Below are 56,606 nucleotides of genomic sequence, written 5' to 3' on the forward strand. Positions count from 1 at the left end.
TGTTGTCACATATTTATGTATATATATATAAACCCATCATACACACAGAGAGAGAGAGATGGGCAGATCTCTAAAACCTTTAACTTTTGATAATAAAACAAAAATAATAAAAAATAATAGGCACACTATTTTTACACCTCCAGAATTGTGTGAAAATGTATAAAATATCAGAAAATAATTGTGAACATTGAAAATTTTGATGCCCTTATAAGTGTAAACAAAAAATTAAAATTTTCGAACTAATTTTTCTAGGTTTATATACATTTCATTAAAAATCATAAAAACGGCAAAAGTATCATTTATTTAATAAACATATAAACTTATTGAACCTATTTTTCTTTTATTGAGCAATTTTTTCTTTTTAATAATTTCATCCATATTTACCCTTTATTTTTCATCAAAAATTATTAGAATCAAAAATGATTTGAAAAATTTTAATATTAAGTTAAATTGTTATAAAATGTATAAAAAGGCTTACTTTAATTATTTTCAGTCAAAAAATATCTTCAATTAATTAAACATAGGGAAAAAACTAAGTTCTGATGTATTAAATTCAATTAATTAATCCTGAGGTTACGGTTTGACAGGGTTACGGTCTGGACAACCTAGGGAATAGATCGAAAACTTTACTGAGATGCAACGCAATGCGATGCATACAACACAGAAAATAAATTAGGCAATGACAAACGTATGATCAAAATTTTGATTGATTTTAACATTTACTTTTTAGATCTGCGTCTGATTACGGTCTTGACATTGTTACTAATACCTCACCGAATGACAATTTGTGATTATAAACCTAGAAAAATTTGTTCAAAAATTTTAAATTTTTGTTTATACTTATAAGGGCATCAAAATTTTCGATGTTCACGATTATTTTCTGATATTTTATACATTTTCATACAATTCTGGAGATGTAAAAATAGTGTGCCTATTTTATTTTTTTTTATTATCTTAAGTTAAAGGTTTTAGAGATCTGCTCATATATATAGTTAGTTTTATATGTCCAGGGGTATAAGGGCAGATTTTGTTGACCACTCTTTCAGGAGCACCATATTATGTGGGCCAACGTTCCTCTCACAATTAGGACAGATAATACAGAGAATGAAAGAAGATCCATACCTTGTCCGGGATTCGATCCCGGACCTTTCTGATGCAAGGTCAGTTTCCTGCCCCCTACACAGTCGGATCGGCAGATTAAAACATAACAATTACGAAAAAATCCGTCATACCTGTTTGCAATATTTCACAATTTGATAATCAAAAATTATAAATACCGATTTATTGCACATCACCTGCGCATTCATACCTTCATATCACTTGTGCATTCATTTTCAAAATAATGATGATTCTAAATGCTTGTTTGGTCATCTAATAAAACCAATTAGACATATGAAGAGCTTAGTGAAATACCAAAATATAAATAAGTGACATTTTTAAAAAAATTTATTTCTCGGAGAAAGTTCTTATTTTAGCTTTATTTAAATATATGCTTGCTTGCTTTAGTATACCTGTTTAGGCAGAGGGATGCGATTGTTCTTGTTTTCCAGTGGCGCCATCTATGGCTAAGAATTCGACTTCTGCCACACCATACGTCAAACCCGTTTATAGGGCGGACCCATTCATACATCCATTCATTCATTCATCCACAGATCGGAATTTTGACCTGAATCAGTGAACGATCGATCTCCAATCCAGTACCCCCAGAGGTACTGATTTGTTATGGGAACATGGAGGACTTTGCGTCTTGACAGATTTAACGTGCATCAGTCACCAATTACTGCACGGGGAGTCCTCGGCCGGCAACACAATATATTGTTTTATTCTTTAAAATATGTGTGTTATCATTCGACAAAAACTTTGGTGTTGAATCCTGGTCTAAAGACATTTTGTAAGGTTAGAATGTGGAATAATCAGAAACTGTCAAAAATTAGAGTTACAGTGTCAAAATTAAAGATTTCCACTTCGAACCCACGAACTCTCTGACATGGGCCCAGCGCCCTACCGACCACGCTATTCCGCCCATTTAAATATATAACATTCATTTATATTGCATTCCGAAGATAGTCAGTGAAAGAACCGGCTGAGAGACATAATTTGAGTATTTAGCTGATGGAAGAACCGGCTAAGTGACTTGGCGACAAATCGTCAACAAACNAAATTATAAATACCGATTTATTGCACATCACCTGCGCATTCATACCTTCATATCACTTGTGCATTCATTTTCAAAATAATGATGATTCTAAACGCTTGTTTGGTCATCTAATAAAACCAATTAGACATATGAAGAGCTTAGTGAAATACCAAAATATAAATAAATGACATTTTTAAAAAAATTGATTTCTCGGAGAAAGTTCTTATTTTAGCTTTATTTAAATATATGCTTGCTTGCTTTCGTATGCCTGTTTAGGCAGAGGGGTGTGATTGTTCTTGCTTGCCAGTGGAGCCATCTACGGCCAAGAATTCGACTTCTGCCACACCCATTTATAGGGCGAACCCATTCATTCATTCATCCACAGATCGTAATTTTGATCTGAATCAGAGAACGATCGATCTCCAATCCAGTACCCCCAGAGGTATTGATCTGTTATGGGAACATAGAGGACTTTGCGACTCGACAGATTTAATGTGTATCAGTCACCAATTACTACACGGGGAGTCCTTGGCCGGCAACACAATATATTGTTTTATTCTTTAAGATATGTGTGTTATCATTCGACAAAAACTTTGGTGTTGAATTCTAGTCTAAAGACATTTTGTTAGGTTAGAATGTGGAATAATCAGAAACTGTCAAAAATTAGAGTTACAGTGTCAAAATTAAAGATTTCCATTTCGAACCCACGAACTCTCTGACATGGGCCCAGCGCCCTACTGACCAGGCTATCCCGGCCCATTTAATTATAGTATAACATTCATTTATATTGCATTCCGAAGATAGTCAGTGAAAGAACTGCCTGAGAGAGATAATTTGAGTATTGAGCTGATGGAAGAACCGGCTAAGTGACTTGGCGACAAATAGTCAATAAACAACACTAGAAAATCTCTTGCTTGGCAGCGAACGCTAAGGCTAAACATTTGTGAAAACGAAAAACTTGAAACAGCAACTTCCATGTATAAAGGAGGCATTTGTACATATATTTTTTGTGAATAAATAATTAAAAAAAGACAAGAAAAAATAATCCTTAAACAGCTTCATCATGCAACTTTTTTTTCTGCTTCGTATTATAATTTGTTTCAGACACACTGCCCAAGTAAAAAATTTAATTTTTTTTTCAAAGCTAAGTCGCGTTGAAAAAAAATATTTTGTGCTTTGGCAGCTTTTTCATTTTATTATTATTGCTAAATCCTTGTTTTCCTTTTTGGAATAAAATTAAATAATCAATTAATCGATAATGATAACATAGCAAAATCATGTGCAAATTTAAAAAGAGATATGCAGACACAATTGTTCGGCATAATTCTATTTATTGCTCGAGACCAACTCCTGATGGTCAAAAATTACCGCAATCAACAATTTTCTCCGGGACTTATCACATTCGGTAGGTTGTAAAAAAATTTATCGTAATACTTATATTAGTGTATATAGTACATATTAAAACAGCACCAATTAACTAATATCAGTAATACCGAATATTATATTAAAATTGTAAAAAAGAAGATATGCAGACACAATTGTTCGGCATAATTCTATCGCTCGAGACTAACTCCTGATGGTCAAAAATTACCCCAATCAACAATTTTCTCCGGTACTTATCACATTCGGTAGGTTGTAAAAAAATTTATCGTAATACTTATATTAGTGTATATAGTACATATTAAAGCAGCACCAATTAACTAATATCAGTAATACCGATTATTATATTTAAATTGTAAAAAGGAAGATGGTCATCAACAATCGTTAAGATGCGTGCGCTCGCTTAAAATATTTAAGCGTTAAATATGAAATGATAAGCGTGCTTATACGTTTGACAAAATTAATAGCAACTTTTTCATGAAAATTAAATCTATATATGAATGTAACACAGTTATAGATAGTCAAACATTATTTTGCTCCCAGTTAACAGAGATTGCCGTGCATATTATACTTTGGTAGAAACATATCAGAGCTCCCTTGGCATCGGGCTGACCAAGAGAGGTTTTCGTAGTTCTTACCTCTCTTTTATGCAAATGCTGATTCATTTCACTTAAAAGAGTTCTTCTTGAAAGGTGAATGCAACTTTGTTCTTTAAACAGGTGTTCTATTGTCTTCTAGATTCAGGTGAAGGGGGGGGGGAAAGGGTGCATATTCATTGAGTTGATCAATGGCGGAAATTCGCGAAATGGTAACCTAAATTATAAAAAATGAGAATCGCGTAACTAATCATGAATGCGTAATTTTCCACGATAGGGAAAAAAAACTGTTTTATAAACAATTTTACAAATTAATATTTGTCATTTTTGAATGAAACTGCATTATTTTTTAATAAAATAAAGAATTATTTGTATTTCAACAACTATACCGATATATTTTTCATATTAAAACTTTAAAAAAAAGTACTAGGTATTTCATTTCAGAAATATCTTTAGATGTAACGAAATGGCATAACATTTCGACCACACAAAAGTTAGAATATTTAAAAGAATACTTTTTTAAAGTCAAGAATTACCGAATCCTCGCCAATTAAAGGGATACAATCTGGTGAAACATTTACTCCGCAAAAATTGAGCTCACGTTGCCTCTGAATCATTTTTGATCGCTTTTCGGACTAACAAGGCTAGAATAAAATTTTATACGAGTTTGTTCGAAATAAAGGTTGCTAAAATTTTATTCTATGAATATAAGCCTAAATAAATTTATATTTATTTTATCTTTTCAGACAAAATTATATTTGATGAAAAACATTTAAAATCGTTCGTAAAATCAAGCAAATGCTAAGCCAAAAAAAAAAATATATTATTAAAATCTTCCTTTATAAAAGAGTTAGAATGAAATAAATAGTCCCTTAAAAATTTTGTGAATCATGCCTTTACAAACATACTAAAAGCATAAAGATTAAACAAAGCAACAAACAGAAGAAATGTATAAAATTTAGTTCTAATTTACTCAAAATCTCTTTAAGTGTCGCTAAGCCGGTTCTTCCACTAAGCTCTTCATAATCTCATAAAATAAATAAGTTAAATATAATAATAAATACCCAATAGGTCACTTTTTAACATTTATTTATTATTGAAAATTGTTTAATGTAAAAAGTGCAAAAATGCCGAAAGACTCTAGAAAACAGAATTTTTATTAAAATATTCAATGTCTCCATTCAAAATTTTGAACCTTAAAAATCCATGAATTTCTGAAGGAAAGATTCATGTAGGAGTAGAGTAATTTAAGTATTCACATATTTTAAAGTTGTAATGTATACATTAAATGTATTTTGCCTCTCCAAAGATTTAACTAAATGTTGTCACATATTTATGTTATTTTTACTGTTGAATTAACTTTTTATAGCCGTATATTATTTCTAATATGGATTTTTTTTTTTAAATAAAATTTAATCTATGCAATAAAAGACCACTGCTACTAACTGAAAATTTTAATTTTCAGGTCTAATTTCAATGCTCTTTTAATTTTGATATCACTTATAGACTTATATCATATGATTGTTTCTTGTATATTATTAATTACAAATTTTGTGAATTAAATTTACGCTTTTGAGATAGTGTGACTGCTTATCACTAAAATAGGCAAAGAAATAATTATGCAGCTCTTCAAAGGGAATTAAAACTTCTTTTCGACTAAAATCTTTCGGCAAAATGAAAAGATTATTTTATTCTACTTATTTAGGTTAAAATAATGTTCAATTACATCCTAATTACTTAATTAAAATCAGTGAGAATGGATAGAAATCAGAGAAATAGTATACATTTAGTTACAGGATTGACGAAAGTATTCGGTATTGCATTAAAATGAATCAGTGTTTTCATAAATCTTGTCATTTGAAAAATATCTATCGTTACAATATATCTGCTAATGCTCAAAAATTCAAGTGGTGTAAATTAATTTTACCATATACTAGAGCTGAAGGATTTTTTTTTTTTTAAATATTTATTAATATGTTCTTTTATTACGTACTAGCCGCCAAAGGCGACCAGCTATCCGCCACGCTAAATGTTTTCACAAATAAAGTTTTTTAAAACAAAGCAGGAAGTCTGAAGATTAGTGGACAATTAAAGTGTTCCTGTCCTGCAATTTTGTCTTCATAACCAGTTCTTCTGCAGATGTGTTATGGCTCTTGAGGATGTTTTAAGATGTAACTTTGCTATGGTAACCTAAGGCCTATGGTAAAATAACCTATAATATAACTATCAGGTGGACACTCGTTTTGTTTTTTTTAGAAAAGGCCTCAGAAATTGCAAAAGCATACAAAAGTTGCATTGGCCAATAGCTGAAAATCTCTTCCATTCTTCTTTGACGTTTCTCTGATACTTCTTGGGCTCTAGAATTGCTTGTCGAAATTCGGTCATGTTCCATCCTTCTTTGACGTTCCACAGACGTTTCTTGGGCCATTCTTCTTTGAGAATCTCTTAATATCTTTTTCTTTGACAAAATACAAAGTTTTTTGGAAGGCGGTTCTGCCATGTCAGTAATCGGGCTTTTAAGAAGTCAACGAATACTTTAGAACAACAATTACTATGAAAGCAAATCATGAAACTTCAATATTAAAATCTAAGTGCTTACCTGCAAACTGAAACTTTCTGAAAATAACTAATTACATTTAATAAAAACTGTTAAAATAAAGAATAGAAAAACCAAAGAGATCCAAGGTAAGTGTGATCGTTCCTTCAAAAACAATTAAATTCCTATTTTATATATTATATAGCTACAACGCTTAAGAAAAAAAAAACTAAAATGCTAAATACATGAAAAGAACACGAAAACGAATTAATTTTTTATGGTATCAATTTCTATTTCTATATAATTTTTTATGGTATCAATTTCTATTTCTATATCGCTACAAAAATTATCGTCTTCGCTTAAAAAAAAAAAATAGAGCGTGGAAAGAAGAAGAAAAACTTATTATAACAATTATGAACAGCGACAAATATATCAAAGCGAAGCGTTCTATTTACGTATCGAATATGTTGCCACATTTTTAATACAAAAGTTAAACTTTTCTCCACTTTGATAAATGTAAACTAATGCGAACCTTACAATTAAATTATTAATTCCTTCGTATATTATTGGTTTAAGTTGTCGAAAATTAATATTTCAATTGTAAGGTTCGCATTAGCATACATTTATAAGAGTGGAGAAAAGTATATGCATTTTTTAATAGTTTTTTGAATATGGCTCTTTGAAGACGAAAAAGCATAGATTTTCTTACAAAATGACTGATAACTAAAAAACTAATCCAAATTTTTGAAAAAGAAAAAAAATACTTCATTATGTCAAAACACAATTATGTGCCGAGTTTCGTGCCTGGGCGAGGCTTCTGGGGCGATATATTGTGATTACAGACACACACACAGCCGCGTTTATTATTATGTATATAGATTAAATATTTAAATTCACAGTAATGCTCATATCTATTGTTAATATTATTCTTTGAATAAATAAGAATTTTTCTATGATTAGAAATTATACTTATTTGAAGTTTAATTGCTCTTTCTGCAATATAATATTTACTAAGTATAGTTATTGTTAATTTTATCACCTTATTTCTGCAAATTATTTGTTAGAGCTTACACAGAGAAATTCTAAAATAGCAAAATTAATGAATTGTACATTTTAATGAAAAATTTTTTTTAAATAATTGGTATCGTTGAAAAACGAATCAGAGCTTTCAAGAATCTATTCTAGTGAAAAATATCTGTGTATCATCGTCACAACCTATGTGGTAATGCTCAACATTTTTAACTTGGTTTTATTTAATTTAGCCATTTAATTTTACCCAATCATTAAGCCAAACGTTCTTGCTTCACAAAAGCTGAATAATTAAAAAAAAGAGGAAAGAAAAAAAACGTCATGCAAAAGAATAATAATTTAGAATGCGATTTTTTTTATTATTATTTATTAAATAATTGGATAGACAGTAACGCTGATATCAATTCCCAACATTTTTAATCCTCGGGTACATAGGAATGGCTTGAGTTATTTTTATAGGAATTGCTATGGCTTTTTTTATAAAATTTAGGTATTATTTCTATTTTATAGTATTTACAAATAATCAGAACTTCAGAATATATACATAGATTTGTCCTCAATTTTAAGGAATTCAATTCTGGACTTAAGGTATAAAAAAATTTTATGCTAGATTTGATTTTGAAATAAAATGCTTACATAAGGCTAATTACTATTTAAAAAATATGGTGTACCAATGTATTATAAAGAAGATTGAATTAGTTAATTACAACAAAAAAAATTTAACTATGGTACAGTACACATCATCCTCATAATAAATCTCAATAAATATAAAATTCAAAAATACATTCCTTTATAACTAAATAAAAGTAAAAATTGATTAATTTATGAATCTCAACTTGAAGTAGATATATCTCTAAAAAATACAATAATTTCAAGTGATTTTAGAACATTGTACTTTGAAATATTCATGTTCCTACCAAGTTTTACTGAATCTCAAAAAGAAAGACAAAAAACTATATTAATTTTGAGACCTTAACTTGCGATAAAATTTTCATACATCTATCTGAATTAGAACTCAATAACTCGAAATAAAAACAAAAATGTAAATAGATCTTCGTCAATTGACAAAGTTCTCTTTTTTTTCCCCTACCATTAGACAAGAAGATGTATAAAAAATAACAAAAATTTAAGAGTTTGAAATCAAAAAACTTTTTGTGCTTTTAATATATCAAGACCGTGAACCATTGAAATATTAAAAATACACATGCAAGTGATTTCGTGTAAAATTTTTAAAATAATAAAATGCTCAATTGTTTAAAAGTTATTGGTCACAAAAACCATTGCAAACTTAAAGAGAAAAATTAAATTAATAATTTTTTCAATATTGAAAATAAGTATAAATGATTAAAGAATTCATTGTTTAATATTTTTCCTTCATTTCAATCACTGTGCAAATTCATAACTCCTCATTAGAGTACAGTAGNGTTCAGATTGCGGCCGCGGGCCGCACATCGTGGGTTGGCGGGCCGCATTTGGCCCGCAGGTTGAGCACCCCTAGAGTACAGCTTTATATATTTCAAGGCTTTATATATTTCATAGCTTTATATATTTCAAGGTATAACTTTAAAGGAACACATTTTGGTAAAGAAAAAAAGAATGATGTTTTTAATAAAATAATTGGGTGGAGGGATTTTTATCTAAAATAATCTTTATTTAGAAAGAAGATTTTTAAAAAAAATTATCTTCTTTTATTATTAGCGCTCTTATAAAATTTAAATTACAGTGCCTAAATAGTTTTTTTTTTATAACCTATGCAACTTTTTTACACAATTGTGAGCAATAAATACAATGTTATTACCTTAAAACTACTGTATATATAATGTAGTATTTTAAAAACATATACACAATAAATTAATTTAACCGATTCCCCACCTAGCACAGACTGTTCTATCTCCCATACTTTTGCTTTTCTGAAACAAAGCTGTTATAGGTCAATAAGAAACTTCAAACCTCAGTTCCTACTATACAAACCTGGTTTTTTTAAATACAATATTTTTTAATGCACTGTTTGACTATTTCAGTGAAAAAAATATGCAATCAAAAACTGGTTATTATTTCATAGGAGAAAATAAATTGGGAAAAACTCGAAAGATCTATATCCTACTAAGGATTCAAAACACATGTGCAGCTTTTAAAAAATATTAAAATATAAGTTATTTTAAATAATTCCGTAACAGAATGCATTAAACTACCTTCCATACTTTTGCTTTCATGAAACAAAGCTCTTATATGTCAATAAAAAATTTCTTATCTCAGCTCATTCTTCTGTTCAAACTTGATTTCTTGAACACAATATCTTTGAATGCACTGTTTGATTATCTTAGTAACAAAGAAAGTGACATTTTTGATAATAGACGAATTATTTAACTCAACTTTTCATTATTTCACTCATTACTTAAATCATTTATTCTTTATTATTAAGTTTCGGAAAATAGGTCAAACATCAAAATATAAAATGTTATTGATATATAAGAATTTTCAAGCTATTTAAAAAAAATTTAATATAAAAAAAAAAAGTTGAAGGATTAATAAATATAACTTGGTAAAAAAAAGAGGGTAAATTTTAATAGTAAAAAGGTAATTGTAACTTAGTAAAAAAATAATAATTTCATATGCAAATGTCTCAGATAGGTTAAAAAAAAAAAAAAAAAAACGCTNAAAAAAAAAGAGAGAGAGAGAAATGAACTTGTTTTCTAGGAAGATAAGTCTTTTTCATGCTTGTGGTTATGAAAACAAAATTTTAAACAACTTCTTTACTGCAACAAATCATTTAAATGAATAAATATTTTGTAATTAAGTATTATCAAATTGATCATTTTTGCCAAATCTGAAAATAAATTTTGAAGTGGACCAAATATAAATAGTTTCTTTTTTTTATGCAATAAGTTATATTCGTATTTTGTCGATTTCTTTACAATCAATAACTATGTCAAAATAAAATTGAGAGTTAAATGACTTTGGCACAGTGTTGGGGAAAATGATAGATTGGATAATGCACCAGCATACCGAGTACTACCAGATTTTTTAAGACATTAGGGTTTGAGATAACAAATTATTCTGTTTTCCCACAATTAGATTAGTAAAAAAAATTTATTCTGTCAATATTAGACTACTACTCATCAATAAAAAAACACACTTTTCATAAACAAAATAGGCAAATATTTCTGTATCGCGATCTGTGGCGGAATTATTGTCAATTTCCAGGCAGAGACCCCGAAAGAAACTAAAAAAAATATCAAAGGCAAACTTGAAGGATATAACTTTAAGCCATCCTCGAGCAAACCTCTACTTGTTACTTATTATTTTTAATTTTTTCCGCTTAAAATCAATTTGGTACCTAGGCAATTGTAGTTAGCGTGGCAGATCACAATACAGAAATATCCCCAAAACAGACAAGAATTTGAAGTGAATTTAGATTACTAATATGGCAGTTGGTAATCTTGAAAATTGATTTCAAATTATGAAAATTTTAAATTAGGCATTTCGGTATTTCACATCTATCTAAAATTATAATAAAGTGACAGATAGAAAATATTTTTCATAATAAGGTTCAATATAGTTGTCTAACCTTCATGTATATCAATAATGAAATCAATGAAGAATTTAATCCCTCAACTAAACTATTTCATAAAAGATTGAAAAAGCCAATCTTGTGCTTTTAAATTAAGGGGCTATTAATGAATATGAACTTATTCAACGCATAGAAACTAAGAATCTCTAGAAATTATAATCAATAACCGGATTTTTTTATTTTAATTATTTGCAATATTATTGCACATTAAATAACCCACACAATAAATGAAAATTTCAATTGATAATTAATAAAATTAATGATATTCAAAAATAAAATATTGCACCAAAGAGACTATTAATACAGACGAATTTAGATCACTTACATGTTTGTAGTCAATAAGAACAAGATTAACCAAGATATAAAAACAGATTTTATTTATGTTTCTTAATGGAATAACATAATTTTTTATTACTTTACCATGAATTATCGTAATGAGCATTTACATTAAGATGTTATTAATGAATAAAAGTATTGCTTAATATTACATAAATGGCATCAACTAACCTTACTCTTCTAATTACAAATTTTGAAATGAAATCAAATTCATACAAAAGCATTAAATAATGGTGGTTTCAAAGACTATCTACAAGAAATTCGATACACGCTATAAAAAATAAATAACTAAGTAGTACAATTTTAAACACACAGAAGACACGTTAGTACAAAAATTATAAGAATATAACTCCATTAAAAACACATTCATATTTTACTTATTTGAGCAAAAACATAGATTTTGAACTTGCTCTATCATTAAAAAAAATTCATATCATTTTCTCTTTTAATTAAACATCAAAAGTTTTCACAAACAAATACATGATACATTATCAATGTAAATATTTCTTGTTTTCAATTAGGTATATCAATTAAACATAAAGTTTAAAGCTTTCGAAATGTAACGTACATAAATATATCAATTAACAGCAACACAAATTCAATATTCTAGAGATATTTATATATAATGAAAAGATCACTGTAGTTATTATTAGTAAAATCTCATGGTATCATTTTTCAAGAGAGGCTTCGCTAAGAGACATACTTCAATGCTTTTTTTGGTTCATTGCTAATGCAAGAGTAATTTTATCATCACTCTTGATAATAATACTACTTATGTCGGCCTCTAATTTCAAAATAGGTGATTTAGTGGATTCTAGTTTTTTGGCTAACTGCATCAAATGAACAAGACTTCCAGAAACTGAACTGTCAATGGAACCTTTCGAACCAAGACAAAGACCATTTTGATCAGCAATGAGAACGCCAGTAACTCCAGGTTTACTGGCAACATCTAAAATAACATTTCGTATTTTCGTTTCCATATTTCTTTAATTACTTATGAAAAAAAATTTCACATCAGACACACAACAAACATCAACAAACACAAATCATATGAGCAAGAAATTGCGTCATCACAGGTTACAGGTAACAAATGTAAATTTCGCAATACTTTAAAAAAAACTGGAAAATTATATTTAGATATATATTGATTATCCTAATAATCGTATTTAATGTTATGTGCAGTGCTCTATAAACAAAATTTGAGTTAAATTAGTTTTTAACTAGGTTTTATTTTTGATTTTGGCAATACAGTAAATTATTCCACATTTGGCACTTAATCGCTTTTTGTTCGAATTTTTTTCCTGATGCTAGACTTCGCAGTAATTCCTAAATTATATTAATTTGTTGCACAAATATTTATAGTCTTTAAATATGCCTTTATTGGATACTGTTAACATTGAAATATTAATCGGAAGTATTTTGTTTTTATCATCTTAATTAGAATTTCATTAACTTCTTGTCTTGCTGGATATGAAAAAATTGAATGTCGACATCGACCGATAAATAATTTATACTTTTCCTGACACTCTAACTTTTAATTTCCTTTATTTTACAAATAAAGGAAGTTAATTTTAAGTTTCTACCAGGCGTTAATTTTTTTTTTTACTCATCAATTGAGCTTAAGATTAAGAAAATCGGCAACCCCATAGAAATAAGCGCCGGCTACCGGCTAATGCATCCAATGATGTTCCCCTTCTGATAAGTGTAAAATTTATAGATACACAATTGTTTTACCATTACAAAACTTTTCGGGAAGTAGTACTTTTATATTAATGTCATTGTATTATTTTTAAAATTTTTAATACATTTTAGTTCTTTTTGTTTCAAAGAGTATTTTTATGCTGTCAAATGCAAGTTGAAACGCAAACAAACATGAAAAGTCAAGTCACTGGTGTAAGGTAAGAAAAAGCATATTACGATGCTACCTTTTTAATATGTTGCTACTATAAACATTTTTGTTAATTATTAATATACGTGGATTTGCTGGTATTGTATTGATTTTACTAATACTCTCAATTTATTTGATTCCTGCATTAAATGTACAACTGTTTGTTTTGCCGAGAGCAATTTAATATTCACATATTTTGCATATCTAGTTTAAAGTAACCATTTTTGGTGCTTATAATTATAGCTCATTTTTTGTGCACTGCAATAACTAGCTGCAATCTTAAATCAATTGCAACATTGCTAAACATTAATTGCTCCTTTAATCATATTTTTGCTAAGACCATTAAACCATCTACTTCTTTTCATCCCCGTATATTCTATCAAACGTATGTGTTATTTGCCTGATAAAACTTTTCTCGTTAAATCCTTGCCTGAAAATTGATGTTAGAATTTAGATTAGTCGGAAGCTGTCAAAAATATGTGTAAAAATGTCAAATAAAAATCTGTCAAAAGCTTTTTATCTTTCCAAGTTGTATAAAAATGACAGTATTTATGTAAATCTTTTTCTCTCTATTTAGCCCTGGCTAGTTACTGCATGATTCTTTATTCTTGTTGTTGTTATGTTACTCTCGTAGTTATTTATTTTTATGCTAAAAAAATTGTTACCATAATTTCAACATCTACAAGTTGTATACAATATATTATTTTATTCTTTAAAATATGTGTGTTATCATCCGACAAAAATTTTGGTGTTGAATCCTGATCTAAACACATTTTGTTAGAATGTGGAATAATCAGAAACTGTCAAAAATTAGAGTTAAGGCGTCAAAATTAAAGATTTCCATATCTTTTGTGCCGAAATGAATACCAAGTGTTCACAACTTTCAAGTAGTGACCCATAAAAAGTTTTTTAAAAAATTAAAGAAAAATAATGAAAAAAATTCCTGGAAGGTAACAAACTCAGAGTATAGCTCAATGTTACCTCCAGGCAAAGCCTAAAATATTTTTTTCAATAATTATTACAACTTTAAACCTTGGCACTCAAGCTACATAAATAACTGTTCTGTTTCTTATGAAAAAAACTTTTATTCACAAACAGTACCAAATATGAAGAACCCTTAATAACTCAAATAAACCAGAGAACCCAAATTTATATAAAAACTCAATTTCAAAACAAAACTCATATCTAAAAAAACCAACAACTTTCTGTTCTACATAATCTTTTATTGAGTATAGTAAAGTGCGCTGTGCTCTTTGCTTTCGCTTATAGCACTGTGTTTCAATAGGTAAGGCTTAATTTAGCCTATGAAGATTTATTTGAGCTGTGATGCTCTTCTTCAAATTCAAATTGCTTATAACTCTGCATTTTAAAGTCTTCTAATTTTTGTTTATCTCTTTATGTGTTTATTTTATTTTATTCATGCTTTCGCTAGCCAATAATTTTTTTAATATTTTTAGACTTTATTGCACCATCAGATGCCAGAATTGAATTATATTCACATTATTCATATTCAAAGTATTTACTTTTAAATGTTAGCATTTTTACAAGTTTTCTTTTTCTTCTATTTAATCCAAAATAATTACTTCTTGTTCTGATTTTAGCTCCTACTGTCATTTTTTATTTAAAAGACTATATATTTTATTATCATTTAACTTATAAGAATTAAATTTAATTTTTCTCCTCAGGAAAACCAGTGAAGAAGTTGAATCGCCACGTAAAAGTAATAAGCGTTTGAAGGTTGCACATAGCTCATTGGAATCCTCTTCTAATGAAAGTGCTATTTTGGGTAAGTGTGAAGAAGTATAGACACTAATTTCAAATTCTATTTTAAAAAATATCAATTTTAATATCAAATTTAGCTGATATCTTTTATTAGCATCTTTTATTATCAAATTTAGCTGATATCTTTTATTATCTTTTATTAAATGAGAATATAATACCTTTGATTTATTTAGTATCGATAATATTATATTATTATGCCATCAACACAGCAAAGTAAGCTGTTTAAGATAAAAACAGTTAAGAATAATTTTGCCTTATTCAGAATACTCTTTGTATTGTGTTTGTTGTTGTCTTGAAATATAAAATCTCAAACAAAAATTTTCCAGTTGCCTTGATGAAAATCACTTGAATGTATGTAATGATTCTCCTGTGCTATGATGTGTCGAAAATCATGGAGGGCACTAAAAATGTTGCTAATCCCAAGGAATGCATATTTAACTAACAGAACACACAAATAATATATTTTTTGATTAAAGCTATAACATAGCAAACATAATTGATGATATATTTAAAATATTTGAAAAATTGAATTGTTTATAACTTATTTTAAAACATTGGCTTCCATTAAGCAAATGAGAAAATTCCATTTTTTTAATTTCTTTACAATTTTACGAATTTAGTTTCATTTTGAATCTTGCATTCTTAGAGCTTAAGCTTACAGTATACCCACAATCCGGTTTACACACAGTCAGACGGTCAAACATAGCAATTCCTTATTTTATTATATGCATAGATTATTTGTTGCCCTTCTCAATGGATTTACAGTATTAGAATAATCAAAACTCATTTTTAAGATAAGTCAAAACTCATGCAAAATAAAGGCTAACTACATTATTCAGTATTATGTGGCATAATGCTGTTTCTCAAGGCAACTCGTGATATTAAAAGTTTATCAAAGTCAAGGTACTTTCTTCTATACTTATATCTTTGAGGGGCCATAAGAAATCTATTATAAAAATGCAAAGTATTGGTGTCAATATTATGGCAACTTTTAACAGTATTTCGTAAGTTAATTTAGTTACAATTAATAAGTTACATTTTCTCCATCAATTTAGCATTTTAGTACAAGCTTCTTTTTTTATTTCAATTACTACCTATTACTAAAAATAATTAAGCATCATTGACATCATTTAATGTTCTCTTAAACTAATTAGTTCCATTTTTCTATTATTTTTCCTTTTTAGTGCAGACTTATTTTTACTTATGTAACTATTACCAAAATTAATTATTTTTGGGGTCAATAATAATATTAGCATTTTATAACTTTATTTTCAACAAATGAATACTATTTTTTCTCAGTTTTGCTTTTCTGTTCAAAACTCTTTTTAAATTTAAATTACCTTTGATTTTAAATTATTTAGTTTTATAAAATTCCATTTTAAAAGTATAACTGTAAAAAAATAAACCTTAAAAATATTAATTAGGTGACGTAATCTGCTTATGATAGCACAATCACATTGATCTTTCAGCTAACCTAGCATGAAAAATAAAAAATTATTAAGTACAGTAGAGAACCGATTATCCGGGACCATCGCTGTTCCTGATAACTGATTTTTCCAGTTTTCTGAATCGCTACGAAAGCCGTTTTTTTTTATTGACAAATTCAACTTAAAAAAATATATATATTTAGAATAACTTTAAAAAAACTCTTACTTCTTTTGACAGTTTGGGGGACTAATGATTATTTCTAAAATGATGGTAAGCATCTTTTAACAAGAAAGAATTCTGAAATCTTTTGAGAAATTTTTTTTAAATGGCGGGAAAATTTATCGAGTTTCGTTCCGGTATTCTGATTTCCAGATAAGAGGTTCTGTACTGTATTATAAATTGCAGAATGTGCAAGAAACAGCTTTTTTTTATTAGAACTATAAGCTAACAAATACCACTGCTGTTATGTTTAAAATATTTTGACAAAATTGAATAGTCTATTACTTATTTTGAAACAATTACTTCTGCTGAGCCAATGAAATTCCATTTCTTAAATGTCTCTGAATTTAAAAATCAAAATTCGGACTTTGTTATAAGTTTAGAATTGTACTCATCCTTATACTTCATGTTAAATTCTGTATTCTTTACTTACCGGATTACGTTTACTCGTAATCCGGTATACAGACACACACACATTCTTTATTTTATTATATGTAAAGATTAATGGTTGTATAATAATAAGTTTACTTCAAAGAAATTTTAAATGGACCCAAAACACCATAGAACTTAATATTAAAAAAAAAATTTAGTTTTCCTTAAGCTTGAGCTTGACACCACTTATTGTTTTGAACTTGTGCAGTTAAGTTTAGTTATAAGGTTCAGATAAAAGTTTATCGCTTCTGTGTGAAAGAGGTAGATTTTATCTACAATGGATCAATATTTCATTATAAATTTTTAAATGTTCTAATTGACACCATTTTGCAAACAAATAAAAAGCTTTTTTATACAAATTTCAAAAAATTCTAGTTATTTAAACTTTCTACTTTATCGAATTCTTAATAGTTGGTTTTAATTGTATTAGACTTCTGCAGTTAGTTTACATTATTATTTTATTATTTATTTTGTATTTTAGATTCTTACATTGGTTCAGAAATTAGTAGCCCATCTGATGTTGTAAATGATGTTTCTATGCCGGAAGGTAGTTCAAACGAGAATGAGTTATATAATGGCCAATCATATAATAATCATGTTAATGGCTCACTAAATAATGGCAACAGATCTAATTACGAAGAAATGACAAATAGTGACAGATTCAATGAAATTCCTGACATCACTGAAGATGAACACTGCTTGATGAGTGGTGAAGTAGTAAATCCAACTGATTCAGACATGCAGTTTGTTGTAACTGATACTCAAGACTCTCAGCATCTTTCTCCGCCTACCTTAGAACAGTACAACAATTGTTCCAATCCGGCATCTGATACTGCTTATGACACACCAAACTTCTCTGATAAAAATTCTTATGAATCTTCTACAGACATTGCTAGTTCTGATAGTTCTTATAACAGTGAAATACAAGTACCTACAGAAGTAAATTCACAATGTTCTATGCAAAATGAACCTGAAAATATTGAACTTGGTGTTTCATCAAAAGACTCTGATTTAAATGCTGGGAATAATTCTGAAGCTACAGATTCTACCCCATTGATCCGTGAACCAATTTCACCTCCATCTGATAGTCTAGAATGTTCTGCGACACTATCTGCAGAAGAAGAATCTACAAACGTCTTAAAAAAGGATGATATCAGATATTTAGGAATATATGATTTAAAAACCACTCCTCTTGAAGGTCATGCTGATACCGTTTATAGTGTTGCTGCTTTTGATAAAATAATTTTGTCTGCTAGGTAATCCATTTTTATTTTTTTACTCTATAAATCACAATCTACTCTTTTGAATTTTATTGTTTTTAACTTACCATAGAATTTTATTTTAACCCACTGGCGGTTAAGGAAATGGGCAAAATTGGGAGAATGTTTCTCCCCTACACACAGTTCCCCTATCAGTTAACATGGGAAAACCGGTTTTGCTATGCAGAGAAGACTGCAGGTTAAAATGCGACTTTTTACGTGCAGAACCGTCAGTGGGTTAATGAAGGCTTCATCAGCATTTTAACCAAAGTTTTTACTTGAGTCAATTGAAAAAGTGTTATTTAGTAATTAACAGAATGATATAACAATCATAAGTGTAATATTCAGAACCAAGTTTGAATAATAATTATTATCAAATTTGAAATTGTTATGTTAACATGTAAATTTATTTTCATTATACAAATCTGTAATTTTTTTTATTAATTTTATAAATACAATTCCGTATTCTAAAATGTTTTTCTCAACATTTGCCAGTAGCTTTATCATGGTTATTTTCTTGCATAAAATAATTTAACTTTCATTAAATTACATGTGTCACAGTTAAGTTGAAATTTTTGCATTTAATTTGAAAGATATGAAAGAGATACAAACAATATAGACTTGTGCATGTTAGATTGTCACCTTCAAAACAGTATCTTAGAAACAACCTAAAAAAACACTAAGAATATCAGAATTACACAGCTCCAAATCTTCCAATGGTTTCTATATCTGTTCTAAATGACTAAATCAGCTTTTTTTATAACTTTCTTAATCACTTTTTCTCTTAGTTCTGCAGCCTGCTTTATTCGTTTTAAAAGTATAAACACCAGCAAATATTCACATCAAAATCATCATTGCCAGTATTCCGTCTGAAAATAGTTGATCAAAATTCTTGCGCAAAACATTTATTTGTTAAATACTTTATTTTAGGCTTGTGTAATCCAAAGTTGTTGTTTTTTTTTTTTNTTTTTTTTTTTTTTTTTTTTTTTTGTTTTTTTTTTTGCTGCGTTGGAGTTTGGGTTGTAGATTTACAATTCCTGCAAGTTGGGCAAATCTCAGCTTATCATTTCATTCAAAATTAGAATTTAAATAAATTATAAACAACTGATAGAATTATGAAAAGACAATATGACATTTAATCTTACATTGTAAAGATAATATGAAGAAAATTATGAAAGGTTGTGATCTTAAAAACGTATTTGCAATTTTTTTATTCTAAAGAATAAGATTATAAAACACATATTGAATCTATTGAGTAGCATACTACTAAACATCGAATTTTAGAGGCAAATGAAGCACATGATGAAATGTCTCTTCCTGACTGCACTATTGTTAGTTTTTTTATGGATAATAAGTATTCATATGCAGCACTAAGTACTCTACCACATTATCTGCCACCTCCTTTGTTGATTATAGAATCAATTTCTTTTCATCATAATTTTTTGTATAGATCCCTGAGCACTCTATGCAGTTTTGTATGTCTCACTTTATCAACTTTTACTGGTCTCTGGTCCATCATTTTCAATATCTCCTTTTTCAGTGTCCTTGTTTTCATTTCCCTTTTCATACTCTAATGCGATGAGGAAATATTTTATTTTTCTTTCACCTAGTTGCAGATAGATTTTTTTAATATTCCATTTTACTTATTTGTGCTTTAGAGATTTAAAAACTTGATTGAGTGCATTCCCAAGTCATTAGGTTATCCGTGATGATGCACATGCTGCAAAACATAGCTCATATCCATTCTTCTTTGATAAATGCGAGTTTCAAGTGTATATTCTAGGCGTTCACTTAAATCTGTTTTAACAATAATTTTTGCTTAATAATAACTTCATTATGGCCTCGGCTGCCAACAATTATTCTCACTTTATCAACTATTTAAGACAGCTATTCAGACTGGCTGCAATACATTTAAATCACAAAAACTGCTTTGAATTCTTCCTCAGAAACTATCTGTATGGATCAGAGTTTTTTGTAAGCAGTCTTTCAATTTAAGGAATCATTCTAGCATATCAAAAAGACTTTTTTCTTGTCTTGCAATCCAAAATCAATGATAATTCTTTATTAAATTTTTCTTCTGCATATTGTTGTTGGGATTAATTTTTAAAAAGTTTTCTTCTAAAAATTTTGCGACACAATTTTTTTTATTATAGAATCACTATTGGGCAAAAACCAGACAGCTCCTTTTCAACAATTATGTTTCTGATATTTTCAGTCATAATTCCATCATTCTCCAACTCCAGAAGGAAAGGTTGAAGTGATCCAGATATCAATAAAAGATCATCATTTTAAAAGTGAATTTTTTAGTTTCTAAACTTCAAATCTGTGTAATTGAGATCCTAATCCTATGAGACTAGTCCTACAAGCATAGGTGCGAGATTGGAATTGTATTCTCCAACTTCAGCCAGGGTTGCAAAAAACCCACCTACCCAATAAAACTCGATCTTGGGTAAAACTCAATCTGAAAAACCCAGTAAAACCCACCCTAAAGTGGGTTTTTCTAAGAGTGATTTCCTTTTTTATCCTCTGTTATATTAAAAAGCTATTCTATTGAAATATATATGTAGTCTATCCTAAAAAAAATGAACCTATAGTGAAGAAACTAATTGTGTTGGAGACTGGAGAGTCACCTTGCCTGCTAGATTTGACTGTATGGCCATTGATTATTCAGTGCCATTGATTCGCCTTCTATGCAAATAAAAAAATTTCCTCAAATATTTTTTAAGATTAAATTATAAATAAAAAGTAATCCTGTGTTAAAATAATTTCAAATGTGTGATGTATGTGAGTACATGTAACTTTTTGTATCGTGATGTCAGAAAAAATTTTTTTCAGACTTTCACATCAATTTATTTGTATTAATTATCAATATGAAGTCAATTTATAAAATTAAACTTAATTATTAATTTTAAAATAAGATACTTATCCCTGCCCTCTCTTTTGAACCCCCCACCCGGGTTGAGTTTTTCTACAAAATCCCGGGGGTTTTTTTGCAACCCTGACTACAGCTCACAGTGGGCCTTAAATTTCTGGTTTTGAAATTTTCTCTCAAATATTAGTACTAATTTATGTATCTCAATCTGATGTTTCCTGCTGTGCATTAGAAAAATTAACGAAAATGACAAAACTTCAAAATTGAAAATTTAATATTTATGACATTTTTATATGATTAGATACTTATTGCAAAAATTTATTTTTTAAAAATTTTGTTTAATCAGTTTTTTGAAACTATTTCAGCATTCATAGCATTAACAATAGAAAATAGTTTAGCCTCTTTCTTAAAATCTATTGTTTTTTCAATCGCACTGCCCTATTAATGCTTTAAATATTTATTACACTATACATGTTTTTTGACATCACATCCACTGATATATAAAAGTAATTTATTGAAATTTATCCAATTTCTGTTTGAATGCAACCCTAAAGGCTGAAAAAATTTAGAAGTTAATTGATAATTTCTATGCTCTAATTTGTCTAAATTTGCAGAAAAGTCACGGTTATAAATATTTGCATAATTTAAGTTTTAAGTGATGCTAATCCTAAACCTTCTGTGATATTTGTAACCAGTTAATTGTTCTGTAGAGTTATTATTTTGACAGATATTTTACATATTTATTTTTTCACCCATTTATATATTGCTCCTGTTTAATCAACTCGATAGAATTTCATGGTTTTTTAATGAAAAACCACTGTCTATACCAACCAGATTTCAATGAACTTTACCTGCTTCTACGAGACATGCACATTAATTTTGGAGAATATTTGTTTAATTTGCTATTGTATAATTTTATAGGGTTATTTTCACAGCAAACAAGATATGCAACTGTACTTAAATTACAGAATTAAATTCTTAAATTTTCAAATGAAGTTTTACATTACTCTCCCTTTACATGATAAATGTAGAATATATCTTATTGTAATATATTTATGAAACCAATTTGCGTTGCTTTTTATGCTTTTAGTGGTGATACAACTGTGAAAGTATGGAATGTTGATGAGCAGGTGGAACTGTGTAATTTTGCAGGCCACACTGATGCTGTGACATCTATTGTACTTCTTGATCCTATTCAATCAAAATCACTCGCTGAGAAACTAAATTCGCAAGAAACCACTGTAATTGCAATTTCAGCATCATTAGACTGTCACATCAAAGCCTGGTCTGTTCATAATGGTAAGATCTGTGATCAAAATGCTTCTTTATTATTATTATTATAAATAAATAAATAAAAAAAGACGGAGAACATTCTCAGTCAACAACTATCTTTTTAGGTTATCTACCAATTTCTGATATTCTATATTTAGATATATCCTAATTCAAGGCATGAAATTTCAATTCTAAAGGTTCTAGCCATACAAAACTTTTTGCTCTCCGCCATTTTCACAAAAATTATAAACAATTTTCAAATTATTAACAGATGTAATCAGTGTTTTCATTACAGAAAAAAACAGGGTGATATTTCAAAAAGTTAAGTGAGATTTCTAAAAATTAAAAAAACACGAATAGACTTGGAAAAAAATTATTTCTTTAGTTATAATACATTTTTAACATCTTCTAATTGAATATTTTTGCTGGATTGTCATATGGAAAATGTTTTATATCTACTTTTTAATTAGCTATTATATTTATTTGGCTATATTTATTTGGCCGTTACGGAGTAGAAGATCTTACATTCGTGCACAAAAAATGTAAACGTCTTACATGAAGAAACCTTACCTACGGTGAACACGTGGTTGCAGAGAAATGTGTTCTGAAAGGGGTTCTGTTGTTCGAAAAGGTTCTGAACAATACTGGTAAATAGGGAAGCTTGATAACAATAACTTCTCGTGTTAATAATTTTTTATTGCGAGAAAAGAAAAAAATATGCGAGATTCTCGCGCTGTAGTGAAAACACTGGGTGTAATACAAAGAACTTTTTAGTGACCAAAACCATAAAAACAGAACCATAGACTGAAAATATTTTTGGCAAGGCAATAGAATTTCTGAAATTTAAATTAGTTATGTATTTTTTTCTTTGGAACCTTTATTGTAGGAAATAATAGACAAAATGCAATAATTTTAAATATGTTATTGTCTTTTTTTCTGCAATTCAAACTCTTGACTTTGAACTTTTGCATGAAACATCTTTTTCTTAAATACCATATTTAATTGTAGGAAAGGAATTGATTTCAATCTATACATACAACAGTATCACTTGTATGGGATATTTGCAACCTAATGTTTGTGCTATTGGTACAGGTGAGTGATAATAAATTTATTCCAAGTCTTCAAAATTTAAAAGTATGAATTTACTTATATGCATTGTATTATTTCTATAGAAGGGGGCAATTTGGAAATTTGGGATTTAATAGAGAAAAAGAAAATGGATTCAACTTTAGCTCATGACTCTTCAGTCTCTGATTTAAAGGCAATTATAAATTTATATTTATTACTTCCATTATCTAATACTTGTATACAATATTTTCTTATATAAAAAATTATTAGTTTTTTAAAAAAAGTTGCCTTATTTTTAATTTGTATTTTACTTATAAAAAATTTATATATATATTTCTACTGTAAATTGTGGTCATTTTTCTAGAATTTTTTAATAGTTTTGATGTATAAAATATTTTTAAAGTTTTAATAGCTAAGAGAAACAGTTTATATACAGTTTGCTGCAAACATCCTTAGTTTTTTTATTTTATTTATTTTGTGACCTAGAACACGAGTCTGTCCAAGCCAAATTTACTACCGTTTAGTGGTACCTTCACAAATTCAACTGTAGGAAGATGGTAGTTTCACAAAATACTTTTTCTTAAAATTTTATTTTTGGGTCTCATAAGAAACGATAAATCCATATTTTTACCATATTTTTGTGTTGATTTTTTAATTTAATTTTCACAAATTATGTCTAAATTTTCACAAAATAGGTACCTCTCAGAAAAACCTAGACTGACCCCTGTAGAATAAACCACCGGATCAGCTTTATGACTCAAGGATTTATTGTATCAGTGGCCAGTGTGTCCCATTAAAAGTAAAATAGTGATAGAAAAATCATGATATTTTTGTTGGGAATCTCATTTGGTAACTTACAAAAGAAACGCCTAATCAGAAGCAAGTCATCGTATGAGTTTGACTCTAGAGCCATATATTAGGATTATTTTTCAAAGACCAGGGGATTAGGGGACAGCCTAGGAAATGACATATTTATTATTTAAAAAATAAAAGAAATTAAAAATAGATGTTTTTATGAAATGTTAGCTAAAAGATAAGATTGAAAGTCCAGTTTATAATAAAAATGCATTGTTGAAGAAAATTTGTACAAATTATAAATTTTAATCCAAAGAATCACCCAACAATAGATCCTTGTCATTCTAGAAATATTCATTTAAGAAAGTGCAACATTATGTTTTAAGTGGTTCATACTAAAACCCTAGAGAACCTAAGATTTTTCTTTTTTTTTTTTTATGTAAAAGCATAGGAAAAGAAGTTAAAAACCTTTTTAAAAAAATTTAAGGTCCTTTTAATTTTTTTTCCTTGCAAAAATTCTTAATTTTCTAACACAAATGCATCTCTAGCTCATTTCTGTTTTAATGTTAAAAAATGTTTTTATTGAAACTTTATAAAAAAAATTATTATTTTTTTTATAATGTTACTTTAATTAGGATTTTTATTTACTTCTTGAAGTAAAGGTAAAAGCTTTTTTTTTTTTCAAGATTTGCTGACAATAAATGATAGTCATTTGTTTGAAATTCATTAGTATATGGGTACAGTGTATCATAATGCTGTATAATAGGATCAGGTCATGTGTAGAAGAAGGATTTTCTGTTGAAAATGAAGAACTTAACTTTTAATTTTTCATTATTTTAAGATTTTATTGTATTGTTGCTTACATTAGTTTTTAGAATTGTTATTTGAGATAATCAAGGAATTTGTTTTCCAGAAATTCAATATGAACTTTTAATTAGAGTAGTGACTTTTTATTTACAGGTTCATGATGGTTATATTTTCTCTACATCTATTGATGGAACAGTAAAAGTTTGGTTGTATGAAGATGAGGAATTGCAACCTCTTTACTCTAGGAAGCGACGAGAAACTTCCTCAAAAGGTTTGGATATGGGGCCTACACTTTGGAAGTCAGTTGCTGTTAATAATGATACTCTTTACCTAGGCGATGGCAGTTCTTGTTTGAAAGTATTAAACTGGAAATTAGGTATGTACTGAGTACATTTTAAAGTAAAATATTTATACATTTTTTATACTGTCTATAACCAATGAACTGTGTAGACCCAACAATAAGTCCACTATAAATGGTAGTTCCTTATATCCAAGTTCTTTGAAAAATCATTTTTTTAGCATATGATAATAGGGATAACAATAGAATATAATTTATTTCAATTATTAACTGGTTAAATATATAATAAATCAAATATTAAAAGGAAAAATTAATTTATTTTTACATTTTATTTATGGAAGAAATTGGTATTTTTCGATTGACTACAATTTTAATTTAAGTAGAGTTTAATAATTTTGGTATCAACAATTAATAAAGAATTCAGTATCTCCTAGTCCTCATTTTCTCCACGGAAAAATTAATTATGAACTTTTAATGGCAATTTCATTTACAAAAGTTGCCTAAATTTCTTATCCTTTTTCAATATAGAAAAAAGGAGAAAATGTATGTTCTGGTTTTTGCATAACAGAAAAGAGAGCATGCAAAATAAGATTTGTTATAATGTATAGAAATGCTGTCATTTATAATTGCAACTCCTTTAAGTTTAACATTGATGGGAAAAAATTTTAGTCCACTACAAACGAACTACCATTTTTTTAAGTGTCATCTATAAGCTTATAAAATAGTGTTAAATGGGAATTTTGAAGGAATCACTAAAACAGTTCACTATAACCAAATTTTCACTATATCCCAGGTTCAATATTCATCTGTATTACTCTTTAGTTCAAGGTTAAATTGTTTTCCTGGCAAGATGCCCTTTTTTAAGGAATTTATAATAGTTAGCAAAAACTTGACAGATTCCTCTATGTAGTGATAGGTCATTCTGCATCATTTGATTTCTAGTCTTGCTTGTAGCAAAACTTTATTATTTAGTTAAAAAAGGAAATATTAACTTTTCAGAATGCAGTAAAGATATTGACAACTTTTACGTTTGTATTTTATTGAGAGAAAAAATTTTTTAAAAATTCAATATCTTGCTTTAAATAGTTTTCTGCATAGCAAATAACTAGCACTCATTTAGTAAAGACACTATTTAGTTTTGTCTTTGAGCTTAAAATCTTTTAATAGAAATTTGTACCTCTTACTAGTTAGTTTGAACACTCACATCTCTACATCAGCTTTGTATCTGGACAATACAAGTTTTGAGTGTTTTCTGACCTCTAGAAACAAAGTTTTCACATCAATTAAAGTTTCAACTGTTTTTTCAAACTAGATTTATTGTTCAAATGTTAATTGATTCTCTATGCTAATTGCAAATCAAGTTTAAATTATTTCTTGGTCACTACCGGCAGAATTTATTTGTCCGTAAAAGCTTCAAATTGGCTTCAATTGCTCTAATTTCAATAGTTACATGCATGATGCTAATACGGGTTGCATTTATTTCCTAATATGTTCAAGCAAACTGTATTGCTATTTATCAAATATTACCTTTTATGAACTTCTTTGACATGGACAAACTAAAAATAATAAAATTAATAGTTTAAAAACTATGTTTTTTAATTTGACTTAAAAAATTTATAATTTAATTGTTGTCTGAATCTTTTACATAATAAACTTTCAACCCCAATGGTTTCCCTATTAATTACCGTAGCTCTTTTTAAAAAAGATAATAATTTCTTGATTCCACACATTTTTCAAGAAACCTTTGAAATAAATTTATTGGTTTTATTCATAATTTTAGGACGATTGAGATCCTTGGTTAACCAAAAAGAGAGTGTTGGTGAATGTGATGCTCTTCTAGCTAAAGAAAATATTTTACTTTCATCATCATATAATGCAACAACTGATACTGGTAGCATTAATAGTGAGTATGATTTTTTTTTTGTACTTTAAATTCAAACTTTTTTGCTTTATAATTTTATAGTTGATTCATCATAAAAATATGAACTTTATCTATATGAGTGAGTTACACTTAAAGTGTAATTAAATGCAACTGTTACTTGTAAAGTTTAAATAACGTTGTGCTAAAGGAATGGCTAATGGGACTTAATCAGTCATAATAAGGAATGTTTGCAGTAATGGAGAATCGTAATAAACAACACTGACTGTATAAGATTTAATTTTAAGAATATTTTACAAAAAATTTTACTATTAACAATCAGTCAGGATAATGATAATTAAAAAACAAATTGGTTTGTAGCAATTTTTTTGTAGTTAAAAAAACCTATTTTATTTAAGAAAATGATATTCACATAAAAATATTTTCAAATTTATATCTCATCACACTAACAATTAAGTGTATTAGTGTAATTAAAGAATTTAATTTTTTTTTTCTAAAACCAATTTTGAAGGAAATAGATTAAGACCCAGGTTGTTTAGAGAAAGCATCATTCAAAGTTTGCGAAAGATTTATTTCATCTTTGCATTCATCCAAGCATCATTATAAGTGTCAAGTTATGCAGTTTTGAAAGAAATTCATTTTTGAAACAGCAATTATCTTTTGAAAACTTTTTAATATTTCTAAAGGATTTTGTAATATTTATGCTAATGTTTCCATTTAAAACTGTCTCAATTTAATTTTGGTTATATATGCCTTAAGAAATAAAACTGTCTTGCGAGCTATTTTTTGTGCAGAACTATTTTCATGTTATTAGTTTATTTCATTTATATGATTAGATATATTTCAATTTATATGATTAGGATAAATGAATTATATTCTATCAAATTTAGCTTATTTTATAATGCTAATTAATTATTGTTCATACTTATGCAAAATATTTTTTTTCGTGATATATTTCAGACCTATTATCTTTGGATCGCATTTGGAAAAAATCACTTTTTTGGTGTGCTTGTTTCATGATGATCCCATCTGAAACCACATTTTTTTTCAACTGTTATCACTGGCAATTTCCTCACAATTTTAAAAATACCAATATTTTTGATAAAAGATGCACTGATTTATAATTATTTCATTCTGAATGCTAATTCTTGTTCATTGCATTTTTGGCAGTCAGTGACTACAGATTTCCGCAAGATTTTTTTATCTGATTTTTTTAATACAATATGCTTAAGAGCACATGAATTTGATTAAGCCTTTTTGACTTGCACAATTCAAGACAATTTTCTTGTAAAAGCAAGTTGTCATTTTGATAAATTTTTCCGCTGTATTACTATGTCTATAACCCTGAATTTTTTTTAATGCAATAGTTTAAATGGCAAAATATGTAAATATTTCAAGGGATACATTTGCCATCCAAGCCTATTACATAGCGGACATTTGTTAGACTTGCTGACAATCATTGTTTTGCTAACCTGAACTCTAATGATGAGGTAAAAACTCATGTGCTATTGTTGATTTGGTGTACATGGATTTAGCAAAAAATACTAAACTCCCTTCAAAGGTGACATCAACTGTGGCTGCCAATTACTGAGCATCCTGGTTCTAGAGGATCTTCTGCTGTGTGCCCAAGAATGGTATATGGGCACCATTCATGTTTGATACTGCCAAATAATGAGTCTTGATTGCGTACTTTTCGCCATAGACCTAGACTTCAGCTCATGGTGCATCTGCTACCTGGACACTGTAACATTAATACTATCAAAAATTATTGCACTGTTCTTGAAAAAATTAAGTACCATTGTCTCCAAAGAAGTTGGACTTTCTGTTGGTTCACTGAAGGTATTTTATTTCCCTTTTACCTCTCACAAAAAAAGCAAATGGGTGCATTTCCCTATCTGCCACTCTAGGGGGGGGGTTACAGCTTCACCCAAGGGAACTTATCTGCTTATGCGTCAATATTAATCTTCTTTGTCAGCGCAACAGCCCCTTGCAGGCCTTGGCTGGCTCAACAGCTGACATACGCCAGCACCTCTTATCCATGACAACTCCCTTCCAATTTCTAATCTTTAGGGTTTTCAGGTCATTTTTGATGTCATTGAGTCATCTAGTAGGGGGTGTACCTCTGGGACGTGACCCCTCAGGGTTATCAATAATGATACGTGAAGAAAATTATCTGATTATGAAAGTTTTATTAATTGCTTGGTTAATAGTTGGCTTTTATAACTTTGTAATCTAAGCAACAAAAAAATTCATATAGGCTAGTTAAACATCATGATTATATTTTTCTTACATTTTCTAGTTTGGCTGCTCCCTGAATTGACATACGTCGGTACTTTGACTGGGAATGTACAAGACATTTTTTGTCTCGCTTTGACGCGTTTTGAAAATAAATTAAGGATTGTCAGCGGTGGACACCAACTCATTGTGTGGGATTTTAATTTTAAAGAACCATCTAAGGCCAGGTGAGTAGGTCTTCAATTGTTTCTTAATATATTTACTTTTCACTTATCAGGAAATATTAAATCGAAATTTGATGTCCCACTGATATTATGTTATTGATGCAAAATATCATTTCTGCTAGATAATGCAAAACTGTACATTAACTGATAAATTAACATTTATTTCATTGATAAAAGAAATATAGCCTTCTGATATTTTAATGATCCTGTGTTTTAATATAACGTCCTAGACTGTTTCTTTTCCTTTTATGATAACACAGGGTGCGTACAGACTCCTTGGGAATAAAAATGTCTCCAAGGAGTACTTGGAACTACTTAGATTTCTAAATTAGTCCTTAGAAACTCCTTAGATTATTGTGTTGTATAGATGAACTTACATGAATTTGCTGTCCAAACAGGGAAACTAAATGCTATGACTTAGCTGTCAAAGTCTAATAGTTTAAGAAAAACTTTAAAAGAAAAAAAATTGAATTGCAAGAGTTAGAAGAAAAAAATAACAGCAAATAATTTTAATTTTACATGTTACAAGCAAACTTAATTAATAATTTACTGTGATTTTTTTTGTATAAAATGCCTTAGATTTTCTTATGTATTCAAATTTAAAAATATAAGATTGGTAGGTTTTTATGTTAATCTTTAACATCTGTACTTTAACAAGATTTATTAAAATATTTGAAACTGGAAAATGTATTTATGTGTAAAAATGATAACTTTATTTTTCTTGATGAAGTTTAACAAAGTCAAAATTTATTTCAAAAGGGGTAGAGAAAAATAAATATACAAACTATACATTTTTGCAAGTGCCTTATAATAACTGCTTTTTAAAAGTCCTTGAAATTTTGGGCTCCTTGACTACTCCTTGGATTTCTTCTTCTGATCTCTGTATGAACCCTGTGACATTATTCCATATTTAATAAAATTGCTAAAGATTAGATCTTGTTCGTAAGGGTTGATCTAAAGAAGAATACAAACCTTGGTGCAGATCTCTTCAAGATTTAAAAATCACACAAAACTTTCACAGAGGTGTCAGCTGTTACTATTTATAGATGATCATTATGATAGTCAAAATTACTGTCCTACAGATGAGTTAGAAAAATTATGTTTCTTGAGAATATCCATAATCTGTTTAAAATATAATATAACTTTTTTTTACTACCTTCTTAACTACCAAAGTTATAAAATTTCGCTTGTAACTAATTTACGGTCATTTTTTTCTACCCCTTAAACAATTCTGTAAGCAATAAATTAAAAATAACTATTTTATAGAAACTTGAAGGGAAAAAAAGCAAAGAAATCTCAACCTTTCTTTTTCCAACAAGCCATTCTAAAACTTATTCTCCTCCTAATAGAGAAGCAAAACTGGATATAAACTAACATTTGAAATGCTGTAAGCAAAAATTTTAGTGATTCAAAACAGGATGATAAAGTAATAAGAGCTAGATCTAATTTCATTCAAAATTCAAATAGTTAATTTCAAAAACTAGTGCATTGATTCTAAGTAATCAATTTTATTATTAACTATAAAATTTCAGTGAAGTATTATTTTTTTTATTAATTGTATGTTCATGCTTAATTTTATTGATTGCCCTAATTTTAATTTCATATATGCTAACTTTATATGTATAGGGGAAACTTGCATTTCTTTGCAATTTATAGATATCCAATTTGAATGCTATCTAATCACTAAAATATGAATCCTCTATATTAAATATGAAGGTTGGTTCCAATTTTCTTCAGCAAGCAAATTAATTATTTGGATATTAGCTTTTTTTCATATAAATTGAAAAACTGCTACTTTTAAATGTCAGTTATTGTATTCTAATTTTAATTCTAACCTCTTCATTGTTACCAAGAAACTATTTTCAATATTATGTATCTTTGTTATAGCCCTTCTGCTGAATTTTCTTTTCAAGAAATAGATGGCCTGGGTGTTGAAGTCAAAGAAACAAGAGAAAAGAATATCAAAATCGAAAGCAGTGCTTCATCATCAAATTTGAATATTAGGGCAGAGAAACAGAACCGGTGCAATATTATTTAGGTGTCTCACTGTATATCATTGTCAGGTTTTAAATATAATGACTATATTTCTTTCTCTCTTTCATATTATATTAAGTTTATTTTATGTGTACTTTAGACCTGTGGCACAATATTTTTACTTCAAGTGTCATGAATATTTTGCCATTAGATCATTAAAAATGGAATGTGCTTCTTGTATGCTTGAAAAGTTTACTTTTGTTTACATGTTTGCCTTTCTGACTATAGTTACCTTGGAAAAATTCGTGTAATCAGAAAGCATTCATTGAAAATTAAAGGAATAGATAAATAGATGTTTTTAATGTCATTCACATAATTTTTTTAAGGAAATTGCCTCTTTTATTCTTACTAATTTAACAATTAACTGAATTATTTGTAACAAATAAAAGAGAAAATCATGTTTGAGTTCCTATTCTTTATATATTTGTTTTTACAAAAAAGTTCTTGAAATTAAGCCGTTTCAAATTTAATTATCTATCCAACAACCTGAAAATCTAAAGTTTGAATTTTTTTTAAAATATTAATTACCTTTAGTTGTTTTTATTTTATTTATTTTTTTTAAATAATATTAATTTGTTTTAAATCTTGAAATCTGTTTTATAAATAACACATTTTTTGAGAATTAAGCTAGAATTTTAATTTTTGCTTAAAATTTCATTACTAATTATCTCATATTTCTTTGTTTAATAATAAAATATTTTACACAAATTATTCATTCGGACTAGTCATATATATTTTAATTATTCAAAAGCCAGTGTGAAGAATAATCTTGGCAATTTTAAAATATGTTGATTTAATAATGAAAAAAACTTAACCTAATATCAACTGTAATTGTGTGTATAATTTGTGACTCATTATGTAGTCTATGCAATTTTGCTTACACTTAGTATAATATAGTAGAGTTTTAATGTTTTTAAGCCATTAAGTATTGTTATAATATCATAGTTAAGAGGTATCACCTATATTCTAGATGTAAAATTAAACATAGAAATTTTTAAAATAAAGCTATGCATATTTAATGTTTTGCTAGTTTAAAAAAAGACAACAAATAATTTTTTATAAACAATATCTTTGCCCAATCCAAAATGTGTAAGTTTCCCAACAAAATTCCTCTAGTGTATCAAGTTCTTGAAGTTTCATCTTCCTATCATGAGTGTTTTATAGTTTATTTTAAAATAAAAGTGGTGTCGTTGAGATTTCTTCTATGCAATTTTTTAAGATACTTCGCATTTTTTGCGATTAATTGTGACTGCAAATTACAGACAATAAAAAGTCAACTAAGGATTAGTATACAACAATGATTTCAGCATTTATTCACCATTGATTTTTAGTATCTGTTATATGGACAAGACTTTTATTTTTATCTGTTTTATTCACTTTTATTGTACATATTATCATTTCTTGTGAATTTATAAATTTCCGAAATTTGTTTAATGGTTTCATAAGCAAGATTTTAGAAAACACTTCATTTTTTATGTATATATCTCAATATCAATTTTTTTAAATTCATTTCTGTTATTAGTTCCATGTAAAAATTGATATTACATAGTTTTTCATTACAATAAAACTAGCTAATTGGTCAAAGATCTTAACATTTTAACCAAGCTACTAAAAGTGGTGTTTATATGAAAAACACATACATGAAAAAAGTGGTGTTACATATTTATTCATACTAGATGGATATTTCTTTTTGTTCTCTACCTAAACTATAATAAAGATTATGCTTTAACTTGAGTAATTAAATTATTAATTTACAAATTAATAACACTATTTCCTAAAAAGGAACTGCCCTTATAAAAGGTTAATAAGTGAATAAAAATAATTTTTACTTCCAATACCCACCTGGGGAATGAACTAAATCAATGCATGCATCTGAAGGGCAGATTTGTTGGCTACTGTATCAGGGGCACCATATAAGGTGGGCCAACTTAGCTCCCGCAGTAAGATGGATAGTACAGAGAAAGAAAGAACATCCATGCCTTGCCCGGGATTCGAACCCAGAACCTTACTGATGCATGGCCTGTTCTCTCGCCCCTACACATTCTGGTCAAGCGAAAATAGATTCATAAAATCTATACTTTATTTTAAGTTGCTTGTTTTTGCATTTAACTTAACTGAACTGCTTATTTTTACATTTAGCTTATTTTTTCTATAAATTTTAAATAAAAAAAATTTAAAAAAACGTTTATTGCAAAAAAATTGAAACAATACTTTTGCATTGAAATGTTTCGATATGTTATTTTATGCTGTTGTCAACAATTCTATTTTATGTATTTTCTTCAATGTTATGTTATATTTAGAGTTATGTATGTAGTTTGATAGATGTTAGAAACCATAAACTGAATTTGCTACTAAAAATGATTGTGTATCAAATTCTGCGAAGTCTCTAAACATTTTAGCAAAATTTTTTGCAGTAAAAGTTTTTAATTCATTAACATCCATCAAACAAAATAGACTAAAAAATTCATTAATCTGCATCTAATTATTGGTGATGTTTTTAAAAAAGTCATTTTTATTTTAATAAAATTTATTGCCATTTATCTCAAATTGTTTAGGTGGCATGTTTATCATTACAGTCACATTTTATATTTTTGTTCTTCTGATACTTTATCTTTTTGTTAATAAAAGGGTTGTCATGACTTTTTATGGTTTCCTCTGAAATTTCTTCCTTCTGAAAAATAAAAATATTCATTCAATTATATTAATTGCTCTTAGTTGTATTCAGGGATGAGATTCTTCCGCGGATTTCCGCTTTTTTTTTTCAGATTTTTCCATTTTTCCCTCTGATTTCCGCTGAAATTTTTTTTTTTTTGCACAAGTTAAAATGTTTTATGAGGAATTTAATTTTCCACAGAGGGAAATTATTGAAGTCTCTTTTCCTCCCTCTGAAGTTTCTCTAAAAATCATTTCCTTGGGATAAAACTGGTTGACCTTTATACAGGGATGAGATTTTTTTTTGTCTCTCGAATTTCAGCCTTTTTATCAAAAACTCCATTTTCTAAAAGTTTCGTTTTTTTTTAATAAATATCCCGTTTTTTTTTAAATTCAGTCATTGAAGTAAAATAATTATATTTATTTACGATTTTCAAAGATAAACAGAAAATTCAATCTACGCCCTAGCTGCTAATTCTTCCCCATTTTTACTTATTTTATCTATTTTCTCCGATTTCACGCACAGAAAATAAGATTTTCCGTATTTTTTATCCGTCGGCTGGATAGCTCGTATTTTCGTAATTCAGACATCGCTGCTTATTCTGACGTGAAAACAAACAAAAAAAGAGGGAAAAAATAGAGGTGGATTTGCGGTGAAAATATACAAACAAGGCTTTTAGAAATCACAAGTCCAGACTCTTCAAATATCTCGATTTTTATTCACGCGATTTTAATATCAATCATTGATTTTCGTATTTACCTGATTTAAAAGTTGCGCATTGAGATTCTTATTTACGCTATTTAAATATCGTATATTATGATTCTTATTTACGACATTTAAAAATCCAATATCGTGTTTTGTATTTATGCATTTTTAAAGTCGCGATTATATGATCAAATCTCGATTTTCGTATTTACCTGATTTAAAAGTTGAACGTTGCGATTCTTATTCAGGCGATTTAAATATTGTACATTGCGATTCTTACTTATGAGATTTAAAAAATCAATATCGCGATTTGTATTTACGAGCTTTTGAAGCCCTATGTAGCAATTCGTATTCACGCGAGCTTAAAATCCAATATCGTGATTCGTTTTTGTGATTGTAATATCGCGCGATTTAAAAATTATGCATCGTGATCAAAAAATTAAAAAATCATGATTTGTATTTTCGCATTTTTNTTTTTTTTTTTTTTTTTTTTTTTTTTTTTTTTTTTTTTTTTTTTTTTTTTTTTTTTTTTTTTTTTTTGGATTTCCTCTTTTTTACTTTCTGACTACTCTCATCCCTGGTTGTATTATCAGTAAGCAAAACTAAAAATGGAAACTGGTTCTAAGGATAGGATTTTCACATACTAATGCACAATGTTAATAGTTTTGGAGATCTACTTAAATATAAAGATTAATTAGGACAGAAGATAATTTTACATTATAAAGTCTCAAAGCTTAAAAAAAATACTAAAAATTTATAGTGTGTGGTTTGTGCAATTTGTGAGTTGTTTCAATAATTAACCCTTTGACACAGAAATTTATTAAACATATTTTTTATACTTTTTTCATTATTTTGTATTAATTTTACATTTAGCATTTTAATAATTTATGATTAAGACATAAAACATTTGTGCCTTTGTGTTAAAGGTAATATCTTTCAAACCCAACTCTCTTCCAAACAAATTTTTTTTAAGTTAGCAGTTATTTAGATCTAAGAGAAACAGTTATTCATCATTGAAATTTCTTTAATTTACAAAATCAATTATTGATAAATTTTTAAATATGAATAGAAATTAGAAATTTCAAACTTTTTTAATATTTTGGTGCACATGTAATTCTTATAATCTAACAGATTGTATTGGTAACTATTCGACTTTTTTTATAACTAAAAATACCAAAATATATTTTTGCTTGTAATTCGATAATTAATGTGCTGGAATATTATATATAATTGGGACTCCTATGTTCATTCTGAATCAAAGAGTTAAGTCAGGTGAGCGATCTAAAATTTAGAGCTTTTTATCTTTTTACATATATTTCTGAAACTATTCATATAAATCAAAAACTTTTTGAACAAAACATTAAAGTGTGTTTATTAAAAGAAAGTTTCATGCAATAATTATTTTAAAAAAATGATTAAAAAAAATTTTATATTTAAAATTTTGAAGAACAACCAATTCTATTTGCATTTTATGATTTAAAATTATATAGTTTAAATATTTATGTACCTTATTAATCACAATTATTGTAAGCATGCATCAATAAATTGATGCAATAGTTATAAATTTTACACAGAATTATTTTTGGATATAAAAGATTTATGCCTATTCGAAAAGTGAAATTAACCGTAAGTGTTATAAATGTTTGAGTACTCTTCTGAATAAACTACTGATAAGTTTATTAACTTGCTTCCGTTAATTTGATGTTGGAATTTGCAATTAAAATTTTTAAATTTTAACTAAAACTCTAATGATTGACAATTGTTTCCTAAATAATGGACGCGAAATTTTAAACACTTTTTAACATAAACTAAGATGCAAAACTAGATGAATTTTAGCATATGTTTTACAAGTGGAGGAACTTTATATTTTATTCATGCATTTGGAGATCGTTGCCTTCATTTTAAGAACATAGTAAAAGCACATTAATTGAATGCAAAAAATAATTTTAAATATTTAACAACGATTGAATTCTTTCAGAATTTTAAAGACATCAAAAATTTTACTCTAATTAAAATACATAATATAATGTGTCAAAATTCAGACTCTGAAATAATTGTTTTTAATAGTTTGGAAACTATTATTTTTCTAGAAATGTAATAAGACTTAGGTGGTATGAAGTTAAAAAATTTCTAGTGTGTAAAACCTTTTTACTGAAGAATATTGATTCATTCTCTTCGTGCATGTATAAACTGTGCAAAATACTCTTTAATTGATCAAGACATACCATATTTAGTGGAAAATGTAAGTGTTTATCAAGTTCTAAAATGAATTAAAATCTTAAAACAAATTTTTAATGGTACCACCCAGGTAAATCTTATACTAATTTCTTTATAAAAAAAATATTTTTGCTATTAGAGTTAAATGTGTCTGCTTTAGCACGTTGCACTATTTCCGGGTGCCAAATTTAAATGTAAGGTCATAATGTTTGTACACTGAAAGTTTCATTTATAGTCTTATTTTAAATAGTTGCTATACCGGCTAATGCAATTAAAATTTTCTACTCACGGTTCTGTTCGCTTTCGTGCAGGTGAAAGTTGAATCTTCTATCAAAATTGTAAGAACTTTCTTCCTGCTGATATACACAAAGCAGAATTCCGATCTCTGTTAGCTTAAATTTAACTTTGATTTCCTGACTGTGTGAGCAGAATTTATTGCTGTGTATCATCATAAAGAATTTATCGCCAGTCCGATAAAACAGCATAAGCAGAATGGTGGTAACAGTGTTCAAAACTAAATTGAAGCTCTGATGGATAACAATTTCATCATGCAGAGAAAATAAATTGAATTTTTATTTTTTTATCTTTTGAATTCTTTTTCAAATGGTATTAATCATCAATCGAAATTTTTATCATTTTCTGACACCAAAAAATTTAAAATCCGACAACAAAGAGAATTACCTGCTTTTTTCTTGTAGACTAAAAACTATGGAAATATTTCATTTTTGTCACACATTACCATTAATTATCTCCCTTCCCACTCACATCTCTTTTCATTTTAGGTATGACAGAAATGAAAATCTTTTCTTCCTTGTTAGTCTATTTGTCTTTATTGGATTATGTAACTGTTTAGTTTGGTTGTTGGCCCGAGGATAACTTTTTGTTGAACATTTTCACTTTTGAATATTTTTAACCATATCTAATAGAATAATGCTGCCCCATATTGAGCTACTCCAAAAGATTAAGTCAACTTTATATCTATTCAACTTATATTCTAACTCAACAATAAAATCAACTTATTAAATTGAAATTGAACTTAATCTCGACTTGGAATCACTACCCCCAGAGGTATGATTTGTTATGGGAGTTCTTCGGTCGGCGGGGATCGAACTCACGAACTGTTGGACATGGGCCCAGTGCCCTACCAACCAGACAATCTCGGATCCCTTGGTTTGCAATATTTTGCAGGTGGGGCCTAGGTTTGTGTAATCAAAAATCTGTCACCTCATAATTTTATGCATATAATGTCGGAATTGTACACAAGTTTTTTTTTTTGTTTCATAATTCATCATTGCAAAGCTGCGTAGAAATATTTTTCTTTTCTTTTTTTCCCCTATTTTTGGAGGGAATTAATTTGTAAGGGAACCCTTGGTCTCAAAATTTTGTAGTTGGGGCCCCGGTTTGTAAACTCATAATTTTATGCACATGCATTAGGGTGAAGATGCAGTTCCTATCATTATTTAAATTGTGACGCACTTAAGTAGCGTCAGACTTATTCATTAAATAAAATTCTAAATAAATATTATATTCGTGAAGTCAATAAAAAAACAAATTACGATAAAGTATGTTTTAAAACTGTATTTATTTTATTTAAATGCTTATTTTTTTGTTCAAAAGGACATGTGTTCAGAGCGCCCAACCTTTAAGGAAGGCCCCCCACTTTTGCTGAACCAAGGAGTTATCGCTTTTTGATGGCTATTTCAGGTGACTGTATGTTTAGCATATTACTGCATATTTAGCCAATTTGCATGAAAAAGTACGTTTTTTAAATAGTAATTTACTGGATGTACGGAATATTGATAACTAAAGAAAATATTATTTTTTTATATCTTCATAAACGTTTAAATGCTCGCAAAATGTTTGTTCAAACAAAAATTAAATTTCCTCAAAAAGCGCCAAATATTTTTTGTTTATTATTTATTATCAGGAACTTTTGCATTCGTTTTTACCCGGGGGAAAAGTTGCCAAGACCCTAAATTCTATTCATAGAGGTCCGTTAAATCTGGGCCCGGCTGACAACTAGTTTGAAATCACACCTATTTCAAAAGAAGACTGTTTAGAAATAAAGATAACATATTAAATCAAAATTCCTTTGCAAGTATTAGGAAACCTATCATAATAGACTGTAATAAAATTGTAAAACTTTTAACGAGCTGTCGTTATAAGATTTTAACGAGGGAGATTGACAGTATAAAAATGAGAGCAGATTTCAGATCTCATTATCTTTCAATTATTGGAAGTTTTTAAAAATGTCACCACGAAAATTGATGTTTTTGATTTTGATGCTGTGCGTCTTCACTGCTAGTGGTATGTATCGCTTTATTTTTATGTGAAGAAAAATTGCAGTTTAAGAAAACGTTGCTTCATATTCAAAAGCATATGAAAAACAGTTTTTGTTCTTGTAAAATAGGTTCAAATTAGTTTTCCAACTTTATATAACTATATTCCCTCTACTGCTGGTAAATACATTGAACACCTTTTAAATTGAATAGAAATGATTTAAAATTTTACTAAAAAAAATCTTAATTCCCTTTTCATTGCAAGTACAATCCATGATAAACTTCCTTTAAGCAAAACTTTTCCCAGAGTCCTTTGAACAAAATTTGCAATGTTACATCGTTTTTACTTGGTGAAGAAATTACATTTTTATCATTTCTGGTTTTTGCAAATCAGTAGAGCTGCACTTGTTGCCCGTATAAGGAATCTTAATCCTTGGCGGTCAGACTTTACCACTATTTTTCTACTCTCAGCTTTTTCTTTACCGTTTCAATCGCATGTCTATATTTAGCATACATGCCAATTCAGAAAAAGTAATTCTCAACCAACAATAGAGAAAAAGTAGTAGCGAATTCACTTAATTTGTTTAATTTTAACTGCCCACAGAAAATTTTAGTGAATCAATAACTATATATTTATTTAAATTGTTTAGATATAGTAGTGGTCAAAGTTGTTTAGAAAATTAAATAGTAAAAGCATACAATTTACTACTTCTTTAAACATTCAAGAAAAGTCCCTTACCAAAAATTGGCAAGTGTAGTTCTCAGCCAATACTGGGGAGAAACCTACTGATCTTATATTTTTAAATATTAATGTATTACTTTAAAGAATTAACAACGAATTATTATGATTAAATAATGATAGTGCTCTAAATACAATAAAATGTAATAACTATTCTTAAAGAGTTATTTTAATTGAGGATTTATAATTTAGAAACATCGCAAATTTTTAAGTAAGATTTTCGCAAAATTTAATTATTTTAAAATCATAAAACTAGCATTAATTGTATTAAATTAGGTCGGTAGATAATTAGATATTATTCACCTAATTTGATCACTAACATTATTTTTATTCATTAATTTATTTATTTTCGACTTAATAAGTATGCTTTTGCGAATAGTTATAATAATAACGATATTATAATAAAATCTAAGTAGTTAAACTTATTATAAGTTTTTTTATTGAAATTCATATTTAACTAGAACTATTTCAGACCGAAAGCGTGAGTTTCAAACAACTTAACGTAGAAAGAGTTTACATAATTGTATTTAAAAATGGATATTTCATCTCAGATTTTTTAGCTTCAATGATAAATCTCTCCTTCATAAATTTATTAATTTCAGTGTGTTTTTTTTAATTTATCTTACATAAATTTAGAATATTTAAAACAATATACCTTTTTTATTGCTTAAAAATAAACCTTTTTAAATCAAACAAATAACTTTATTCCAACTTTTTTGAAGAAAAAAAAAGATTTATTGTATTTTTAATGGAACATAAATGAACGTAAGATTTATAGAACTGATTGATTTTTAAAATTCATTCTGAGAACATAAAAATAGAAAGAATGACCAATCCAGAAGCAAAGACGAATAACGCTATATATATATATATAGAAATAGTAATTTACTGGATGTACGGAATATTNTATATATTATATATTAGGATATTAGCTTCTATTAGTTTAATTTCACAAAGCGATTGCTAGAGACAAAACACAATAGTATTTACCCACGTTGGATATTACTAATAAAAATTATAATAAAGGTAAGAAGTTCGATCCAAGAAACCCTTGAACAGTTTTACAGAATGTGAATATCTTATTATTTAAGTCATGTGGGTTTAATTTCCTGATCAAAATGTGAAGAAATACATTGCAATATTATAAATATTCTACAATATGAAAAAAATGCTTATTAAAATTTAGTATGTTATATGTAATAATAAAGTAACAGAATTTTTTTTTTTATTATTATTTTTAAGTGAATTTTTTTTTTTTTAATGTTTCATCATATTTATGAGTTTACTTTCTTCTAAACTACTTAGTTCTAAATAAAAATTCTAATTCTAAATAAAAATTCCATTTTCTGGCAATATTTAAAGCTCGGACATATAGTGGAGATTAAATACACTGATAAAAACATGAACGGTATTTTTTTTTTTGTAAAAAAAATAAAAAATAAGTAAAAGTATGTATCCTTATTAAATGCTAGCTGAATACCCGTTCTTCGTTAGGAGGTGGGGAAAAAAAAAGCAAACAATGATTGTATTGGTACTGAACAACACTACGAAATCATGCACAAAATTAAAAGACATATACTAACACAAAAGATAGCACTAAAATAATAATAAAAAATTTCCCGTGTTTTTAGGTTATTAGATTTAGAAAAACATGCTTTTAGGAATTCGTTCCATCAGAATTAAAATTAACTGTATTCGATATCATTTGGCATCATATCATGGCATCTCATGATAATCATCAATCTCATGATAGTCAAAATTTACCACAAGCAAGTGATTTACTCCGGTATACATTCCTCTAGAGCGGCCATATAAAACCCCTTTCAACAGTATCTGCATTAAAGTTTCCAGATATTGATGCAGTTTTAATAGGTGTCAATAATACTAACGTAATGCATTGTACAACATATTACATATTTGGTACCCATTGAAACTGCACCAATTATCTTAATACCAGCTAAAAATAAACTGCTTAAAATTTGAGCAATTGACTGCGGTGATTTAGCCGATTCCGCTACAGAATTTTTGGGGTCGAAGAACTACAAAATTATGGCAGTTTTTAAATTTTTGTAATTTTGTAGAGGTAAAGCAATCAAAAAATCTACATTAACTGTGCAGCTATATTAATCTCAAAAATTCTGCTGTAAACATGTAGTTGTATTAATATTGGAGTATATTAGGCTTTAAGTTAGGTATGGACTTTGTAGTAAGTTGGTTGAGTATTGTCAAATGAACAGTGGAATGTGGCTTAAATAGTTTATCTGGTGGTGTCATCTGTCGTGAGTGATGGGAAATACAAGACATTTTATATTAAGCTGGTATATAACAAAATATCGGCATATAACAAAATTAATTAAGCAACATTGGCATCAATAATAGTATGGCAATTTTCCACACTTCTCGTAGAAGAATTAGTAACATATTCTCCATGAATTCTGTTTCTTAATTAGAAACTTTTTTTTTAATTTCAGTTAGTACCTAATACCAAAATTAATCAAGAATCATTTTCGTCAATTATAGTACGGCGAATTTTTACGTTTCTCCTAAAGGAGTAAGTACTTTTTGGCCATTAATTTGGCTTATCAGTGCATAAATTAATATTTGTTTCAATTAGGTAGATTTTAAATTACTTAATTTTATTGAAGCACACTTTAAAAGCGTGACTATGGACAAAATAAACACATGGTTTCCGATTAATTCAGGAATACTAATTTAGTGTCCACCTATGTACACCCACTTTCACGGTGATCATTGAGTTAATTTGAGATGAGATATAAAAATAATTTAATAAAGAACAAGCAATAAATTCCTTTTTTAATGACAGCTCTAACTAGAAACAACACTGATGTTATCTTTAGTGTATTTGATACGAAAATGAATCATCTGCAATTTAGTTTTTATCAATGAAAGTGTTACAAACCAATAACAAAATTCCTAGAGTCCAGCCAAAAATTCCAATCTAAAAACCAAAGTCTGTAAAAGACAGGCAGATAGACATTCATTCATTTTTATTTAGAAAAGATTTTTAATTCTTTCATCACAATTTCTTCGTTTCAGCGTACGCCGCTTGTTCTTGCAAGAAAAAAGGCAACAAAAATGGTGGTGGAGGTTCTGGAGGCGGTGGCAAAAATGTTGGCGGTACAAATGGTGGCGGTGGTTCAAGTGGTGGCGACAAAAGTACGTTACATGTTTATTTTAAGCCAATCTCATCTCTAATCAAATCCAATTTTATGTGACATATACTAAAGGAAATTCCTAACAAAGTACCATTTTTTAAAAATTTAATACCAACATTTTTGTTTATTTATATATTAGGCATTTTTCAATTTTCTACGAAACTATATACATATCTAGTAAATACCCGCCTCGGCTTTTTTGTGGCACATTAATGTTCTTTTTGATAAAATTTTCAGAGTTCGATATAACTAAAGTTGGATCTACTTACTGAGTGTCCCAAAAATTACTGAAGATTTACAAAATAAATTAAAGATAAACGGAAGCACATGGAAATGAATGGCTTGCTGCGTTCTTCTTAGGAAATTAGAGAAATTCCCATCGATTTTCAAAATTAATTATAAAGTTTGTGGTACCGCCCAGTCGCTAACTAAGAAAATCTATAAGACTATATGTTTTTAAAATAGCTTCCAAACGGCCGGGATAGCCTGGTCGGTATGGCGCTGGGCCCAAGTCCGAGAGTTCGTGGGTTTGAACCCCGCCGGCCAAAGATTCCCCGTGTAATGGTGACTGATGCACGTTAAATTTGTCAAGTCGCAAAGTTTTCCATGTTCCCATAACAAATTAATACTTCTGGGGGTACTGGATTGGAGATCGTTCGTTCTCTGATTCAGGTCAAAATTACGATCTGTGGATGGATGAATGGGGCCGCCCTATAAAACGGGCTGTGGCGTGTTTGTGGCTGAAGACGAATTCTTGGCCATAGGATGGCGCCACTGAAAAACAAGAAACACACACTCTGCCTTAAATTTGTACGATTTCACCAAACAGGCTTGCCCGTGTGGCAAGTGGCATTAGAAACAACAACAGCAACAAAATAGCTTCCATTTGCAGAAATGATCGGACACAGTCTGATTCGCGATCGCAACGCTCGAATACGCCATCAGAGGGAGAAGACCGGTTCCATGTCAGTGCCGTAACTTCACCCCTCGGGGCCCTGGGGCAAACATTTTTGGCGGGGCCCTTTCAAAAACTTTCAGTACTCCATCTCTAACCGTCATTTTAGCTATTTATGTATTATGTTGGCAACTATATTTATGAAAACAAGTTATTTGTACGCATATAAATTGGATTACAAAACATTGTAAGTTTTAAACATGACAAAATGCAAACTTTCAGCGAAAGCGGGGGTGCCATCCCCTCTACAAAGGATCAAGCCTCAAGGGATGTTTCCCAGACCGTCGCCAATAGCCAATTGTGCAGCACTATAGTGCGACGTAAATGATCAACATCAGACTATTATTAAATAAAAAATGATAAATATTTACTAAATACTAAAAGTTATTTTTTGCATGGAATTATCTTTAGATAACATCATCTNTTGACTGGAAAACATTTGCTGATACATAATTAATTAGGAGTGGGAGTTTATTATCTTCAGCAAGATTAGGCACCTTTGACAAAAAGTTTTCGAAAGTTTTCTTCCAATGAAGTCACTTATTTTCAGCGTTAGCACACGTGGGGTCGAAGTCGAAACGTTCCGGTTTCAGAAAATTTTCCATAACGATGAATACCAGTACTCACATTTACCAGAATATAATTTTGTTAATTAAATTGTTTTTTTTTTTTATCCCAATGGCAGGCACTGAATTTTGAATCTTTTGCCTATACCAGGGGTGTCCAACTGGCGGCCCGGGGGCCGCATGCAGCCCGCGGAGCCTTTTTTGTGGCCCGCGATCTAAAATATATTAGCTGTCATTTTTTGCTGACAATTTTCGTAAAAAATCTATATGGGGGTAAAATACTTTTCTCGTTAATAAAAGTCTAATTTCTTCGTTTCTGTGAAATTTAACATACCAACGGTGAAAAAAAAAATTTCTCAGGTTTTGCATCCAAGAAAATATTTATTCAAACACAAAAATAACTGTGTGTGTTGTTTTATTTTATTTAATTTTTTTTTGTATTTTGTGAATATAATTTAGCATGTGCGTATCAGAAATTTTCTCGAAGAAATTCTCCAATTTAACTTTTTGAAACCACTCACTCATTTAGAACGAAAATATTTACACACACATTTGTAAATTTTAAATGCAAATATCTATTCTCTGGTGGTTGCAAACCTCAATCCTCTCATTGAACATGTTGTATGTTACTATGTAAGTTTTAATACCAACCTTTTTAAAGTTTTATATCTTAATTAGATGTCTGTTGCACATTAATTGTTTAATACATAAGTGCACATTAAAGTTATTGTAGCCCAAATTTTTATTATTTATTTAATACTTTAAAAATATTATTAATAACAATTAAGTATTTTTAAAAATCTACTTCTTATTTTAATTTGTAATACAATACTTTTGTTTTGTACAACTTGATAAAAATCTGACAGTAATATTTAATGTTCCTTCAAACATAAAAAGAGTCCTACATAAAATTTTGACAAAGTTGCGGCCTGCCATTTGATTTGTGTTTTTAATTGTGGCCCTCGGCCTCATGTAAGTTGGAAACCCCTGGCCTATACTATGCCAGAATTGTTGCTCATTTCGCGTTACCCAGTGGGCACCTGTGAACCAAAGTCACGGAGGCTAGCAACATTGCCCACGCCACACTGCCACAAACCCGTTTACAGGGTGGGCCACATTCACACATCATACACACACACAACAGAGGACAGCACAAAGACAGAGAGAAACATCCATGACCAGAGCGGGATTCGAACACGCAGCCTATGGCTTCGCAGTCAGGCACGCTAACCGCTCGGCCACCTGGCCGGTTTAATTAAATTGTTGTGATAATCAATAGGAAGTTAGCCTGGTCGGTAGGGAGCTGGGCCCATATCCAAGAGGTCGTGGGTTCGATCCTCGCCGGCCGAAGACTCCCCGTGTGGTAAATGGTGACTGATGCACGTTAAATCTGTCGAGTCTCAAAGTCCTCCATGTTCCCANGTTTTCGAAAGTTTTCTTCCAATGAAGCCACTTATTTTCAGCGTTAGCACACGTGGGGTCGAAGTTGAAACGTTCCGGTTTCAGAAAATTTTCCATAACGATGAATACCAGTACTCACATTTATCAGAATATAATTTTGTTAATTAAATTGTTGTGATAATCAATAGACAGTGTAGTTGTTAATAAATATAACAGAATATCACCACAGTTAGTTTTATGAAGCACACTAAGAATTAACTTCATTTCTTCAAACTCTTTTATTAAAATAACTCATATGGCACAGAGCATGATATTTTATGACACAGTTGCCTTTTTGCATGTTTTTTTAATTAAGGAATGGAGTTATAATTGAAAAGATTATAGTAGAACATGAGACGTTTTAGAAGATTTTACGTTGACCAAAGTGACATTTTAGAGTATTTGTGGAAATAACATTAGGAATGTATAGAAAAATCATTCGTAATATTCAGTAACTCTAATTAAAAATTTCATTTAAAACCTAAAATTTTGAACGACCTTCATTTAGTTTTATTTAAAAACATTTATGCTTCACTTAAAAAAATCACATTGTAATTTATTTACACATATTTTTAAATTAAAAAGTAGTCCTATTCTAGAAAATAATACTTATTGTTTAAAATTATAGAATTATTCCATTACAGCGTTATCTATAAAATACGCTTGTACACACGATGCATATACGTGTCATGTGTATAAAATACGTATGAAACAAGAATGTAGTTTTGTTTAATTCATAAATACAAAGTTCAAGTGTCATTTTGTATTACAAATATTTTTCTTTTTTATCTCCCATTTTTTATGAGGAACTCCCACGACTTAAACGTTAATCGAAAGGTATTATTGTTCTCTTTTACACAAACTGAAGTGTTGTTTATTATATTAATTTAAATAGTGACATGTCTGATATATATACATACACAATATAATATACAAGAATGCTACAAATTACAATAAAATATAGTCAGTAAACTTCGGGACCCAGTTCGTAATGCGCATGTAAGAAAGTGGACAGGACATAGCATTTGTTAGGTGATTTCGTTTTCCTTATGTGATCTCTTCCATTTGCCTAAATCACTTAGTATACCTATTAAAGTTTGTTTTTTTGGAAAAGGTATTAATAGTGAACAGTTCTTTTTAATAAGGATGTGACAGGTCGGTTAAAATTATATTAGTGGCATTGTTCGATTTTTAAATTTTTTAAAACCACTCAGTCGTTTAGTGCTCTGAATACGAAGAGATGTTTGAAAAGTTACGTCAGCAATAAACTTTGCAGACCTCGAAGTCCGGAATTTTCTACCGTAAATTATTATGTTATACTTAAAGTGTTACAAAAGGAGGAGAAAGTAAGTACGAAATTTCTCGTTTAGCTTTAAATTTTCTGTGTCCATATCCTTATACACGTATTTTATGCTGTATCCATTCTCTTAAACACGCATTTCAAGCTGTGTCCATTTTTTTTCTTGAACTCGTATTCTAGCTCAGTCCACCTCCATTTCCTGAAACACGCATTTACAACTGTGTTTAAAAAAAAAAAAAATTTTAAAAATTCACCGATGATTTTTTTTCTTAAACTTTTTGAATACATTTTTCTATTTGGACATGAGATCATCTTAAAAGAGGGTCCACCATAAATAGCTAATGCCCAGAGGCTGATAGCAATTTTAGATGAATGACCTGAGAGATGTTAATGAAATACTTAAGTATAAATTAATTTTATTAACATCAAAGTAAGTGTTTTTCTTTTAATTTTCAACAATTTNAGGTATTATTGCTCTCATTTACACTATCTGAAGTGTTGTGTACTATATTAATATATACTATATTAATATATGTATATAGTACTATATTAATATATGTATATAGTACTATATTAATATATGTCTGGTATATATATACACACACGATGTAATGTACAAGAATGCTACTAATTACAATAAAATATAGTCAGTGAGCTTCGGGACGCAGTTCGAAATGCTCGTGTAAGAGAGTGGACAGGACATAACATTTGTTATGTGATTTCGTTCTCGTTATGTGATGTCTTCCATTTGCCTAAATCACTTAGTATATTAATTAAAATTAGTCTTTGAGGAAAAGATATTAATAGTGAACAGTTCTTTTCAATAAGGATGTGACAGGTCCGATGAAATTATATTAGCGGCATTGAATTGACGTTGCTTGATTTTAAATTTCTTAAAGCCACTCAGTCGTTTTGTGCTCTGAATACGAAGAGATGTTTGAAAAGTTGCATCAGCAATAAACTTTGCATTTTCTACCGTAAATTATTATGTTATACTTATAGTGTTACAAAAGGAAGAGAAAGTAAGTACGAAATTCCTCGTTCAGCTTTAAATTTGCTGTGTCCATTTCTTTATACACGTATTTTATGCTGTATATCCATTCTCTTAAACACGCATTTCAAACTACGTCCATTTTTTTTCTTGAACACGTATTCCAGCTCAGTCTGCATCCATTTTCTGAAAAACGCATTTACGGCTGTGTTAAAAAAAAATTTAAAAAAACGCTCACCGATGTTTTTTTCTTAAACTTTTTGAATACATTTTTCTATTTGGACATGAGATATCTTAAAAGAGGGTCCACCATAAGTAGCTAGTGCCCAGAGGCTGATAGCAATTTTAGATGAATGACCTGAGAGATGTTAATGAAATACTTAAGTATAAATTAAATACTTAAGTATAAATTAATTTTATTAACATCAAAGTAAGTGTTTTTCTTTTAATTTTCAACAATTTAATAAAGCTTATATCATGCTAAAACAATGTACATTAAAAAAATGCAATTACATTAAGCATTTTGTTAATTTTTCCCCACAGGTTATAATGGAGCTCTGATCGACATACCGGTATTAAGTCAAGTTTCTCAATGAAAAAAATGTTTGGATTACAATAGATCATTACAACGAGACAATGTGTAACAGCATAATGAAATTTTACTTATTTTTCTTTCAATTTTGTAATTGTGCAAAGAAACAAATCTAAATTTCAAAATGTAATGAACAAATAAATTCTTCCATGTACTGTAAGAGATCAAGAAAATTGTTTATTGAACTTATTTTAATAAAATGAAATTTTATTTCGATTTGTTGCAACTTGCTGAAGAAAACAGAGATTTATACTTTTCAAATTTATAAATAAATCAAGAAAATAGTTTATCGAACTTTTTTTTTATAAAATAATTTTATTAGGTTTGTTAAAACGTGCTTAAAAACCAGAGATTTATTATCATCAAATTTCAAAATTAGTTACAAATTTCGACAATAGATGGTATTGCTAATGGGAAGAACAATAAATCAACGTTTTCTGCTGCATTATAGACCGAAATATTTGCACTGCCGTCTGTTAGTCTTCAAACTGCACCAAGTTATTGCAAATGGTGGTCATTTGAAAAAGAATGTTACATTAATTTTCTTTGTTCCTAACAACATCTGTTAGCGAACTTTGTAACTAATATTGAAACATGATGAGAAAAAGTATCTAGTTCTTTAAGCAGAACATGGGGAATCGTACATGAAGTAATGCACTTATAAATGAATTTAATCGTACTAAAACAGGGTTATTTTTTTCTTCTACAGGTATAGGAGGTGGTCTGCTCAGCGTGCCAGTATTAAGTCAAATTTCTCAAAATGAAAATTGATATTGGATTTGCATTAACTGTCGATTGTTGCAAAGTGTTAGAACATTAATAGAATTTTGACATAAATTTTAACTTTTCTCTCAAGTTTGATTTCCTTATTTCCAAAAGACTTAATGAATTCCAAAATGTGATAAATTAAATAAATTCTTGCATACATATTGTTAAAATATAAAATTGCGTATTAAAATTATATATATGAGCATACATTGCATACAAGCACAAATGCCAAATAGAAGCTGATTGCTGTATACATATTTTCGATTTTTAATTTTTGTTTGTAATCATACGTACGATAAAACGAAGTAAATATTGAAACGCTTATTAGAAGAAATTTGAAACTATGAATAACATACAAAAAAGTTACAGTATGAGAAAACATTTAAACAATTCCTACTACGCGTTAATTTTTGAATTTCTTAAAAACTAATGGAAATTCTTCCCTAAAAATGCTAGAACTGTTTACGCATAACATTAATTTTGCTTTTTCTCACCTCTCTCTTTCTTTCTTTCTTTTTAACTGAATATTTTTAATCTCTCAAATTAACTACTAGTGCAAAATTGCAATTTATCTTCACATTACTTGATTAAAAATCTCTCAAATATACAAATTGTAAATAAATAGTCGACATGTTTCAATCTCTCAAAAATAGGCATCCATTTTCAAGATTTTCCATACGCATTATCAAATGTCTTTATTATCATACATTTTTTGGAAATTTTTAATAACGTTTTCTTTTTTTTCTTTCAATTCCTAATAGTAAAAGATATTTTAAAATGCACCTACACTGATACAACACTAATTTTAATTGCACAAGACGTTGCTAGTTTTTATTTGATTAGGTGCATCAATTTATTTAACTATTGTTTTATTTAAGCTTCAAAACTGCATAATTAAGATCTTAAAAGACTAATATTTTCTGTTCCAAGTTAAATGTTAAGTTTCTCATACGTAATTCTGTCAGAAATCAGGTCAAATGTTTTTATATTTTTCCAAACATTAAGATTCTCTTAAAAGTTGCTATTAGAAACCATAATTGCAAAGTCCAACAAACCAACATTTAATTTTTTTTCTTTCTTTTTTTTACTAATTTGATACTGGTAATGCAAATGAAGATAATTTAATCAATAAATATTGAAAAGTGACGATAAAAAATAACAAAATGTTTTCTGCAGTAAGTTTTGGATTTTTATTATGAAAATTAATGTTTATAATAGCTTCAATTTAAAAAAAAACAATTATCTTAAAACAGAGGTGCCAACTTTCCAAATTAGTTTTTCGTAATCAGAAGTATAGTGCCCCAAAAAATAATTACTCTGAACAATTTTTCTTTCAAACAGCGAATCTTCACATGCTAACACTCAATCCTAATTGTTTGAGAGGGTGACTTCAAACATACTAAATAATTAGTATTGCGGAATTAAATACAAAATTATACTTTCCAGGAATAAGCATATAGTTTGTCTAAAGTAAGAACTCCCTTAGACATTCGTCTTGAACCGTGACTTTGACTATGATAACGAGTTATTAGTATTTCAAGTGGGGGTGTGGGGTCATTGTTTTGACTTGGGTCAGCGAGAACAAGGGAATCTTTTTTCTTTCTTTTTTGGTGTTAGCTTTAGAGTGAATACAAGCTACCCTCCCTGAAATGCGCTATTGTTTCCATAGCAGCATACGGCCTTAGACTTTGTAACTGGGGTAATTCTTATCATGGACAAACTGTACCTTTTATTCAACTGATTTGGATTTTTGTCCCTCAAAACATGTCGAGAAGCCGTAATTTTATATTTTATTTCATAATCGTCGTTGATCAGCCGACCCAAGTTTGATTTTACGACTACAAATGTTCTCCCCCGTAGCCTTGTAATTTTGAACCCAATCCAGAAGACAAGAGAACTTCTGGATCAAGTATAGGGAGAAATTTGCTTTTGCGGAAGACTTTTGGATGCAACTAACCCGCATTTATGTAACATTGAGAGGAAAACCACGAAAATCTCACATGGTTAGCCTGACGGCAAGATCTAACCCATGATCCGTCTACCACGGAGGGGGCATTTTATGTCGGCACTGTAATTGATGCTAGCCGATTCGTATCGACCAGTCATCGCTGGGATAGTAATTTTTTAAATAATTAATTATTATTTTAGTTAATAAAAGTAGAAAAATTGTGAAATGTATCCCGAGGCAAAATTCTTGATGGTACCTTCAATGGATTTTGACGGTTTACGTTGATTTCAAGATTCCTGATGGTCCGACAAACTCCCATCATTACAAAATGGAAAATGCTGTTTTAATACTATGATGGTAAATCATCACGGTATGTTTGATTTTTGATTAACCATATCAGCAACTATCACATTTTAATAGCGGATGTTGTTTCACCATTATGAAGGTGTACCAGCAAATTATGTTTATAATTGTTGGACCAACAACAATCATCAAAATTTGATGGAAAATGTTCGATGGTCCACCAACAAGCTGTGTTTATTAATATTGGACCAACAAACAACCATTGAACTATGATAGATGTTGTTTTACTATTACGATGGTACAAACAATATGTCATATTTATTATTGTTGGACCAATAACAGCCATTGAAATAAGATAGAACATGTTGTTTTACTATTATGATGGTTAACCAGTAAGTTATGTTTGTTATTGATGTGCCAACAACAACCATCAAAATAAGATGGAAGATGTTTTACAACTATGTTAGTGAACAAGCAAGTTAGGTTTATTATTGTTGCGCTCACAACACTCAGAAGCCATTAAAATGTGGTGAAAAGTGATTTTTTGCTATAATGATGGTCAACTAACATGTTATGTTTATTGTGTTTGTTGAACCAAAAAACAAATATCTAAATATCATGAAATATGCTGTTTTTTATTATGGGCACATACGTCACACTCGAGCATAGTCTCGTGAAGTTTTACTAAAAGTTTCAAAGTTATACTTTAAAGGTCTTAATAGTCATATGGTCAAATTGCAATGAGAAGTTAAAAAAAAATAAACAGCTATTGCAACTACTTTTTCCTAAAAAAGGGGGAAAATATTCCCTCACCACTGAAACTCCCCTCCGCCACATTCTGGAAAGCTTTGCAACCCTACTCCTTTTGTCACAAGGGCAGACAAAAATAAAAAATATTTTCGTCCTTTTTAATCTAACTGAAAAACGTATTAAATTTATTAAATAATGTAGCTGTTTTGCTTAGATGCTGGTTCAAAGAGGATTTTTTGTTGATCATTTTCACATTTGGATATTTTTTTAAACCATATCAAGTATAATAATGCTATTCTAAATGGGTTTATTAATGAGCTAATCCAAAAGATTAACTTAACTTAATCTTTATATCTATTCAGCTTATATTTCAATTCCTTTTATACTTCAATTCAACTTATATCTTGACTCGAAAAATCAACTGATGAAATCAACTAATTAACTTGAATGAAATCAACTAATTAAATTGAATTTCAACTTATATCTTAACTTGGAATGTCCAAATGCCACTGTAGAGAGCGGGATGCTTTCTGAACAAACTAAGCTAACGAAATGTGTTGCTTTTCGATTTATGCAAATTAAAAATGGAGTACATTAAATTGGTATCTCTGTAATGTTTCTAGGATTATAAACTTTTAATACTCTTCGTCTGAACTAAAATTTTATTTCGTTAAATCGGGGCTGCTGGTAATATCGGGATCCAAAACAAAATATTTCTACCCTTGCCTTATGGAACAGTCCTAATATCCAAGAATAAAACTTTCCTCGGCAAGTATTGCGGACTTTTTATTCAGCTGCTCAAAATATAGTGAATTTGGAATAGTTGTTCAGTTCATTGCTCATTGCGTGATTCGATATTCCATTCTTTCGAGTTTTTTTCAATCGTATTTTTAGAATCTGAATCCCAAACGTGTCGCACGAAATACAGAAAGTCTAAATAATCGGGGCTTTGTATCTTTTCCCCACATTTTTGTCCAACTATGCTATAATTTTGCTCATTGGCAATTTTCTATTAATAATCTTTACAAAAGGAATAAGGACTAAAGTATATTTGGCCAATTTGCAAAAGAAAACGTAATTTCTTTTAATTTGCTCATTAAAGCAGCATTTCCCAATTTGTTTCGGTTGTTGAACCCAAAATGATCGATCTCATTTTAGGGGAACCACTAGACTTCGCGAATAAATTTCATTAGCGATTGTTGGCATAGTTATTAACGAAACTATAAGAATTATTCTGAAAATATTCAATGATCTAAATGTTTTTTAGGGCGGTAGGAATTCGGTAGGGTGCTGAGCCCATATCCAAGAGGTCGTGGGTTCGATACTCCCCGGCCGAAGACTCCCCGTGTAGTAAATGGTGACTGATGCACGTCAAATCTGTCGAGTCTCAAAGTCCTCCATGTTCCCACAACAAATCAATACCTCTGGGGGTACTGATCCAGGAGTTTCCTTGTCTTCTGGATTGGTTCAAAATTACAAGGCTACGGAGTTGAACGTTAGTAGTCGTAAACCCATGAAATTGGGTCGGCTGTTCAACGACGGTTATAAAATAAAATACAGTGAACTAACGAAGAATGAAGTTTTTTATCGCATCGTTTTATCAAATTAAGTCTTAAAATTAGGTTTGATGTCAGACAGTTGAATTCACAGGTCTAGAGCATCATCTAGTCCATTTCTTAATTTAATTTTAGTGTGTACATAAACTGAAAATACATGAGCTAAAATTTAGTTTCTGATGAAATAAAAACATAGAACGACAAAAAGACACGTAGAAAATGTTTATCAAAGAAGCATACTTCCTCATGGTTGAGTTTGGTTATTTTTATTCGATGCGAAACGGTAATGCATTTTTTCATAAACGCATATTCTATTCAGAATTCATTCATTACATTGTTATTAGAAAAAAAAATTCTTTCTTCAAAAGCATTTTAGTTAAATATAATTTCATAAAAATAACGGAAATATTAAATAAATAACGGATTACTTATTCGATACAAATTTAGTTAGAAGTTTCTAAATAAAATCATAACTGATTTAAAAAAAGTCCTAACTCTCATAACTCCTGTGACTCTTCCACGGAACCCAAGGGTTCCACGGTAAACCATTTGGGATCCGATGAAATAGAGGAGGAACGGAACATTAATAAATAAGCAAAGACTTTTTCTTTTCGATCTTCATAAACGTTAAAATGCCGCAGAAATTTTGTTCGCACAAAAGCTAAATGTCCTCAAAAACTGTCAATTTTATTATTCGGTAAACAGGAACTTTTGCGTACAATTTTAACCAGGAAAAGGAAAATTCGCCCGAAATTCTATAAATAAAGGTCCAATAAATATAGTTACGACGTAATAACTAGTTTGAAATCACTTATTTCATAAGATAACGATCTAGAAATAGAGATAGAATTAAAGATAAATAAATACCCTTTCGACCATTAGGGAAACTATGTTAATAGACCGTAATAAAATCATTAAACTTTTAATGAGCAAACATTGTAACGGATTTTTAACGAGTAGACCGATAGTATAAAAATGGAAGCAGATTTCAGATCTCATTATCTTCAATCGGGTATTTTCAAATTGGATTGAAAATTTTCAAGTATGTCGCCTCGTAAATTGATGTTTTTGATTTTGATGCTGTGCGTCTTCACTACTAGTGGTATGTATTGTTTAATTCTATGCGAAATAAAAGTACATTTCAAAGATTAGACTAGTGCATATTATAATTTTAATTTTCAAAGTTTTAGTTACTATTAAGCTATAGTTGTCCCCTAATAGAGGTAATGAATCGATTCTACTAGGACTATTCAAAATATATACACCGAAGAGCCATTATGACCACCCTCCATCTATAACAATGGGCTCGCCCAGGTTTTCATGGTTTCTCACCCAGGAACAATGTTTTTATGGGTCACATTAGGATCCATAATCCTCATAGAACAATCCCTGACGTCTGTAAGCTACTTGAACATAGTTGCAGACCAGGTTCACTCATTTATGGCAACAGTTTCACCTGCGGAGGATGGTGTTTACCAACAGGATATTGCACCATGTCATAAGGGTCAAATCGTCATGCATTGGTTCGAGGAACATTCCAGTGACTTTCAAGTCATGTCTTGGCCCCCAAATTCACCCGACCTTAATCCAA

The 56,606-nt window shown here is 29.0% G+C and overlaps 1 protein-coding gene and 1 long non-coding RNA gene across 3 annotated transcripts in view; both read left to right on the top strand.

Annotated features, from left to right (window-relative positions):
- Positions 1-13,224: 13,224 nt before the first annotated feature.
- Positions 13,225-34,721, top strand: LOC107447212 (myosin heavy chain kinase B). Its single transcript, XM_016062073.4, has 10 exons — positions 13,225-13,483; positions 15,159-15,259; positions 17,816-18,590; positions 22,556-22,764; positions 23,746-23,829; positions 23,910-23,998; positions 25,561-25,783; positions 27,486-27,608; positions 29,884-30,046; positions 31,931-34,721. Exons 1-10 carry the CDS (start codon positions 13,434-13,436, stop codon positions 32,079-32,081), a joined length of 1,968 nt encoding a protein of 655 aa, XP_015917559.2. The 5' UTR covers positions 13,225-13,433; the 3' UTR covers positions 32,082-34,721.
- Positions 34,722-55,958: 21,237 nt separating this feature from the next.
- Positions 55,959-56,606, top strand: part of LOC107453259 (uncharacterized) — a 5,728-nt gene continuing 5,080 nt past the window's right edge. For both annotated transcript variants that reach the window (XR_006225940.2, XR_006225939.2), the window contains exon 1: positions 55,959-56,117. This is a non-coding gene — a long non-coding RNA (uncharacterized lncRNA). The remainder of the gene's footprint in view (positions 56,118-56,606) is intronic.

Source organism: Parasteatoda tepidariorum, chromosome 7 (assembly GCF_043381705.1).
Source record: "Parasteatoda tepidariorum isolate YZ-2023 chromosome 7, CAS_Ptep_4.0, whole genome shotgun sequence".
NCBI classification, from domain to species: Eukaryota; Metazoa; Arthropoda; class Arachnida; order Araneae; family Theridiidae; genus Parasteatoda; species Parasteatoda tepidariorum.

Excerpts from the sequence above, each read along its gene's own strand:
- LOC107447212 (XM_016062073.4), top strand. The coding sequence starts at position 13,434 with ATGCAAGTTGAAACGCAAACAAACATGAAAAGTCAAGTCACTGGTGTA. Across the intron at positions 22,765-23,745 it reads AGCCTGGTCTGTTCATAATG|GAAAGGAATTGATTTCAATC; the intron begins GTAAGATCTGTG and ends ATTTAATTGTAG. Across the intron at positions 25,784-27,485 it reads AGTATTAAACTGGAAATTAG|GACGATTGAGATCCTTGGTT; the intron begins GTATGTACTGAG and ends TCATAATTTTAG.